The sequence below is a fragment of the Medicago truncatula genome, chromosome 6 (assembly GCF_003473485.1).
Source record: "Medicago truncatula cultivar Jemalong A17 chromosome 6, MtrunA17r5.0-ANR, whole genome shotgun sequence".
Taxonomy (NCBI): domain Eukaryota; kingdom Viridiplantae; phylum Streptophyta; class Magnoliopsida; order Fabales; family Fabaceae; genus Medicago; species Medicago truncatula.
Genome location: NC_053047.1, coordinates 24,614,069 through 24,686,157, shown reverse-complemented (window position 1 = coordinate 24,686,157; position 72,089 = coordinate 24,614,069). Strand labels below are relative to the sequence as shown.

The 72,089-nt window shown below is 33.2% G+C and overlaps 5 protein-coding genes across 6 annotated transcripts in view; 2 read left to right on the top strand and 3 right to left on the bottom strand.

The window, feature by feature from the left end:
• LOC25479666 (protein IQ-DOMAIN 14) overlaps positions 1-4,287 on the top strand; it is a 7,567-nt gene extending 3,280 nt beyond the window's left edge. The window contains exons 2-4 of one of the 2 annotated variants that reach the window (XM_039826615.1): positions 1,790-1,987; positions 2,905-2,982; positions 3,175-4,287. In XM_039826615.1, coding sequence (XP_039682549.1) covers positions 1,790-1,987; positions 2,905-2,982; positions 3,175-3,885 — 987 coding nt within the window. In that variant the 3' untranslated portion in view covers positions 3,886-4,287. The remainder of the gene's footprint in view (positions 1-1,789; positions 1,988-2,904; positions 2,983-3,174) is intronic. The other variant, XM_013587895.3, reaches the window with a different exon arrangement.
• Positions 4,288-35,104: 30,817 nt separating this feature from the next.
• Positions 35,105-42,413, top strand: LOC25479663 (ABC transporter C family member 10). The gene is made up of 11 exons (XM_013587888.3): positions 35,105-37,053; positions 37,237-37,557; positions 37,641-37,727; positions 38,186-38,770; positions 38,859-39,023; positions 39,229-39,523; positions 39,599-39,813; positions 39,908-40,213; positions 40,286-40,349; positions 40,436-40,675; positions 41,011-42,413. Exons 1-11 carry the CDS (start codon positions 35,167-35,169, stop codon positions 41,121-41,123), a joined length of 4,278 nt encoding a protein of 1,425 aa, XP_013443342.1. The 5' UTR covers positions 35,105-35,166; the 3' UTR covers positions 41,124-42,413.
• Positions 42,414-42,674: 261 nt separating this feature from the next.
• On the bottom strand, positions 42,675-46,985 carry LOC25499982 (putative F-box protein At1g47790). The gene is made up of 2 exons (XM_039835134.1): positions 46,663-46,985; positions 42,675-42,968 (listed from the first exon to the last, which is right to left on the bottom strand). Exons 1-2 carry the CDS (start codon positions 46,903-46,905, stop codon positions 42,942-42,944), a joined length of 270 nt encoding a protein of 89 aa, XP_039691068.1. The 5' UTR covers positions 46,906-46,985; the 3' UTR covers positions 42,675-42,941.
• Positions 46,986-54,161: 7,176 nt separating this feature from the next.
• On the bottom strand, positions 54,162-57,077 carry LOC25499981 (uncharacterized). Its single transcript, XM_024770564.2, has 2 exons — positions 54,585-57,077; positions 54,162-54,474 (listed from the first exon to the last, which is right to left on the bottom strand). Exons 1-2 carry the CDS (start codon positions 56,879-56,881, stop codon positions 54,162-54,164), a joined length of 2,610 nt encoding a protein of 869 aa, XP_024626332.2. The 5' UTR covers positions 56,882-57,077.
• Positions 57,078-61,641: 4,564 nt separating this feature from the next.
• On the bottom strand, positions 61,642-66,374 carry LOC25499980 (RHOMBOID-like protein 2). Its single transcript, XM_013594487.2, has 5 exons — positions 65,842-66,374; positions 63,845-64,008; positions 63,329-63,492; positions 62,647-62,897; positions 61,642-61,971 (listed from the first exon to the last, which is right to left on the bottom strand). The coding sequence occupies exons 1-5, from the start codon at positions 66,126-66,128 to the stop codon at positions 61,857-61,859; spliced, it is 981 nt and encodes a 326-aa protein (XP_013449941.1). The 5' UTR covers positions 66,129-66,374; the 3' UTR covers positions 61,642-61,856.
• Positions 66,375-72,089: the final 5,715 nt, after the last annotated feature.

Genomic DNA, 72,089 nt, shown 5'->3' with positions numbered 1-72,089 from the left:
CCTTATGAAATGATATTCTAGACTTCACGTGAGAGAAAGCAACTTACTTTAAGGACACACGAGGCTTTTGGTTAGGCTATAATGGTTTCTTAAAAAACTAAAACATGTACTCCCTCTTGTCATTGTAATAAGCAAAAAAAATAACTTTTTAGATTCATTTAATAAAGGGTTAAATATGTTTTTGTCCCTATAAATATACCAACTTTTCGTTTTAGTCCCTCTAAATTTTTCCTTCAACTTTTAGTCCTTATACAATTTTCAATCACTACTTTTAGTCCCTATTTTTAAGTTAATTTTTGTATTTTTTAATGAAATTGTGTCTAAATGTGTAGAATTTTGTAAAAAAAAAATCTTAAAAAAATTAGAATTTTTTAACATAACACAAATTAAATATGAATTTTTCTGCAATAGTATGAATTCTACATTTAAGTTTACTTTGAAGGAGGGACAAAAAATGAAGATAGAAATTTTTTGAGGGACTAAAAGTTGAAGGAAAAATTTAGAGGGACTACAATGAAAAATTTGTATATTTATAGGGACCAAAAACATATTTAACCCTTTAATAAATAATGTATTTGACCACTAATAGATCAAATATATCATTTATTGAATAAATCTAAAAAGTTGATTTTTGATTATAATAATAACCGGAGGAAGTATTTGTTAAGCTAATGTCTTTTCAACTATTGCAGTCCTACCATTAATAAGTGAATATAATTTCGACCATTGATTTGAGATGATATAATTTATATTATAAATTTGCTATATCACATTTTTAATAATCTTTGATATTGATTTATTCCCTTCGATTTTATATATAAGTTTTTTTTTTTAGATTCATTGAATATTAATGAATATATTTTATAATATAGATCAGATATATTAATTATTCAATTAACCGGAGGGAGTAGATCATATGGTTGAGAGATTGGTAATTTTTTATTATTTTTTGAAAGAAGAGAGATTAGTAAAATTATTACTAGGAATCCAATCCCAATGTAAGTGGTGTAAAAGTGGGGATAATGCATCATAGGAAGCTTCAATTGATCAAAAAGGGGATTGATAATGGACGACTTTCCACTATGTAAATGTGTTTGTTAATGATCACGCCCATAAGCTTCAACCCTATTTTCTCTCTTTATGTCTTTTCCCTTTTAATATACTACTACCTTTTTGACATTCCATGCTTATTTGTTCCCTATTTTCTATTTTAGGCTTGATGACTTAAGTTTTTGGCAATGTTGGTTGCAATATATATAACATTATTTTTGGTACTTGTTGATTTAGGTTTGGTATATGTCATATTAGTTTATCTTGGTATAAGTCATTGGTATAACATCAATGTTTCATATTTTGGGGAACTAATTCTATAATGCACAACTATTTATAAGGACCAAAACCAAATCAATTGTTGTGACTTGTGATAAAAACAAAACATTATCAAGGTTTTATAATTTATTTGGATTTTTTAATTAGTTATGAATGGGTGATATGAATAATAAAATATTAAATTTATTACAAAAGTAAACAAATAAACATATTTCTTTTTCACATAAACTAATAAACATATTTCTCTTTGATCAATCATGATTGTTTGCCTAATTTTACCATGTAACAAACTTGCTATTCTTTGCATTTTTCCTTGGGTTTTGAATTATGCTTCATGTGAATTGTCTTTTCCTATGAAGAACTCTAATGATTGAGTAAGAAAAAACTCTAATTGTACCATTATTAAATTTTATATGAAAGTTTTAATATTTACTGATATTTTATTACATGAATTTGGAAGGCAAGGAGGGCATTAAGAGCACTTAAAGCATTGGTGAAATTGCAAGCATTAGTGAGAGGTCACATTGTAAGAAAGCAGACAGCTGATATGCTAAGACGAATGCAAACATTGGTTCGACTTCAGTCTCGGGCACGCGCAAGTCGTGTGCACATTTCCGATAATATGCACTCTTTCAAGTCTTCGCTTTCTCATTACCCTGTAAGCAAATCAAACTTTTAACTTTTCGAGTAAGTATTTTAGTCATTGAAATTGTAAGTGTTGGTTAATTTAGTCTTTTAAATTTACGAAATATCAATTTAGTCTTTTAAATTGAACAACTTACTTACGTCGATGGTCATTTTTCCAAAATTTGGACCAAACTTTTAAACGTTCCGGATTTATATCGATTCTGCAAAAGATTTTCTGGTTTGCTATTTTGTAAATCTGATGGACTAAATTGCTTGACCCTTAGAAATTTTAGTACCAAATTGCTAATTTACTTTTTTAAATACTCTTTTATTAGTTGTCTTGATTCTTATCTTAGTAAAAGTTGATGGTAACTTGCTGGAAAAGCTATGTAATGGTGTCTCACTTTCTTTTAACTTTTTTTTAAAGGACACTTTCTTTTAACTTGTCATCTTAAAAAATGCTTTTTTCTATAGTTTTTCTTTTCTCCATCACCCTACCAATTCTTGCAATTTGGAATCTCATGGAACATAACTTTATAACTTTACAACTTATAACGTTGTTTCAAACTAGGCTAATGCTAAAGTATTATTCTTTAGTTAAGGCTTTTGATTGGATTGTTTCTTAGCAATTTAGTTTCTAAAATTAGAAAATTTAGTCAATTTGGTATTTGAAATATACAAAATTCTAAAGGGATTGTTTAAATTGAAAATTCTTGATCACATTAAGAATGACTATTGTTACTGATCGATGATTTATAAATTTAGGTATCATTTTGGATTTTTGAAAACATTAGGGACCAAATTATATGATAATGCCTACAGTTTGAGGGACCAAATTATCAAATCCTTGCAAATTCAGGGAATAAATGACGATTCACTCGAAGATTTTTTATGATCATTAGTTCATTACTGTGATAAAATAGTTGTAATCCTCAGATTTTTTTCTTCTTGTTGCAGGTTCCTGATGATTATGAGCACCCACTTCGTGTCTATAGTACGAAATTTGATGGATCTTCCATCCTCAAGGTATTCATGATTCATGCCTAAAATTTAATTTACCGAATTCATAGATGATTTACGTGGCAAATTGTGTTTCAAAGTAAACACTTAAATAGTTTTTGAGTATGCTAATTGTTGCTGCAATGTGAAAAAGTATACATGTAACATGTGTTGGTGATTTTGTTTTCTTGAATTGAAATTTTCATTTTGAACCTGCAGAGATGTAGTTCAAATGCAAATTTTAGAGACATGAACTTAGAAAGAGCGCGGTTTGGTTCAAATTGGTTAGACAGTTGGATGGAAGAAAACACATGGAGCCAAACCGGCGACACTTCATCGAAAAATGTAAATGATGATGAGAAGAGTGACAAAATTCTTGAAGTAGATACTTGGAAACCACATTTGAAATCACAACATAGTACTAGCACCTCTTTTCAACATCATTATTCATCTTCTGATTACAATAATGAAAATTTGATGGTACAAGATTCGCCGTCAAAACGTTCTTCTAAAGCTTATAATCCAAGTCTCTCTTCTATGAAGCATCAGAAAGGAAAAGAAGAAGAAGTAGCTTCTTTGCGAACCGCCGAGAGTAGTCCACAGGCATTTTCGGCTTCTTCAAGACTCGAAAGTGGTTCGAGGAGAGGTCCTTTTACACCTACTAAAAGTGAGAGTTCATGGGGATTTTTCAATGCTCACTCTGGTTATCCTAGTTATATGGCAAATACTCAATCTTCTAGGGCTAAGGTTAGGTCACAAAGTGCTCCAAGACAAAGGCTTGAGTTTGAGAGATACGGTTCATCTAATAGGTCTATTCAAGGTCTTTGGGAATCAGGGTCTAATTCAGAAATAGATTCTGATTTTAGGAGCAAGGTTTATCCAACCACAAGTAGCTTGAACAGAATTGGGAGTAGTACCAATTTAAGGTGACATTGCAAATTTTAGGAAAGAAGGAGAAAAAAAAAAGGTTTAAATGTGTTTTTAGTTCTTATAATCTCGAATTTTGTTATCAGTTCCTACACTCGTGTTTCAGTCCCTACAAATTATAAATTATAGAATTGTATGTTTTTATTTCTTGAAGAGGAACTAAAAACGTACATTTTTTGCAATTTGTAGGAACCAAAAAGTGAGTGTTGGGATTGAAAACAAAAAAATTAAATTTTATAAGTACTAAAAATAAATTTAATCCTAAAAAAGGAACTTGAAGGGACAATGTTTTCTTGTGCTTTGATTTTCTGTGTATTATAGCAGTTTTTCTTAGGGTGTAAGTATTTGACATGTACTCAAATAGTGTTTGTCCCTACACTATCAAAGACCACATGGTTGACTTTATGACTTTAGTTTTGTCATGTTGAAATAGTGTAACTTGTTTTGAGTGTTTTCATTATGAAAATATGAAATTAAGACAAAAGGAGGATATAAAATGTTTCAAGTAACTGGTTAAGGGATATAATGTTGGAAGAATATGAGCTTTATTTGTTACAACACTATAAATCTATAATTTTAACAATAAAAGAAACTATACTACTAAAGTTTCTGCTACAACAAAAATTAATAAAATCATACAATTTTCAATAAATAATTTCAGCATATTAGGGAAGGACTTAGTTTTGAAAAACAATATATTCAACACCATTTCAAAATTTTCTCATAACATAAATTAAGGAACACATGGTTTTAGTAGCTGTAGTTTACTAGATATTCTACTACTATCGAAACAATACGAATTGATGAGAATAATTTTTACCTTAATGTATCAAAACATAAATTAATATTTTTTGCTTTCAGTTACCATGACAGGTGGTAACACCCTATGTCTTGTATGAGTATTTTTATGTAATCTTATTTGTTTTGGTTTTGAAATCACGATGTCTGTATTCATGGCACCAGTGAACTGACAATTGTATCGTTTTTAAGTGATTCTCTTTTGCACACCTTGTACGGGATAAATCATTTCTGATTATAAAATTCATTGTGGCTTGTTAAAAAAAAAACATAAATTAACATTCACCAATGCTCTTAGAAAAGAAAGTTTTGTCACCGCAGAACGAAACACACACTAAATGAGTATTTAGAATTGATTTGTTTTGCTTAGTATTCTTATTTGTATCTGTTTTTTTTTTTTTTTTTTTTTTTTGCAATTAATGTTCCTATTTTTATTTATTTAGTGTGAACCCATGCTAGTTTTATTGACCCAATATGTGAACTAAGAGAAAGTATAACCTAGCTTTCTTTCTAGTTTAGCCTTTCGGTGGTCCAATTTATAGATATGGGTATCAAACAAAATGACAAAAATGATAATGTGACATATGACAACATAAATGAATACCATCCTTCCTTTGTTTTGTGATGTTCCATTTTGCTTTGTTTTTTTCTGTCTTTTTGTTTTTCTTGTGAGTGTGAGGGAATATGGACTTGAATACTCTCTGCAGCATGTAGTTGAAGACAATTCATTATGAGAGTGATGTAGAAATAGTATTTGTTTTCTACCTTTGGTTTTGGTTTTTTCTGATTTAGTTATGGACCACATTTATCCAACTTGGACATTACCTTCTCTTATATCGATATCACTTTTTTTTAGTCTATTGACTGAAGCTCGCACATTTTAAATATGAAAAAATTGAGTGTCTGAGATTCGAACTCCGATCCTTACATATTTTATTAACTGTCTCTACAGAACTAAACTCACAGCAACTTAAAAAATACTTTATTGTTACTGCTTTTGTAAAATGTGGTGGCTTTCATTATGCCAAAATCATTTGCTTTTATCAAACATGTGTATCAAAATAAAATGATTCAGTAAAACTAATTTTGGTTAAAAGTGTGTTGATTGTGTAATATGTGTGATTTATGTTTTATTGCATTCAATAGTGAGTTGAACAACAAATTTTAGGTTATAATTGGTTTATGGAAGTAAAAACACTAAATTTCAGTTTCAATTATAATCAATTGCAAAGGTTGATTAATTCTAGTAGAGAACCATTAAAAATGTCAAAAATCAATTATATGCATTTTGAATTAATTTTGTGCTTGTTTGGTTTCACAATAGGGCATGTGGAGAGTCAAAAGTGATTTCAGACACGTAAAATTAACTGTGACATGTTCGATAAGGTGTTTGATAGCACGGTGCATAGAAACAAACGAACATTGGCATAGAAGCTATTAGGTGTATCTTTTGGTTGGACATGGAAACTTATTGTGGAAATTGATATTTCCAAACTCACTAAGTGCTTGTTTGGTTCAACATCCACTTTGTTAATATCGCGTCTCAATACTTATTTTCCTTTGATATTACGATGCTATATTTTACATCTTCTATCTAATCGCACGTTTAGGCTCACCTACTGCGTTAACAAACACAAACTAAGTGGTAGGACAATGCATTATTATATCCAGGATCCGGGGTTCGAACCCAAGACACCCCCACTTATTCACGTTATAAGGTGAATTCTAACTAATAGACTACATGACCAAAAAAAAAAACTAATGCTTTAACCACCAAAAAAGTGTATCAAACAAGATTCTCTATGAGATAAATAATTCTTTTAAAAAAAATATAGATCAAATATCAACCACCGGAAACTAGTTGAATTAATTTTCACCTGAAATTGACAAATTGTACCATGAGAAACTTAATATTAAAAATTACCCTGTGCCTGAAATGGGAACACATAGTAGTAATATTTACATTAGCCAACATGCAATTTCTTTTCAATAAAACCAAATTTAATTGTAATTGAAAGACAGAGAATTAAAAGACATTCATTTGTAAAACTGTAATTGAGAGACAAAGAATTAAAATAACGTTCATCTATAAATAAATAGAAACATTCAATTTTCAATTGTAATAAGTACATTAAAAACCAATTTCTATTATATCAAAATGACCGCTTGAATGAGAATTTGGTAGTTAAATCAATAATAACGTGGTTACACAACAACCGAAGAAACCACATATAACTTATATGGAATTATTTAAATAAATTAACTTAAATGTCGTTATTCTGAAAATTGAAGTTTTTTTTTAATAGTGAGTGAAAAACATGTTTGTGGAAATGAAAATTGAAGTTAACAAAGCTTGGGGGTTTACTTATAAAAAATCAACTAATTTCATGTTTATTACTTGCAAAGGAAAAGGAAGGAAAATATGGTTGAAATTTCTAAATTTGTTCATGCTTTGATCATTTTTTTTTCTTTAATTGTTCTCGTGACCAGCAAGTCAGGCTTTAGTACGTTCTTTCTCAAACCCATTTTTAAATTTTATCATTTCTTATATACATAATCATTCATCTTTTTTTAGTTATTGTCATTAATTGTTATGATATCGCAGATGGATTTTGCTTCACTCTGAAGGATTGTCCCCAAACATGTAACTTTCAATGGTGTATTTTTTTTATCTGTTCGTGTCCATAATCATTCATCTCCTTTTTTACAAAATGTTACAAAGCTGCTGAGAAGACGCCACATGCCCCAAAACAGGGGGTCAACATTGTAACTTTTTGTAATGATAAAGGGAGCTTATTTTCCTAAAGATAAAGGATTAAAAGAGTATATTTCCATAAAGTTAGAGGATCAAAAGAGCATATTTCTCTAAAGATAGAGGACACAATTTTATTTTTTTTTAATAGGGGCCAAAATCGCAACACTTTGAAACCAAGGGAGCGAAAAGTGTCCTTTAGCTATAAAATTATTGTTCTTCTAATGCAGAAAGTATATTAAAAATAAATTATATATTTTATTACTACATGTTCATACTAATTGTTTTTAGGTAAATTACATTTGACCCCTGCAACCGAAACAACAACTATATGAAGCTTGTTCTTTTACAACTTACATAGTTGATATCCAAACATACTATTTATTTCAGATTGCGATCTGGATATACTGTATATGGATACATAAGTATTCATCTTTGTAATTCCTTTACAATGATATTTTCATTCGTCTTTATGAAACAATCCTTAGTCCTTTAAAACATCCATGGTATTCTTGATAGTGATCCAGTGTAAAACACTAGAAAAAAAAATTGGTGCGTATTTTCATTAAGAAGTAATTATCCCTTGAAGATAAACTATTTTGGTGATCATTATTATATCAATATTTCTCACATGTGTAGATAAATTGATTTGGCGATAAACATCGCATCTTCATACTATAACCAGATTAATATAAATCCTCCCATTTACTGAAGACATGTTATCTTATGTTATTCTTAGCATGTTTTTCAGTCATTTTCAATAGGTTTTATATCCATAATAGAGGAGTATTATAGAAAACTATATGAATCTTGTACTTTTACAACTTACATAGTTGATATCCAAACATACCATTTATTCCAGACTGCGATCTGGATATACTATACACGAATACATAAGTATTCATCTTTGTAACTCCTTTACAATGATCTTTTCATTCATGGTTAAGAAACAATCCTTAGTCCTTTAAAACATCCATGGTATTCTTGATAGTAATCTAGTGTAAATCACTAGAATAAATTTTGGTACTTAGTTTCATTAAGAAGTAATTATCCCTTGTAGATAAACTATTTTGGTGCTCATTATTTTATCAGTATGTCTCACATGTGTAGATAAACTGTTTTGGTGATAAATGTAACGTCCTAATTGTTATTTAATTATTTTTAGTTGATTTAAAGTCTTTTATATGATTTTAAATGATTTATGTTGATTTTTTGGTGCGGTGTATTTTATTAAATGGTTATTTTCATTATTTAATAGAATAAGTGGAGAAATAGAATTATTTCGAAGTGTGGGAGTTAATTAGGATTTAATAAAAATTAAGCGAGTTTAATGAAATAAAGGGGGAGTTATAGTTTTAGGAGTGAGGAAAAGAAAAGGGTCAGAAGCAGTTTTACGTGAAACAAGTTTTGGGAGAGAAAATCAAGAACAAGGGTGGGAAGAACAAGTGGAGTCAGAGAATCCGATTGTTGTGCTTTTGTTCATCTAAATTAAGGTAAGGGTGAGGCTAACCTTCAACGATTATAATATATGGTTTCTGAAAATTGTTTTGATTAGAATTGTTCTTGAAAAATAAGAATTGGGAATTAGGGTTCTATACTAATTTTGGAAGAAAAGAGTAAGGATTCATGTTAATTATGCTTAGAATTCATATTCAGATCGATTTTAGGAATTATAATGTTGCTGTAATCCGAATTTGGAGAGGTTAGGATTGTTGGAGAAAAATTGGGGGAAATTGCAAGATTGTGAGAATGAGATGAATTGTTGTTGCTGATGCATGTTTTATGTTCCTTTAGATGCCTAATTGTATAATGAACCTATAAACAATCTTTGGAAACATGTTTGGGCATGGGGAGATCAAAATTGGGAGTTTTGGGGTGAAAAATGGTTTAAACCCGTGAAAAATTATGCAGAAACGATGACTGTTCGCTTAGGCGAGCTGGAAACGAGCTGTAAGCGAACATCTATTGTAAGTATTTCGCTTAAGCGAAGACTCGTTCGCATAAGCGAAGTGCCTTTTGACAGCATTTCTTATTTCGCGTTCTTGTGTCTTTATCACACGTTTCTGTTTTGAATTGGACTTTGGTGTAAACATGGAAGTTTTAGATAATTTTGTTAGATTTCCAATGGCTTTGGTTTGACTTTAAAATGATTTTTGGTTTAGGAGTTATGATGAAAATACTCAAAGAAGGTCTTAGGGAAATCTTATGAAAATTCAGCACAACCATTTCCAAGTTAATCCAAAACTTATGGGATAATTCCAAGGCTCAAAACTAGAAGTAATATGAGTGCAATTAAGGTGTTTAAGAGTATTTAACCCATGTTGTGAGTTGACCCTTGGGGTAGGAATGGAGGTTGATTATAGTACTGTCGTTGTTGAGTGAGTCAGATATAATATGATTTGATGTTGTTAGTGAGGAGATATATTTGTATATGCATTATGTGGATTATATAAGATGTTTTAAGTTGATGTTGATTATCATTTGATATTGTTATATCTTGAGATGTTTATGTGCTGCCTATGTTGCTGTTGTAAATTGATTAAGCTGCATGTGTCAGATTAAGATGTAAGATGTCGTTCCAAAGTATTGGAGTTTTAAGTTGTTGATGTTGACCAAGTTGTGGAGTAAGTCATAATTATTTATACATAGTTGTCGTTGTCTACGTTGTCGTTGATGTTGCCGTTGTTGAGTTTAGTGAATTTGGAGATGATTGAGTATGAAACCTAGTGAACATATACTATGTTGAATGAACTTGATGCATTAGTTTGATTATGATTAATTGTGTATTTTCTGGAATCGTTGGATCAATTATGATGGATTATTGTTGACCGTGATGTATATTTATATTTAAATAAATTATACATGTTGCTGAATTCTTTTCAAAGGTTGAAGTATTATTAATTGGATTGTCGAGGTGAAGTCATATTTACATATATGCATTGATGATTAGTGGTTGTCGTTGATGTTTTTGAGTTGTATGTAGATATACACAAGTGGGTCAGTTGCATAAGCATAAAAGTGGGAGAGCTTCGGCTCTGGAACGCCTTGTCGTTCAAAGCGGTGGAACACTAGTTGTTCAAAGCGGTGTGGAGCGGTGAGGACTTATGTCCTGATGAGAATGTTTTAACCATTCGACAGCGGTGTGGGCTACGGTCCTGAATATGGTACCACATGCATAGTTGCATTTGTTGAGGAGTCTTAGAATTGTCGTCATGTCATTGCATGATTCGTTGTCGTTGGTTTGAATTGCCAAGTTATTGATGATGTTGTTGATTATGAAATATATACATATATTGGATAATTGTAGTTGTCGTTGTTCTTGAGAGAGTTGTTGTTGTTGGTGATTAAGTTGTGGTTGTCGTTGTTGATTGAGTTGTTGTTGTTGTTGATTAAGTTGTTGTCGTCATTATTGAGTGAGTTGTTGTCGTTGTTGTTGAATCTTGTTGTTGTCGTGGTTGTTGGTTGAATTAGTAAGTGTTACTAAAGTTAAAGAAGTAAGAATATTATTATGATGATTTGTTGCTGTTTACTTTACTATAAGATGAGGATTATGTTGTGTCGAGTATGTTATTATGAGGTGATGAATTATGTTGTCATACAATGATGTTTATGATATGATGAATTATGTTGTTATACAATGATATTGATTATAATGTTATGATGACTGTTTATGGTGTTGAATATGAGGTTGTTAGGATGTTACATGATGATGATTATGAATGTTGTGATGATGATTATGTGATGTTATCTATGAGTTGTTAAATGTACTTGATGATGGTTATGTTAAGTTGATAAGTTGTCTTTTAGTCATGAATTGCTAATGGAATGTTTGATGAATAATTATTATTATGAAATGATGATGTTACGTATAGTTGTTAAGTTGTCCTCTATTCATGAGTTGTTAATGAGGTGCTTGGTGGAGAATGTTAATACGAATTAATGATGTTGTTATGTTGTATATGAACTATGAATGTGATGTTGTTACGTTGTTTATGTCATCGATTATGAAGTTGTCATGTTGTATACGAATTATGAGTATGATGTTATATGATTATGATTAAGATGTTGATTATGATGTTAAATGATGTTGTTTATGATATCGAGTTATGACTGTTGATATGATGAGTACATGATATGGTTTAGGAGTCGTTAAAAGAATTATTATTACTAATTGATGGAGTTTAAGTTGTTAGATGCATTTGATGAATTATATATTATTATTATTGATTGTGAATCTCACCCCTTCTGCTTGAAAATGTTGCCCTTCGTATGGATAACTTGCAGGTAATAAAGGTTAGTAGGAGTGGTGGCTCAAGTGTCTTAGGACTCTGATACGTAACGGGATGAGAAATTGTTGCTATGTTTATCATTCCTTTATGTGTCAATTTTGGAACATGTTGTTGAAGCTTTTATTGTCGTTGAATTATTTCCGCTGCAGAGTTTTAATTATTACGTTGTTGAAATTTGAAGGATAATTATTTAATTATTCCATTTGTGGTTTTTAAGAAAAGAAGTGTAACAATCCGTTTAAGGTGTTTTACTCTGATTAATTTATGAAATTTTTATGTTGGGAAAACGGGGTGTTACAATAAACATTGCATCTCCATACTATACCAAATTAATATAAATCCTTTTATTTACTGATAACATGTCATCTTATGTTATTCTTAGCATGTTTTTCAGTCATTTTGAATAGGTTTTACATCCAGAATAGAGGAGTATTAGAGAAATTACTTATCATTTCGAGACAAAGAAAAATATATGATTTGTGAAGACCTTAGGAAGATGAAAGAGTAAAGATTTAAGAGGTCTCAAAAGACGTTACAGAGGGAGTGTAACACCCTCTTTAATTATTTGATTATTTTAATGAGTTTAGAATATACTTATATGTTTGTGTGATTTATATGATTTATTTTGATGAGTGATATTTTGTTATGTTATATGTTGGTATTTATTAGTATAATATATATGTTATTTGATTTAGAAATATATACGTTATTTGATTTAGAAATATATATGTTATAGAGATATATTTGTTATTTGTTATAAAAATTATAAATATATATTAGAATAGAATATTGACACTTGTAGGACAGATTTGGATATAAGAGAAAAATAAGTAGGTTAAGGATTTTTATAAAAGGGGAGAGCTAGAATATTTTGCAACACAATCTGAAATATTTTGATTGACAATCTAATATATTTTAGTGCATACTTTGAACTATATTTTGATACTCAATAATATATTTCTGTACTGAATAATTTATTTTTGTACTCAATATGATATATTTTGGTAGGCAATCTAATATATTTTAGTGCTTGATCTGAAATATATATTTTGATACTCAATAATATATATTTATGTACTGAATAACATATTTATGTACTGAATAATATATTTTTGTACTCAATATGATATATTTTGGTACTCAATTGAGATATTTTTGTATTAAATGAATTACTTGTTCCCAAAGTTTCTCACCTATTAGTTGTGAAATTTCTCTATAAATAGAGAGCTCACACACTGCATTCGACACCCCGAAATTCACAGTTGATGCTTCCTATGCTTTTCTTCTCTTCTCCCTCTTTTGACTTGTGTTAACGAGTCTTTCTTCTTTTTCTACTCCTTTCTGTCCCTTCGGAATTTAAGAGTGTTCTTAAGACTATAATCCCTTTTATGTTTAATGTCATTTTAAAGAAGAGAAAGCGGTATAGTCCTTCGTCGATCAATCCAAGGTAAGGGTGGGACTAACCTTCAATAAATCTAAGTGTTTTAATTCTGAAAATTGTATTTAACATGTTGTAGGTTTAGTTTTGAGGATTTGGGAATTAGAGTTAAAAGTGATAAATTGTTGATTATATGATTGAAACCTTGGGTAATCTTAACCATAGAACTTGAAGTGAACTTTTGTTATTCTTGAGAACTTTTATGAAAAATGTGATTTTTGTAAAATAATGTTTTGAGTCATCTTTTATGTGGTTTTAAGTGCCTTAACATGTATAGAAATAGTTAGACAAGTTTTTGGATCGAATTGGGCATAGAGAAGTTAAAATTGGGATTTTGGGGTGAAAAATGGTTTTTTTCCCGAGTTGAAAAATGATTTTTGGTTTAGTAGTTATGATGAAAATACTACAAGGAATACTTAGTGAAATTTTATGAAAATTCAGCATAACCGTTTCTAAGTTAATCCAAAACTTAGGGAATAATTCCAAACCTCAAGACTAGAAGTACTATGAGTTTAATTAAGGTGTTTAAGAGTATCTAACCTATGTTGTGATGAATCTAATTTGGTTTGACGTGAATATCTTTGTTGGATAATTTGAAATACATATATTATGTGAATGTTGTTGTTGAATAATTTGAGATACATATATTATGTGAATATTGTATGATATAGAAATAATGTTGTTATATATGATGTTGTTCATGATTGATGAATTATTATATGAATGTATATGTTGATGAATATGATTTACTGTTGATAGTAATGTAATATATTTGTATATGCATTATGTGAAGTATTTAAGATGATGTTGATTATCATTTGATATTGTTATATCTTGATATGTTATTGTGTTGTCTATGTTGTTGTTGATGTGATATAATGTTGTGTGTATTACTTGAAGTTTTATTGAATATATTTAAGGTGTTGTTAAAATTGCAATTGATATTATTATGTCATGCTATTGTTGTAATCTACCTATGCTACTATTGTTATTTAACTAAGATGCATGAGTCTATACATGATGATTAAGTTGATGATGAATTCCAAATTATTGGATGTATAAGTGATATGATGATTAAGATGTTTTGTTGATAGAGTCCATGCATTAGCATACATTGAGCTTTGTCCTCACCACGATAGGAGCTTTGTCCTCTGCACGATTAGGAGCTTTGTTCTCCGCACGATTAAAATATATTAATACTATGATGAAGATTGGTACCACATGCATAAAGAGTGTCTAAGTTGCAATGTCGCATTTGTCGAGTCAAAGTCGTTGTTGATGAATTATCATCCATGAGTTGTTAAGTTGTTGAGTTGTCTTCTATCTATGTGTTGTTAATAAAGTACTTATGAAAAATTATGATTATGACATTGAAAAGTTGTTTATGATATTGATTATGATGATATTTACGATGTTGATTATTATGTTGTTATGATGCTTATGAATATTGATTATGATATCATTTATGATATTGATTATGATGTTGTTATGTTGTTTATAATGTTGTTTATGATATTGTTTATGATGTGATAATTATGTCGTTATATGATGATGTTTATGATCTGATTATTATGTGCTATATGATGTTGTATATAATGTGATGAATATGAAGTTAATGATGACTAGAAGTTGATTGATGATTTAATGAAGTATTATACGAAGAATTATTATTATAAATTGATGACGTTTAAGTTGTTAAATGTAATTGATGAATTATATGCTTAATATTATTGTTTGTGAAATTTCACCCCTTCTGCTTGGAAATGTTGCTCTTCGTATGAGTAACTTGCATGTGATCTAGAATAAGTTGTTGTTAGATTGCTGTCGTGAGTGGACTATCTCTCATGTGTGTCTTAGGTGCTCTGATACGTAACGGATGCTTTTCTATTCCTTACGTATTGCTTAAAGAATTTTCATGAATAAGATGTTGATCGGATTTGTATGAGATATTAATGATGAGGCCTTCGTGCCAAAGATTATTTTTATATGTTGAATAAATTCCGCTGCGAAGTATTAATTATTATGTTGTTGAATTTCAAAGGATAAATAGTTATTTATTCCATCTATGAATTTAAGAAAAGAAATGTGACATTTCGTTTGTGATGAATACTCTGATTGTTTAAATGAAATTTTTACGTTGGGAAAACGGGGTGTTATAGGGAGGAATTCTATTCCCAAGTTTCAAGACATCTTATATGGATGGAAACACCTAAAAAGACGAAGAAATAAGCGCTCCCGAGCCCGGACAACACTCACATGCCCCTAGCATACAATTATGTTTGCCTAGGCACAAGTTGAGGCTCCTGGCGCCTGCCGCCTAAAACTTTAATTACGTGCGCCTGTCGCATGGCGCTTGTTCCTTGCGGGCCAAGGCGCCGTTTTGTAACTTTTTGGTGGAAAAAGCTCGGGATTTTAGCCCAAGTTTAGGTGGAAACTCTCCCTATAAATACCGCTCTCCTCATTCATTATTTCTCATTCTGAACAAAGCGGTTCAAGAGGAAGACAAACACTAACATCTTTAAGGGAGGAGTTTCTCTCCTGACTCCAAGTTTTCTTAGGGTATGTTTTATTTCTTTAGTAATTTGTCTTTAATTACCATATGTAACTAAATATTTTTAGGCTAGGGTTCTAAGATGAACCTCTATTCTGGTTGTTGGAGAATTTATTTAAAGTCTTTATTTAGTTATTTAGTTTTACTGTCGCGTGTAAGATTTGTCTCCTCAGAAGCATAACCCTGACATAGGCACTTAGGGAGGTGACATTACCTAATATTGATGTATATATATGTCTAATTAGGAAGTAATTAATTAGTAACTAGGAAAACAAGTTGAAAAGGGCGAACCCTGATAGAAAGGTACTTAGGGAGGTGACATACCTAATATTGACGCATATATGCCAAAATCAGGAAATAACTAGTTAGTAATTAAGGAAACGGGTGACTTTGCGATTTAAATCTGTCCAATAACTCCACTCTTCTTTCACCTTGGTAAGGTAGATGTTGATACTGATAGGGCTACCCTTTTGTAAAGCTACCGAGAGGGAGAGTGTGTTATGGGCTTCTAAGATTCCTAGATGAGCGGACCTTTAAGAACATTGGGATTACACTAATCGGAATTTATGAAAGCTAACTTAAGTTTATGTTTTAATTACCTCTAAGAGAGTAAGGCCCCACACGTACGTCCATGTGATCAGCATGTGCAATGTAACACCCCGTTTTCCCAACTTAAATTTTTTTGCATAAACATCAGAGTAAACAACTAAAACAGGATGTCACACTTCTTTTCATAAAATCATAAACAGAATAAAATAACTATTTATCCTTCAAATTCAACAACATATCAATTATTTCATCGCAGCGGAATTTATTCAACATTTAAACATCTTTGGCACTAAGGCCTCAACATAAAATCTCTTAAAGTTATTCCAACAACATGTTCATAAAAGTATACGTAAGGAATAGAAAGCAAAAACAAAATTCTCATCTTGTTACGTATCAGAGCACCTAAGACACACGTGAGAGAATCCACTCACGGCCGCAACTATTCTTGATTACCTGCAAGTTACCCAATTGTGAGGGCAGCATTTCCAAGCAGAAGGGGTTAGATTTCACAATCAATAATAATAAGCATATAAATCATCAAAAGCATTTAACAACTTAAACTTCATCAATTAATAACATTAACTCTTCTTATAATACTTCATTAATAACTCAATCAACTTCTAATCATTATTAACTTCATATTCATCGCAATATATACATCATCATATAGCACAAAATAATCAAATCATAACCATCATCATATAACATCATAAATCATCACATCATAACCAACATAGATCATCACATCATAAACATCATCTTATAACAACATAAACAACACGACATAAACATCATCTCATAATAACATAAATAACACAACATAATCATCATCTCATAATAACATAAACAACACAACATAATCATCATCTCATAATAATATAAACAACACAACATAATCATCATCTCATAATAACATAAACAACAACGATTAATAAATATTAATACTTCACTTAGTTCTTTATTAACAACTCATTGACAATTAACAACTTAACGACAACGACAATGCGACTTCTACAACTTAAACTCAACATATGCAACTTCAACTTCTTAATCATGCATGTGGTACCAATCAGGGCATCAAGCCCCCAACATATTGAGCATAAATACACTCCCAGGGCATCAAGACCTCAACTTAAAGAGCAAAAACTCACAGGGCATCAAGTTCTCAACGTATTGAGCATAAATACAATCCCAGAGCATCAAGCCCTCAACGTAAATGAGTATGCATGGACTCAACAACTAATGCAACGACAACCAACAACTTCAACGACATCTGTAACGCCCACTTTTGTTAATTGCTTATTTAATCGAGTTTAGGCGATTATATTATATTTATATAATATATGCATGATTTTGATATGATTTGAATGATTTACGACTATATTGATGGTGTGGTTGATATTGTGATAAGTTATGAGTTTTGGGAGATTTGATAAGATTAAGGGATTTATTTTATTGTTAAATAAAATAAAGATTTGAAAATAATATAAAATATTTAGTTGAGGGCTGTTTTGATATTTTAGATAGTTTTGGGGGAGAAAGTGAGATAAGATAAGTAATTAAGAGGAGATATAAAAGAGTTAGACCTAGTTTTAGAAAAACATTGTTGTACATACGTTTTTGGAGAAAAAGGGAGAAAAAGCCAAGAGAAGAGAAACCAAGAGGGAGAGCTGCGATTTTCTGCAATTAAAGGTAAGGGTGAGACTAATAACTCTGTATTGTTAATTGAATGTAATTCTGATGATTAGTTAGCAAGAATTAGGATTGAATTGGAGAAAACGAAAACTAGGTCAAATCCCTAAAATTGATGATTAAACGGTAGGAATTGATTAAATTGGTGTAGAAAGTGTTCCTGGACCTTAGATAATGTTTCGGACAAACTTTGGAATCAATACTAAGCTTAGAACCCTGAGAATCGTCGGATTTTTGTGAAAATAGGAAGCCTGGCCATAGCGACATTCATCGCTCGCCACGGCGAGCTATGAACCTCGCCTCGCGAGGGATGATCTTCATCGCTCGCCCCGCGAGCTTTTTCCTTCGCCTCGCGAGTTCCTTTGGTATCGCTCGCCATAGCGAGCAACCTTACTCGCCATAGCGAGCTAAGGCAGAGAGCATGTTGGATTTTGTAATTTCGACTTTTTAGTTGGACCTTGAGTGCCTATGAGTGCCTGAACATACCTAGTAATGATTAGGGATGAATGTACGACAAGACTGGACCCAGAACAACTTTAGTTTGGAAATTGTTTGGTACTCGCAATGGCGAGTAAGAATCCTCGCCTCGCGAGCACTTTCAGGTTGGAGTTTAAGGAGTGTTTGTGCGATCTGCGTCGCACGTTCGGATCAAGAGTGAACCCCCTTATGGTAATGAGACCTAATGATGACGTTTAATGCAGTCTGTAAAGCTGTTTAGGATATGTTGATATTAATTGAGCATGATTAAAGTATTGTACAATTATGTAAGATATGAAAGTTTAATTATGATGCAATTGATTTGCTATTGATATAATGATATCATTTTGTTATGTGACTTGACTATGTTGCTGCTGTTATTTAACTAAGTGCATAATGTCTATATATGATGAAATGATGACGCTTAGCTCCAAATTATTGGATGCATGTTGATATGTTGATTACAGTGATTTGTTCATAAGAGTCCATGCATTAGCATTCATTGAGCTTAGTCCTCACCACGATTTATTAGGAGCTTTGTCCTCCGCACGATTTATTAGGAGCTTTGTCCTCCGCACGGTTAAAGTATATTAATACTTATGATGACGATTGGTACCACATGCATATAAGGAGTCTAAGAGCATTGTCACATTGTCATGTCCATAATGCTATGTTGTTGATGACGATTGAATATGTGAATACGTGATACTTGTTTATTGAATATGGAAAGTTGTTTATGAATGATGATGTGATTACGTGATAATTGTTTATCAAAATATGCAAAGTTACTTAAGGATTGATTATTGATGTTAATGTTAATTATGATTCGAATTACTTTGATTAATATTATTTTGTTATGAAATCTCACCCCTTCTGCTTGAAAATGTTGTCCTTCGTATGTGTAACTTGCAGGTGATCGTGCTTAGTGTACAGTTTCCGTCGTGAGTGGCCTTGCCTTCACTGTGTCGTCTAGGTTGCTCTGATATGTAACGGGATGGGGCTATATGTCTTGCATGCTTCATTCTCTTACGTGAAACATTTATGTTATTTTTATAATGTTGACTAACTTCTGAAATATTTTGATGGGGCCTGCGTGCCAAAACGATTTATGGATTATGAAATAATTTCCGCTGCATTGTTTAAGTTAAATTGTTATTTAACTGATTTTGGATTATGTTTTGTATGTGATATCCCGTTTATGCTGAATACTCTGATAAATGTTTAGAAATTTTTATATTGGGAAAACGGGGTGTTACAACATCGACAACAACTTACAATTTTAACGACATTGACAACAACTTACAACTTTAACAACTTGACCAACATATGCAACTTAATGATTTAATAATCAATACAGCAGAGACAGCAACATACAACAACTTCACAACATAACATCATTAATAATAACAACTTGAATGGTATAACAACATTATTTTCTATATCATACATTTTCCACATAAATATATGTAACTCAAATTATTCAACAACAACATTCACATAATATATGTATTTCAAATTATCCAACAAAGATATTCACGTCAAACCAAATTAGATCCATCACAACATAAGTTAAATACTCTTAAACACCCTAGTTGAACTCATAGTACTTCTAGTTTTGAGGTTTGGAATTATTCCTTAAGTTTTGGATTAACTTAGAAACGGTTATGCTGAATTTTCATAAGATTTCACTAAGACCTCCTTGGAGTATTTTCATCATATCTCAAGAACAAAAAATCATTTTCACGTCAACCCAAAGCCACTGGAAAGCTAACTCAATTATCTACAACTTTCATGTTTACACCAAAGGCCAATTCAAAACAGAAACGTGTGAAATAGACGCAAGAACATGAAACAAGACGTGCTGTAAGAGAGCAACTCGGAAAAAACCCAATTTTCACCCCAAAATCCCAATTTTAACTTCCCTATGCCCAAATTTGATCCAAAAACCTGTCTAACCATTTCTATACATGTTAAGGCACTCAAAACCATATAAAACATTTCACTAAAAATAATCATGATCTGAACATCAATTCTACACAAATTCAACGGATTTTCTACTCTATTAACAACCAATTACAACTTCAAAACCTAATTCCCAAATTCCCATAACTACAACCTACAACATGCTAAACTCAATTTCAGAATTATACAACTTAGAATTAGAGAAAGTTAGTCCCACCCTTACCTTAAATTAGATGATCGGACTCTACAAGATTGCTCCTCTTCTCACAAGATTCTTCTCTTCTCTGACTTCTCTCTTCTCTTGGTTTCCTCCCTTTTTCACCAAAAATAGGTTTCACGTAATCCTTATTTTCTAATTCTAACTCTCCCCTTTTATATAAATCCTTAACCTACTTATTTTCTTTTATTTCCAAATTTGCCCTCAGAGGTAAAAGTTACTCAAGTCAGCTTATTTTCTCTTATCAGTGGCAAAAGTTTCTCTTATTTTCTCTTATTTTCTTTGTCCAAGGTCCATTCTTTCCTCTGCTCAAACACGTCACCATCAGTGGCAAAAGTTACTCAAGTCAGCTTATTCTTTCGAAATCAAGCTAAAACGCGTTCGAGCCTTTAACAGTCACTTAATCACCCATCAAGCCACTTCATGGTCCTTTAATCTATTTCCTTTTAAGAATTTGTATCAGCCTTTAAAAGAAAAAGAGGAAATCAGAACCGAGGACGGGATTTTTCCAGAAGCAAAAAACATCATTAAACCCTAGCCGCAAACCTGCATACAACAATTTTCAAACACAAATTCCTCACAACCGATCCAACAATTTTCCAAACCCCTCCATACAAACTGACTCACACAACACCTCAAAACCGCAACATCACAATCAACACCAATTCCAAAAAAACCTGCAACAACTCACAAAAACGATCCCTAACATCACAACACAGGAAGCCGATCCATATATCCCCTCATCAGTTGATGACCAATTCATAAACAAAACATTACAACGCAGCTGTTCCAAATCCGTACCAGCCAAGACCATTCAAACAGATTCAGATCCGTCATAAACATAAGAAAAGGGTAGGAGAAGAAGGAACCGAGATTGTACGAACAACGAACCAGTCCTCATCAGGTCACTACGAGCCGTTCCAGATCCAAACAAAGAAGGAAAAAGGTAGTCTCCTAAACTCTTAGATCTAGGCTCTATTATTTCTCGTATAGGATTTTCGAGGTTAGAAACAAGTAGAAGAGAAGAAAGAGTAGACAATAGCAAAAAAAAAAAAAAAAGGAGAGAGAGAGAGAGCTTTTTAGCTCCGGTGTGGCAGCACCGCCGCGATGGCTCGCCGGCCACCGCACCGGAGGTCGCTCCGACCACCCTTTTCTCCCACCGGAGAAGAAGAACAAATAAGAGACAGGAGAGAGCTTTTTATGAGAGAAAGAGAAGTAAGAGAGAGAAAGGGAGATGAAAAATGAGAAAATATGTGCTTACAACCTTTATATACTGAACCGATCCACTAACCCGGTTCACTTGTGAACCGACTTGGTTCTCCTGTGAACCGGTCTGACCCTGTGGCCCATCTGCGCGCCCCATCTAAGCCCAATAATCTTTTTTTTACTCACTGCACACCCCTGAATACTGCTGCACCCCCACCTTGTGATTGAGCCTCGTTTTTTTATTTCATGCATTTTATTAATCTTTTAGCATTGTAATTATTATTTTATACTTTCTCATGCATGTTTATTTATTTATGTCATTTATTTTATTTCTAGAACATGGATGTTAGAATGTAAATTAGGTTTTGATGTAATTAATTAATTTATTTTCTTGTCGTTTATTTTCTGCAGACCTTAGAATGTATAATTGGTTTTATGTAATAGTCGTAGCTGCATGTGTGCATGTTTGTGTGTGTATGTCTCTCTTATTTGCTTCATAGTTTAGGTCAATGGTCCTTGTGGTGGTCCAACGCCACCATAAGGTACCTACGTTTTATTTTTATGCTCCGTTAGTTTAATTTTGGTCCAATATTCAAAAACATGCAAATAACCAAAAAATCACAAAAACATTTTTCATAATAAACCTTGATCCAAATCAAGTGACCGTCTTTTTATTTTATTTTCTTAAATCAAACAATAATCAATTTGATTCTACTTCGAGTCCATTTTCATTTAAATTAAAAAACACAAACAATTCTTATTTGCCACTTGGCTTTTCATTTTAAAACCATTTTTTTAAAACTAATAAAAAACACCAAACCAATCAAACGTCGTTTTCTACCCCGAACTACGAGGTTTTGATCCCTCACGGGTACGTAGGCAAGGGTGGGACGAGAAGAGAACCTTGCAATCAATTTCTTAAGGTAAGGGTGAGACTAACATTCAATAATCTTGAGTCTATGATTGTGAAAATTGTATTTAACATGTTGTAGGTTTAGTTTTTGAGAATTTGAGAATTAGGGTTAACAGTGATGATCAAGTTGTTGTTGCATATTGATCAAGTTGCAGGTGTTGGTCTAAGTTGTAAAGTTGTAAGTTGTCTTTCCAAAGTATTGGAGTCTTAAGTTGTTAATGTTATCTAAGTTGTTGAAGTCGTAGTTGAAGCTGTTATTGGTGACTGTTTATGTTCAGATGTTTTGTAAGAGGTGGTGTACTCTTACGTTGTTATTCTTTAAGAGGTGGTGTACTCTTACGTTGTTGTTTATAAGAGGTGGTGTACTCTTATGTTGTTATTCTTTAAGAGGTGGTGTACTCTTACTTGTCGTTTATAAGAGGTGGTGTGCTCTTACGTTGTTATTCTTTAAGAGGTGGTGTCCTCTTACTTGTCGTTTATAAGAGGTGGTGTACTCTTACATCATTATTCTTTAAGAGGTGGTGTACTCTTAGTCTCTTACTTGTCGTTTATAAGAGGCGGTGTACCCTTACGTTGTTATTCTTAAGAGGTGGTGTATTCTTACGTTGTCGTATTATAAGAGGTGGTGTTCTCTCACGTAGTTGTGTTGTCAGGTTGACGTTGTCGTTGATAAATCGTTGAAGTTGTTGATAAAGACAAACCATGGAATATTGATGAATATGTTGTTGCTTATGTGATTATAAGATGGTGAATATGTTGTTGCTTATGTTATTATAAGATGATGAATATGTTGTTTCTTATGTTATTATAAGATGATGAATATTTTTGTTCTTTATATGATTATGAGATGATGATTATGTTGTGTTGTTTATGTTATTATGAGATGATGATTATGTTGTGTCGTTTATGTTATAAGATGATGTTTATGATGTGATGATTTATGATGTTATATGATGATGGTTATGATTTGATTATTATGTGTTAAGTGATGATGAATACAATGCGATGAATATGAAGTTAATAATAATTAGAAGTTGGTTGAGTTATTACGAATCATTACATAAAGGATTATTATTACTAATAGATGAAGTTATTTATGTTGTTAAATATAATTAATGAATTATATGCTTGATATTATTGTTTTGTGAAATCTCACCCCTTCTGCTTGGAAATGTTGCTCTTCGTATGAGTAACTTGCAGGTGATCGAGTTTAAGTTGCTGTTAGATTGTTGTCGTGAGTGGATTATCTCTCATGTGTGTCTTTAGGTGCTCTAATACGTAGCGGGATGAGAACTTTGTTGCATGTTTTTCTATTCCTTACGTATTGCTTATGAATTTACATGATTAAGTTGTTAATTGGATTTTTATGAGATACTTTGATGAGGCCTTCGTGCCAAAATTATTTTAGATGTTTGAATAAATTCCGCTGCGAAGTATTAAATATTATGTTATTGAATTTTGAAGGATAATTAATTAATTATTCCGTTTATGATTTTAAGAAAAGAAGTGTGACATTCCGTTTATGTGAATTACTCTGATTAAATAAATGAAATTTTTACGTTGGGAAAACGGGGTGTTACACCTTGTCCCTCCAAATCATAAAAAATGTAGATAATTAGGTCTTTATTTTTATTTTTTTTCAGTTTAATTCCATTTCAAAAAAATAAGCAAGTTATAACAGAAAAAGTTAAATAAAATCAAGAGGTTCTCGTAGAGTACTACGAACATAAAGGGTGCTAATACCTTCCCTTTATGTAACCAACCCCCGAACCCAAAATCTTTTCAATGGTGTAGTTTGAACTTTTTTCCCTTTTTTCTTAAAAAAATTAAATGTTCTGTCGTGAAATAAATTAGTGAGTCAAAAGCTAATCAAATAGCCTTGATATCCAAAAAATAACGCAACAGAGATGACGACATCACTGGGGATCCCCCTAAGAGGGTTGAGCCTAACTTGACTTTATTTAATTTGTGCTCTAACTTGCTTAAAACAAAAACAAAAATAGAAGATGGAAATACGTGTATATATGTGCTCCCTTCTTCTTCCTCTTTTTCTTAACGTGAGTGGTGAGATAAGTCCTATAACCGGGCTTGAGAGAAACATAAGATAGGATGGTGGTATAACCAAAGTGCCTTTCCGAGAGTCAAGTCTCGTGTTTTGGTTCATGTGGTATAACCCCACTCAATGGAGGGATCTTGGAAGTAATTTATGTTGGCATGAGTAGTCGTGTTGGCATTGTATTTTCAAGTGACCGTCGAAGTTGAGGACCTTTAGATACCATTAACCCATCTTGCCATTTTAGGACGTAGTGTGGTGGCTAATCAAGAGTAGTCTTGAATTGGTTGATACGCGATACTACACCTAAACGAGACTTTCCTACGAATATTGTTGGAATGGGAGTAGTCCCTTCACCCAATAAATATTTGAAAGTGGTTAAAGACTTTGGGAACTTGGTAGAACCCGTGATACAGGTACATTTGAAACCATAGTCCTTACCAAATGGCGTCTTTACCCTTGACTCCAACTTTGTGGACTTAACTTCACCATACATTCCATGTTCTTTAGCATAAATCATGCATACATGCATTCATTCATAAAAACTTTTTTCTCACTAATATCGAAGGACTTAGATAAGTTCTTGTAAACATCAAAGATATGGACCTTGTAAGAAGGAACACCAAGAAATACAACTCCAAAAATCTTAACTAAGCTTTAGCTTTTGTTAAGAAATTTTTCCTTGGTTTTGTTCTTACCTTTGAAAAGGGAACCAATTGCAACATCTTCACAATTTTCTGTTGGTGTAAGCCCTAGAGGCCAATAGTTTATGTTAAATCTATCTTATGTATCATGACTTTTATTATTGAATAATATATGGCACTCTTTATTATATTTAGATAATGTTAATAAAGTCCTTAGAATAGATAGTTCGTGTAATAATATATTAAGTGTGACTTAATCATGAGATTACATTATCTTATAGAACGCTATTCTTAAATGTATCCGTAGTCAAAGCTTTAATATGAATAAAGGATAATAATAAAGCGTCGAGACTATTATGTATGTAGACTGATGACCGCATCTCATGGGTCATAGATATGAGATATCAAGTCTATACATAGATATAAATATTAGAAGTAATATTTATATTGGATTGACCCACTGTGAGAATACTACATAGTAAGTTATGAAATTGTCATAAGATATTCTCACAATGATAATAATGTATATTGCTCTTAGACCTGAAACCACTATGATCTCTAGATGTGGACTCAAGTGCTTTGTTGCCATTCTAACGTTGTCTGTAAAAGGATAACAATAACGTTGGTTGATGGGTACTTGATGAATCATGCTAGGGGCATGAGTGTTCTAGATGGGATTTGTCCCTCCTCATAAACAGGAGATATATCTTTAGGCCTCTTGATGAAATATGACTATAAATATGCATGGCCATGCCGAACTAAGTCAAATAAGATATTGGACTTATTCGTTAAATAGTATATTTCGGAATCAAGATAAATAAACATTGATCTATACAAGGGTGACACCATCTATGCCTTGAGATCAATGAAGATATTGAGACAAAGGAGTAATTATACACATATGTGTTATCATGAAAGGTTTCGTCAGATCACTTGACATTCTTGTCACTTGGGTAGCAATGATGTGTTGCTAGATACCGCTCATTGTTTATGGTATTAGATATTAGATTTAATATCATTGCCAACGTGACTAGAACCTAAAGGGTCACACACAAAGAACAGTCAAAAGAGATATGTATAAGTACGACTTATATAAAGGGTGCGCTTAGTAAATAATGCTAATGATTTAGCAAAATTTGCTAAACTCGTATTGGGCTTAGTGAAGTCAAAAACGAGTTTGACTTGCAAAGCACATAAGGAGTTCTATAAATAGAAACCTAGTGCAATAGTTTGTGGTTACGTTTTTCCTTGCAGAAACCCTAGTTCTCTGACTTCCGTCTTCTTGGCTAGCACCGAGGTTTTGGAGGAGCACTGTTCGTGTGGACTCAATAGAGGCTCTGCTGTTTGCTTGGCTGTGATCGAGATTCCAGTTCGCAGATTCCACCGATCGTTTTCAGACTATTCATTCTAAGGTAACAATCGAATCACTAGTTCAAGTTCTAAATTCGTAATGATCCAAGGAAAGTAAATCGAAATTTTATTCCGCTGCTTATTCTGTTAATGTCGATTTACCTTCATTTTCAAATAAAACAATGTTCCTTATCAAGTTTACAATTACTTTGACAAGTCCTTCAAGAAAATGTGTCTATTTTTGCATAAGCATAACATGCATCATTTTGTATTCATAATTTCAAGTCTGAGTCTCACACTGTGTCTTTTCTACTAAAGGTCAACCCATCTCAAAAGAGTCATGACGTCCTCGTCGGAAACCCACTCGCATTTACAACACTCGAACAATCGTAGAGAAAAGATGGAGTTTCTCGAACAAGAAAATCAAGTGCTCCGTGAAGAAGTGGAAGCCATGCGAACTAAGATGGATGAAATGAGTGAATTAATGAAAATATTGACGGCTGCACAAAATAACCACCACCTCCTCCTCCTTCTATAACTCAAGCCGAAGCATCTTCCTCTGCTATCCCTGAATGGACAATATGTGCCGACACACTCTGCTCCACAACGTTCCGTGCCTTGGTTTCAACCTTTTACTGCTGGTGAAATATTTCGTCCCATTGCCTGTGAAGCTCAGATGCATACTCATCAGTATGTGGCTCATGTTCCCCCGCCTCTTGTAAGGGTCCCTCCAGCCGTTATGACCTACTCAGCACCTGTGATGCATACTATTCCACAAAATGAAGAACCTATCTTCCATTCAGGGAACATGGAGGCCTATGATGGAGTGAATGACTTACGAGAAAAGTATGATGAACTGCAACGAGACGTGAAAGCTCTCCGTGGGAAAGGAAAATTTGGAAAGACTGCTTACGATCTCTGTTTGGTGCCGAATGTCCAGATACCTCACAAGTTCAAGATTCCAGATTTCGAGAAGTATAAAGGGAACTCCTGCCCTGAGGAACATCTGAAAATGTATGTAAGAAGGATGTTCGCATATGCCCGGGACGATCAGGTCCTTATTTATTACTTCCAAGAAAGTTTGGCTGGTCCCGCCTCAAAATGGTATGCGAATCTAGAGAAAACAAGAACCCAAACTTTTTGTGATCTATGTGAAGCTTTTGTGGAACAATACAGTTATAATGTGGATATTGCTCCATACTGAAGTGATCTTCAGGCTATGATTCAAGAGAGCAAGGAAACATTCAAAGAGTATGCCCAGCGATGGAGAGATACTGCTGCCCAAATCAGCCCGCGTATAGAAGAGAAGGAGATGACCAAACTCTTCTTAAAAACTCTTGATCAGTTCTACTACGAGAAGATGGTCGGAAATACGCCCAAGAACTTTGCAGAAATGGTCGGTATGGGTGTACAGTTGGAAGAAGGAGTCCGAGAAGGACGTTTAGTCAGAGATGGAACTTCTGCCAGTGTATTGGCGCATGGGAGGCCTCAACAAAAATATTCGGCTTATCAACACGTTGCTGCAGTCACACCCGCTACCAATGCCATTCAACAACCAGGTTACCAGTCACAACTCCAACAACAGCCTCAACAGCAGGCCTCAAGGACACAATTTGCCCCAATTCCCATGAAATATGCGGATTTGCTTCCACAATTGCTCAAAAGGAATTTGGTCCAAACCAAGGCGCCTCCTCTGGTACCAGCAAGATTGTCAGCATCGTATAGACCTGACCTTTTTTGTACCTTCCATCAAGGGGCACCTGGCCATGATATTGAACACTGCAATGCAATGAAGAATGCAGTCCAGGATTTGATTCGGACCAACCGCCTGACTTTCTAAAACTTGACTGCAAATGTGCAAGCCAATCTACTCTGGGTCATGGTATCTAAATGTTGCAACATAAAGAGGGATTAGCCGCAATTGGGTCGACGTTTAGGGCTTTTTGCTTTAAGAATTTTCATCATTAATAAAAAGGTCGTTTTGATCCCGACTTTGTTTTTATTTTTTGCTTCTTCTTGGAAAATGGTAATACAAAAAACCAAAAAAAATTCTTTAATCATTCTCAAATATCTGCATGATCATAACTTGTACTTACTTGTCAAAATCAATAAATAAATCATGCATTAATAAACCCGTTGAACACATTTACCTTGTACTCTCTTCCAACTTTGAGTTCCTTGTATCCGAAGCTAAAGAAGACAAGAATGAAGAGACTCCCGATGAGATCTCTCGCATACTGGGGCATCATAGCCGTCAAAGCTACAAATAAAAATCATGAAGATAGTCCAGAAGATGACAATCGCTTGCAAAGACTGGCTCGAGAGGCTACCATTCACTTTGCTCGGATATCGTTCTTCAGTACACATTTCAACAGGGGCAAACCCCCTCCTTCCCTCAAGTATATAACATAGTTTGTGCTTCCTGTGGAGGTCGAGGTCCCGACAATAGGAGTTCTGCCAAAGTCCAAGCTTGATTGAACTTAAAATGCATGACGACCTTGTACAACCATGTCAAAAGATGTTGAAACAAACTTCCAACAAGAAGGTTCGTCCCCGTGAAATTCAAGAAAAAGACTTTGTGCCCAAAAAGGTACTACCTTTCCAATCAGACTCCAGGAGCGAGTGGACGCCTAACTATGAAGGCTCATGTGCAATGACTTTTACAACTATGGATGGTGACAAACTTGCACTTCCTATGAATGTCGGTGCAGTCAAGAAATACTCTGTCAAACATAAAAGCTCGATAAGTCGCAAACCTGAAAAGGCGGCTTAGGCAAAAATGAGCGTCTCGATGGACTGAAAACCCAAAAGGGCGGTCCAGGCAAAAATTAGAGACATGAACAAAAATGATTATCCTGATAGATTGAAAACCCGAAAGGGCGATCTATGCAAAAGTTAAGGATCAAAAGACAAAGTAACTGCATCCGGTCGGGCACAATCCACTTGGGGCATCCAGCTATCAAAAAACCTCTGATTCGAAGCATCTGCAGATCAAAGACTCGGAACAGGGGCATTCAAAGTTGTTAGGGAGAATAGCGGTTATTTGTGTTCAATGTACCCTTCCCATTACATTTACCATTTTTCCAAAATTTTCAAAAATCCGTGGAGCCATGCCTTGGCAGGTCACCACTCAATTCATCAAATTTGAGCTTGTACCCATTTATTTGGAACTCTCATTTATTCTATTTCCATAATTTCTTCTATTTTTTTTATGGCAATACTTAAAGCAAAAATTTTCAAAATACAAAAACTTGTTTTACATCTTTTGAAAAGTGTGAACAATAAACACACTCTCTTTGAACTCGTGAGTAGGTGAAGCGTGCATCAGCATCCGCCTCAAGAGCAGTTACATTCCGAAAGAGAAACATGGCTAAGAACTATGGAAAGAATCTCCACTTTGAGCAAGCGGCTGTCACAGTCCAGAATACAAAAAAAAAATATACAAAAAAAGAGATACAAAAAAATCAAAGCTCGCTAAGTTGAAAACCTGAAAAGGCGGCTTAGGCAATAGAGAGCGTCCCGGTGGACTGAAAACCCGAAAGGGCGGTCCAGGCAAAAATTAGGGGCAGAAAAAAAAAATACATTCCCAGTGGGCTGAAAACCTGAAAGGGCAGTCCAGGCAAAAGTTAGAGATTTTCAAAAAAATAAAACAAAAAGCATGACTGTTGAGGCATACCAATGGAAGGACACTCTGTGCCGGTTTACAAAAGGCAACTTCTTCCAAACTTTTCAACAATGGGCTTACCCCCAGGAGGCATCAGTTGCTACCTTGTGCCAGGTTCTCACACCGTCAACGGCTCGATTTGTTCACAATGGTATCATCTCCAAGGAAGTTTGCCAAGTGTTTGTACTGCGATGTCAGTCCGCCTCCCATCTTACCTGTCTTGTCTCGGTTCATTAGGTCACCTGTCATATACAGTCTATACAGTCATGTAGTTTCACATTTCGCATATCCATACATTCATACAATCATGCATTCATCAATATTTACATTCATACAATCATGCATTCATCAATATTTTTCACATATTCATACGTTTATGCTACACATCATATGCATAACATCCATTCACACATAATTGCATCAGTCATCCAGAATCTCGTTTCGGTCGTGTCTCTTCAGTTTGGTCTTAACTTATCGATTTGTCAACCCGCAAGTTTCCACAAATGAACATCTTGCATTTACCTTTTTATCATCAAAGTGTCCCCCCAACGTGTCTAGTCCAGAGATGTCACCCGTCAGTTTCAAGTGGCTAGTCCACCAACGGACGCTTGAGTTTACTTTTTGTCTTGTTTCAAGTCACCAAGTCCACAAACAGACGCTTGAGTTTACTTTTTATCTCGTTTCAAGTCACCAAGTCCACCAACGGACGCTTGAGTTTACTTTCTTATCTCGTTTCAAGTCACCAGTTCCAATTAATGAACAGTTTGAAATCACACTTTATTTTCTCGAAAGTATCATCCCCAATGTGTCTGGTCCAGAGATGTCACACATCGCAAAAGCCCGGTGGATTCCGGCAAACCTTTTATCAAAAGCCGAGTGGATTCTCGCAAATGTTTATCAAGCCGGGTGGATTCTCGCAAAACCTTTTAAAAGCCGAGTGGATTCTCGCAAAAGCCCGGTGGATTCTCGCAAATGTTTATCCAAAGCCGAGTGGATCCTCGCAAAAGCCCGGTGGATTCCGGCAAACCTTTTATCAAAAGCCGAGTGGATTCTCGCAAAACCTTCACCAAAAGCCGAGTGGATTCTCGCAAATGCTTATTAAGCCGAGTGGATTCTCGCAAATGTTTGCCAAGCCGAGTGGTGTAACGCCCTAGTCGTTATTTTATTTATTTATGATTTATTTAGAGTCTTTTATATGATTTTAAATAATTATTGTAGTATTAATTAATTAGAATAAGTGGGAATTATTATTATTTTGGAGTTTGGGGATTAAATTAGAATTAATAGAATTAAGAGGGAGTTAAATGAAATAAAGGGAGTTAAGTATTGGGAGTTAGGAAAAGAGAAAGTCAGAAGCAGTTTCACGTAAAACAAGTTTTGGGAGAAAAACCAAGAACAAGGGAGAAGAGCCAAGAGAATCACATTCTGTAGAGATTTTTCATCTGAATAAGGTAAGGGTGAGGTTTACTTTCAATAATGTAGAATGAAATTCCTAATTTGATTTAACATAGTCCTTGATGAAAATTGGAAATTTGGGTTAGGTTTTGGTTCTTTGATTTTTGGGTGGATTGAGGGTAGAAACCTTGTTTTAGTGTTAGAAATAGGTTCTGGTTGCATACAGCATTTCATTACACATCTGTAAACTTATTTGGGGAGTGAAATTGAGGAAATTGGGATTTTTGGGAAAAACCTACATTCTGCCCATACAAATATTCATCGCTCGCCCCGGCGAGTAGCCTGGCTCGCCTCGCGAGTGAACAACTTCATGGCTCGCCTCGTGAGCAGAACCACTCGCCATGGCGAGTAAGTGAGTGAGAGATCATGAGTGAGAGAACTTTTTATGAGAGAAAGAGAAGTAAGAGAGAGAAAGGGAGATGAAAAATGAGAAAATATGTGCTTACAGCCTTTATATACTGAACCGATCCACTAACCCGATTCACTTGTGAACCGACTTGGTTCTCCTGTGAACTGGTCTAACCCTATGGCCCATCTGCGCGCCCCATGCCCTAAGCCCAATAATCTTTTTTTTACTAACTGCACACCCCTGAATACTGCTGCACCCCCACCTTGTGATTGAGCCTCTTTTTTTTTATTTCATGCATTTTATTTATCTTTTAGCATTGTAATTATTATTTTATATTTTCTCATGCATGTTTATTTATTTATGTCATTTATTTTATTTCTAGAACATGGATCTTAGAATGTAAATTAGGTTTTGATGTAATTTATTTATTTATTTTCTTGTCGTTTATTTTCTGCAGACCTTAGAATGTATAATAGGTTTTATGTAATAGTCGTAGGTGCATGTGTGCGTGTGTGTGTGTGTATGCCTCTCTTATTTGCTTCATAGTTTAGGTCAATGGTCCATGTGGTGGTCCAACGCCACCATAAGTTACCTACGTTTTATTTTTATGCTCCGTTAGTTCAGTTTTGATCTAATATTCAAAAACCACAAAAACATGCAAATAACCAAAAACTCACAAAAACATTTTTCATAATAAACCTTGATCCAAATCAAGTGACCGTCTTTTTATTTTATTTTATTTTCTTAAATCAAATATTAATCAATTTAATTCTACTTCGAGTCCATGTTCATTTAAATTAAAAAACACAAACAAATTCTTATTTGCTACTTGGCTTTTCAGTTTAAAACCATTTTTTTAAAACTAATAAAAAACACCAAACCAATCAAACGTCGTTTTCTACCTCGAACTACGAGGTTTTGATCCCTCACGGGTACGTAGGTAAGGGACCTTGTCCCACCAAATCATAAAAAATGTAGAATATTAGGTCTTTATTTATTTTTTTTCAGTTTAATTCCATTTCAAAAAAAATAAGCAAGTTATAGCACAAAAAGTTAAATAAAATCAAGAGGTTCTCGTAGAGTACTACGAACATAAAGGGTGCTAATACCTTCCCTTTATCTAACCAACCCCCCGAACCCAAAATCTTTTCAATGGGGTAGTTTGAACTTTTTTCCCCTTTTTCTTAAAAATATTAAATGTTCAGTCGTGAAATAAATTAGTGAGTCAAAAGCTAATCAAATAGCCTTGATATCCAAAAAATGACGCGACACCTACTTATTTTCTCTTATTCTATTCTAATATATATATATATATATATATAATATTTCTATAACAAATAACAAATATATCTCTATAACAAATATATTTCTATAACATATATATTTCTACACCAAATAAGAAATATATTTCTACACCAGATAACATATATATTTCTACACCAAATAACATAATATTTCCACACCAAATAACATAATATTTTATACTAATATATACCAACATATAACATAACAAAATATCACTCATCAAAATAAATCGACTAAATTATAAAAAGACATCTAAACTCAATAAAATAAATAAATAATAAAATAGGGCGTTACATGCAACACGACAGCCGGAGGGAATGAGCCCATATCTTTGAGAGAGTAAGGCCCCACATGTATTATTCCCATGTGATCAGCATGTGCAACTTGACAGTTGATAGGTAGTGAAACCCCATAAACTCATCACTTAGATAGATAACAATTAATAACATGAATAAGACTTGACTGTTATGTAATACCAACAATTAAATAGAGGGAATTCTAAGAATTATAATTGCCGCTAACATTCTGCAATCAAAACAGGTAAACTTTGCTTTGTTGCAAAACTCTAAACCCTTATCTCTTTTATTTTTATTTGTTCCCAAATAAGTAATGCAAATTGTTTGGTTGAAACAACAATCCATGTAGATATGATACTCTACTTATCACTTTATTATTTGATAAACAATTTAGTACACTTGTCTAAATCCAACCATCACTTACCTCCTTGTATGTACGAGATTTCTTTATTAATCTAAGTTTTCATAGGACTTCTTTAATAAAACTAATTGAACTTCATGAATCTTCTCATAATCCATAAGTGAATTTTTCAATTTATATACATTTGTAGCATCCTTTAGATTGACGAACTCTGCATATATGTCAAATACATATGTATTATCATTGCAATTAAGGAATGCAACCTTGCCATCCATATGTTGAAACACGTATTATATAACAATGGCAAGTGAGTAGTTAGAGTTGAGCATTATCATGATGTAATGGTTCTATCATGATTTGCATCGCGAGTTTGCATGAAATTTTCTACAATCATTCACATCTTAAAGGTATTCATAATACCATCCATGTTAGTTTTCTATAAGAAAACATGCTTTTATTTTATGGATCTTACTCGTTTAGATGATATGATCAATATCTATATATAGTTTGTGCACATAGATTTCATATAAGATTCATGGCATCTAGCCACTTCGTAGAATTTAAGCCATTCTTGTCCTTCTAGTAAGTCATGACAAAATCATGTTTCTCATCTTAGTGATATGACATATCAGACTTATCTAGATCTTTCAAGGGTTAATAGGGCTTTATATAAGTTATTTCTAGTTTTACACCCTGTAATTTTCTTTTTTATTTATCCCCTGTAATTTTTTTTTATTTATCCCCAGTAAAAACAACGGGGTAAAATACCTCTTGCTCGTTTTCTTGAAGAAGTATATATTTTTTTTTACCCCTTTATAGGTCATAAAATAATAGAAAAATAATTATTTTTCTATTATCCCATAAAGTCACTTCAATGTTCAAGAGGTATTTTATTAAAAAAGACATTATTTTGTTTCCCTGTTTGTTATAGAGTTTGAGCAGCAAAAAGAAGCTAACCCCAAAATGGATGATCTTTGGAGTATAATTTGCTTTAGTGTGTTCCTGCTAATAATCATGTTTGCATTCATCATCATGATCCTAAAGACTTCTTCAAGAAGACCCTTTTGGAGTCTGGTAAGATATTCAAACTTGCAACTGGTATCTGCCATAACAATTATCTTTATTGGTCTGCTGCGTTTATCGTTAGGAATTAACGGATGGTGGATCGATCTCTTTCATGGATTCACATGGTTGTTAGTAAGTTTAATTGTAAGTCTTCAGATAAAACAACTCACAAGAGCATGGTTGTGGATGTTTTCTTTTTTCATGTTCTTTGTTTCTGGTGTATTATGTTCTTTATCCATGTCTTCTTATGCAATCGGTAGTAGCGAACTCTCCTTCAATGCAGCTTTAGATGTTTTATCTTTTTCAGGAGCAACTTTACTTCTGTTATGCACATACCAAGTGTGTACGGGTAAATCCATTGATGAAAGCTTTTATGCTCCATTAAATGGTCAGATCAACGAAGTTGATCCTGTTAGCAATATAACCCCATTTTCGAAGGCTGGATTCTTCAGTAAGATTTCGTTTTGGTGGTTAAATCCATTGATGAAAAGGGGTCAAGAGAAAACACTTGTAGACGAGGATATCCCGAAGTTAAGAGAGTTTGACCGTGCAAAAAGTTGTTATTTGTCATTTGTAGAACAGTTAAACAAACAAAAACAACATGAATCATCATTATATTCGTCGGTCTTTTGGACAATAATTTTGTGCTACCAGAGAGAGATTTTGATAACAGGACTCTTTGCTTTGCTCAAGGTACTTGCTCTAACTTCTGGTCCTCTATTTCTGAATGAATTTATATCGGTTGCTGAAGGCAATACAAGTTTCAATTATCAGGGTTATATATTAGCGATATCACTCTTCTTTATAAAGATCATTGGATCCGTATCACAAAGACAATGGTATTTCCGGAGTAGACTTGTTGGGATGAAAGTTAGATCACTACTTAATGCATCCATTTATAAAAAAATATTAAGGTTGTCCAATTCTGCTAGATTGATTCACTCTAGTGGTGAGATAATCAATTATATAATCGTAGATGCTTATAGAATTGGAGAATTTCCGGTTTGGTTTCACCAGACTTGGACAACAAGCCTCCAACTGTGTATTGCATTAGTAATTCTTTTCCGCACAATTGGACTAGCAATTCTAGCATCATTGGCAATGATAATTCTCACTATGCTTTGCAATGCTCGCCTAGCCAAGTTAGAGCACAAGTTTCAAAGGCAACTTATGGTGGCACAAGATGAGAGATTAAAGGCTAGTTTTGAGTCTTTTGTTACTATGAAAGTGTTGAAGTTATATGCATGGGAAACACATTTTAAAAATGTTGTATATTACTTACGAAATGTGGAACTCAAATTGCTATCAGCAGTGCAGTTAAGAAAGGCGTTCTCTGTCTTTATCGTTTGGACATCACCATTGTTGGTATCTGCTGCTTCTTTTCTAGCATGTTATTTTCTGAAAGTTCCTTTGCATGCAAGTAATGTTTTCACTATTGTGGCAACTTTGCGTCTCATTCAAGAACCAATTTCAAGCATCCCAGATGTTATTGCAGTGATCATTGAGGCAAAAGTTGCGTTCTCTCGGATTGTTAATTTCCTTGAGGCACCGGAACTGCAGAGAGAAAATTTCAAGAAAAAATGCTTCAATGATAACCTTAAAGGCTCAATTTCAATAAAATGTTCTGACTTTTCATGGGAAGGTAATGCATCAAAACCAACACTAAGGAACATAAGTATGGAGGTTAGACATGGGCAAAAGGTGGCTATTTGTGGAGAAGTTGGCTCAGGAAAATCAACTCTCATTGCAACAATTCTTGGAGAAGTTTCAAAAACAAAGGGAACGGTAAAGTTTTATTCCCTTTTCACTCCCACAATACACTTCTAAATCATGCGATACTCTAATTGGTTATAACTCGGATACAGTGATGTCCTATCACATATTAATTCAACTTAGAGCAATGAATTTTATGTCCTACATTCCAGTTGTAATATTAGTCGGTATCTGATTATATATTCTGAATTACAGATTGACGTTCAAGGGAAGTTTGCGTATGTTTCTCAAACAGCATGGATACAAACAGGAACAGTACGTGAAAATATTTTGTTTGGATCTGAGTTGGATGATCAAAGATATCAAGAGACACTTCAAAAGTCTTCACTGGTAAAGGACCTTGAGTTGCTTCCCTATGGTGACCTCACTGAAATAGGTGAGAGAGGAGTTAATTTAAGTGGAGGTCAAAAGCAGCGAATTCAACTTGCTCGTGCTCTTTATCAGAATGCTGATATATATCTATTAGATGATCCATTTAGTGCTGTTGATGCGCATACTGCGAAAAATTTGTTTAATGTAATGACATCTTTTCTTCACATACTACTTGTACATGTCTAGTGTCATTTTTTACTAATGATGGCGGCTTTGAAACTTGCCAGGAATACATCATGGAAGGACTCAAAGGGAAAACACTCATACTTGTTACTCATCAAGTTGACTTCCTCCCAGCCTTTGATTCTATTTTGGTAAGTTCATTCAACTTAGGGAATATGTTATGTCATTGTTCATGTTGATGTTGTTCTTGCCTATACTCATATAAACTTTGTAATATATCCCTCCATATCGTTCATGTTTATCCTGAGACGCTGAATTTAGTTTTACATTGGCTGTTTATCATCTAACATTCAGTTCTACTGTGCTTTCTGGTTCTTATTGTTGTGTGGTAACATATTTATTTAATCTCGAGCGAAACGTTTCTACTGTAATCATCACTCGTTCTGAAATTTAGTATGAAAGGTTTCGTAAAAAACAATTTCAAGTGCAGACTACACCAGAAATGTACAATAATAACATTTAAATGTCACTCTTACAAAAGCATCATTTATAGCATTAAAATTGATATTTTACCTCCTCTGCAACATTCATTAATGTAGCTGGTTTAGAACAAAATTACGGTTGAACAATAATTTGACATTATTTACAGTTGATGTCTAATGGGGAAATCCTACAATCTGGTCCATATCACCAACTAATGACCTCAAGCCAAGAATTCAATAACCTTGTCAATGCTCGCAAAGAGACTGCTGGTTCTGACCTACTTGCAAGTGCTACTTTTTCCGAAAGACATTCAACTTCCATAAAGAGTATGCAAGCTTCGGTGTTGAAGCAGTATAAAGCACCAAATGGAAATCAATTGATTCATCAAGAAGAGAGAGAGAAAGGCGACACAGGATTGAAGCCTTACTTACAATATCTGAATCAGATGAAAGGCTATATATTATTCTCTACGGCTTTTCTTTGTCACCTTATTTTTGTGTTTTGTCAGATATTGCAAAACTCGTGGATGGCTTCTAATGTTGACAATCCCCTTGTCAGCACATTGCGATTGATTTTAGTTCATCTCCTTATCGGTGGTTTTTCAACAGTTTTTTTGTTCATCAGATGTCTACTTATAGTTACTTTGGGTCTTAAATCATCAAAAGATTTATTTTCACAACTGATGAATTCCCTCTTTCATGCACCTATGTCATTTTATGATTCAACACCATTGGGAAGGATACTTAGTAGGGTGAGAATAATGCACAATTATTTTCCTTTCTATGAAATACAATACAAAAAAGAAAACAAAAAAATCTAACTGTCATTTCATTGTGTAGGTCTCGTCTGATCTAAGCATTATGGATCTTGACCTGCCCTTTAGCCTCAGTTATTCAATGGGAGCCACTATAAATTTTTATTCTAGTCTTACAGTTTTAGCAGTTGTCACATGGCAAGTCTTAATTGTCGCTATACCAATGGTTTATGTAGTTATTCGCATGCAGGTAAGGAAAAGATTCATATTTAAGTATGAACATAAAACAACTACCAAGCTTTACTATATGGATCAAATGATTCCATAATGTTTTAAACTTTTAACGATCTCTTCGTCTATTTTTTGGTAAATTTTTAATATTCTTTTTTTATATGATTTAAGCAATTCTTTGTTGAAAAGAAACTATAGTAAGGTATATTTTGTGTTTTAAGCAGAGATACTACATTGCCTCTGAAAAAGAAGTAATGAGGATGAATGGCACCACAAAGTCGTCATTAGCTAATCATGTAAATGAAACTGTTGCTGGAGCTGCAACTATAAGGGCTTTTGAGGAGGAAGATTGTTTTTTTGAGAAAAACCTTGACCTAATTGATATAAATGCTAGTGCTTTTTTCCATAGTTTTTCCTCAAAAGAGTGGTTGATCCAACGGTTAGAAATAATCAGTGCAGTTGTTCTTACCACTGGAGCACTTTGCATGGTTATGCTCCCTCCTGGAACATTCACCTCAGGTGAGAATTTGGTCATTATTTTATCGGAAATGTCGTGGTTTGTTCGAGCATTGTAGGCTAAATCCTTTATTTCAGGAATTATTGGCATGGCTTTATCCTACGGCCTTTCACTAAACAATTCCTTAGTATTTTCAATTCAAAATCAATGCACTCTTGCGAATCACATAATATCAGTAGAGAGATTAAATCAATATATGCATATACAAAGCGAGGCCAAGGAAACTGTAGAAGGTAATCGTCCTCCTCTGAATTGGCCAGTTGCAGGCAAAGTAAAAATAAACGACTTAAAGGTAATTGGTACTTATTTTAAAAATGTGAAGCATAATGTTCAGAAAAGATGCATCTTAAACGAATCACACCATTTGTTTGTTTATACCATGCCAGATACGATACAGGCCTGACGGACCACTTGTACTTGACGGGATCACATGCACGTTTACAGCAGGGCACAAGATTGGTATTGTTGGAAGAACAGGAAGTGGGAAATCCACTCTTATTAGTGCTTTATTTCGTCTAGTGGAACCAGCAGGAGGGAAAATTATAGTTGATGGACTAGACATATCATCTATTGGCCTTCAAGATTTGAGGTCGCGTTTTGCGATTATACCTCAGGATCCTACCCTATTCAATGGGACTGTAAAATATAACTTGGATCCTTTATCTCAACACACTGATCAAGAGATATGGGAGGTAAAACATGCTTAATTTTACTTATCTTTGTTTTGCATTGCAAATGTAGACTAATCCTTGATCGATATAAAGGTTCTTGGGAAGTGTCAGTTGCGAGAAGTTGTCCAAGGGAAAGAAGAGGGTTTAAACTCCTCAGGTACACTTTCATGCTTCATTGTTATAGTTCTTCTGGAAGTACATTTTTTCCCATGTTAGTAATAAATAGTGAAAAATTGTTAACAGTTGTTGAAGGTGGATCAAATTGGAGCATGGGACAAAGACAGTTATTTTGTTTAGCGCGCGCTCTTTTGAGGAGAAGTAGGATATTGGTGTTGGATGAAGCAACTGCATCAGTTGATAATTCTACAGATCTGATTCTGCAAAAAATCATTAGGGCTGAGTTTGCAGATTGTACAGTGATCACAGTAGCACACAGGATACCAACTGTGATGGATTGCAATATGGTTCTTTCTATAAGTGATGGTACGTTTATTTTTTGAGTTTCAATGTCCCTCACTCCATCATTCTCATTTAACAAACACTTAAGAGACTAATCATAAGCTCGATATCCATTTTTTTTTTATTGTTTATAATCATTGCTCGATATCGAAACAGTAGAATTAATCTGACACACACCAAATGTAGGTTTGTTGTTGAGCAAAGGATATGGTTGCATTCACCTAGTTAGAGAGAGTATAAGGTTTCTTTTTTAAGATTTCGACCGTGTATAGCACATAAAAGATAACATGTAAGATATGAGGCACTTGATCAGTTATCTGCTTTCTTCTAATAAAAGAAGCCTTTGACTGTGTTTTCAGGAAAATTGGCTGAGTATGATGAGCCCACAAACTTGATGAAGAGAGAAGAATCGTTGTTCAGGAAACTTGTCAAGGAATATCGCTCTTACGTTCAGTCTACCAAATCGGATTGATGTCAAATTTACCAATCTTGTGTTTCTATGTTGACTAAAATTATATCCATAGTTGCATGAGTTTCAGCATCAGCTGCTGCAAATTCACAAAAAGATGAGAAAAATGTCACTTGAAAAGCCCTATGTACTTTGTAGGCCGACACCATAACCTATGCTTATTGTCACTTGCTTTGTATAGGTCATCGGCACTTGAAAATACTTTCAACAGGTGTGATGCGTGCACAAAATGACAGCTAACATTGCTCATGCTAAAGTATTGAAGTTGTGAAATTACGAAGTTGAAGAATTCAGTTTCAAAAGCTCCAGACGAAGACACCAAAGTCTCATTAGATTGTATAGATGAAGTGATAATGAAGCAGAAGAAGAAAGTGTGCAGTATTAGCATGAGCATCTTGTTCGTCTGCATTGTGTTTATGATGATGGTTTGTTGTGTATGACTATCGACTTCCATGTGCATCTCATCAACATTGAGTTGAAGAAGAGCGTCAATCCAAGTCAATGCCATTGTCAAACTGAATAATAGAGACAAAAGTTGAGACTGCAATTAAGGATTGATACCTCAAAGATAAGGGTTCAGTATATGATTGATACATTCAATTACGGACCAATATAGTGAAGAATCATATATCCTTATCTGTATGCTGAAGGTGAATATGGAGCATTGGCAGGTGCAAGGCAGAATTGAAGCAGAATGAAGCGCAACATTGGTTATGCAAGGAATTGATGCACATATTATAATTAAAGAAGTTGAAATACATGCTTTATGTAAAAGAATTTACTTCCATTGGGCATAAAAAAAAATATTGAGAAAGTATGAGTTTCTTGGTGCTACTGTCAAAACACAAGCAGTTAGCAAAATGAGTGAGTCAAGTGGATATATGATGTTAAGAATGAAACCAATATTGCCAAATGGTTGCAGCAGAAATTGCAATAGCAGTAGTTGTAAAGAAAAGAAATGAAAGGTATCGAGATTCGGAGCTATTGACTCACTTAACAAGAATTTACACGGCTCTAGAGATCCCTCTAATGCTCACTTGCATTTCTCTCTATGATCTAAAAAATAGTCACAAGTTGTTATGATATCAAACTAGCATCAAACCTAGACTTATATAGCTAACCGTTCGAACTATATCAGTTAGGTATACACAGTTGTAACCAACCTCTTGTACTAATGAGGTGTATTCATACAATTTATTGTCCCATCACAATAATGTATCTTACTCATAAGGCTCAACCCAAGACAAAGTAGAAAAGCAAAATGAATGCAGAAATATCACTAATATACTAAAATACCTCCTACTAAAATATGCAATGTCCAGATAAATTTTTCCTGCATCATGACTACAGTTTGATTTTCAAGCCTATCCTAATCATGCCGGAAATAAAATTTGAAGTTTTACTATCTAAATTCAAGATAAAGTTGTAAAAAATTTGAACCATGAATGTGGCAGTCATGTCTTTCAAGTAAAAACTTTTTTACTCTAGAATTTTTCATTGTTTATGAGAATGGTAACTATCCTAGCTTTTTCTGGTAGAACAAGAATAACAGGATGAAACATGAAAATCAAACATATTAGACTTTGAAGATTGTATTTTTTCCTACAAACAACATTTAATAATAAAGCCAGAGACAAATTTAGCCTATCTATTCAGAACAAGTTTTTTCACCTCATCAAGTTTTACACCATAATAAATAATCAAAATGAACTTAGGAATTCCACAACCCTAAAACTATTACCCTTTTTCACCGCCATATTCAGCAACGCTCCAGACCCACAAATGAACCTAAGCAATTCAGCCAGCTAGAGAATAACCCTTCTATTGAAACGAACAAACACAACCAACCTGAAAAAGAGACATTTCAACTATGACGTTATAAGTCTATTTTGAGGATTGAGGTGCAATAAATATTAAAATATTGAGACATTGTAAGGCAACATATATGGAAATGAACTTCACTATAATCTAAGACAATAAATCAATTATATTCAGGTCATTTTACCAATGTTATGAATTGTACACTGTGTTGCATGTGTGTAAGAATTCAATAATATCATTTACACAACCATATGATGATGATATATCTTCAAAACAACTTTAAAACCCTTGCAAATAAAAGACCAAAATATACAAAACTTTCATTTTGACATTAATCATTCAACAAGAATAATCAGTTATCTTGTAATCCATTAAACACTATCAAGAAGCAAGAGCTAAAACATAAAAAACCATAAGATGATCATTGTTAACTTGAATCTGTGCATACTATCAGGGTTATCAAAGTCACGATTTAAATTGTAAGATCATGCGATCTTAATGGTCCCCCACAATAGATCCAATACAAAATCATTTGCTGTGAAAACCGTAGCCAAGATCGTAAAATCGCAGCCAGGATCATAAAAATGAATCATTTTTTGTGCCGCAAGTGCGGCCTCTCACTCCATCTCTCTATGTCGCACGCAACATTGCAGCCATTTTTCTCTAAATCACTTTGCTCTGTCTCTCCCCTGTTGTGGTTCGTTCAGTTTCTTCCCTCTCCCACATCTCTCTATCAACACACCACATAGTGAATGCATAGCAGCTATGGAATAAATGCAAGGTATAAATCATGTTAACATTTCAACCCAGCCAATCACAAAAGTTGACACCACTAAGCAGTAACAACAAAAACATAGCGACCATATGCACAATTAAAAGGTCCGTATTATGTCTGAACAGAAACCAAAATGTTTCAAATAATAATTAGCACCAAAACCAACTGAGTGGTAATGGTAACCATTAATTGAAAACTGAAATTTGAATGTATTATATGATTAATTCCGCAATAAAACATATGAAGTTACCAAGAAATTAATAATATGTTAAATTCTTTAGAAAATTGATTACTAACAGGTATAGAGGGAAGCTCTAGAAAGTGGGCAAACTAGGATGAGCACTAAGCCACATATGCAAGTACCCGTAATGATAAATATGTTGACATTCTGTTAACAACCACACCTTTTCATCATCTTGAAAAATACTCAAACATTTTCTGCATTCCTTCTAATTCCCAAAATTACAGAAATGTAATGAGACATAGAATTGCATTACAATCTTACTGTAAGTTTCTGAAAGCTATATATGAGTTCTTCACACAAATGTTAAGTGTACGATAATCAGATGAGTGAGTGGTGCAAAAACCTGATCCCCACAAAAAAAATAAAAAATAGTGTGCTGACTGATTCTATAACTGCAAGGTTTGGAGAATTGAATTGCTACATGATTTAGAGCAATGATATTACAACCTATGAGTTTCAAGATAATAGAGATATGATTTAATGGTAATTGAAGAAGCGAGAACTATAATATTAGGGAGCACAATAGTGAACCAACCTAGGAGTAATCCAAAAACTAGCATCATATGAAACAAGTTCAAGTTCACCAACAAAGGAAAGATGGTCAAATCATCTAGTAACACTAGAAACTAGCATTGTCATAAGGTTAATTAATATTGAAAGAAAACACATATTATCCTAAATGAAATTCACTTGTACTATGAGCTACATATACGTTAATTATTGAATACTTATTTGCATTAACCAACAAGCCTGTCATACTAGACTAGTGTATAAAGCAATTTTGTCAATTAAGATTAATAACAAACAGAGAATGAATGATTATGTTAATCCCAAACTGTCATCGGAAAACTGAAGTTTTCAAGATATCTGTCATCAGAAAACTGAAGTTTTCAAGATATGACTATTCTCTCACAATCTCTAGATAACTAATTGATTTTATATCTTTCAAAAAGAGGAAACAAAGAACCTAGACATTATGAACTCTATAATTTCACAACTATTCTCAGTACCAAGAAAAAGAAAAGACTAATTGGTAGAGAAGCCCCATTTACTTATATATCTTTCAAACGCCTGTGCCAACATTCTGATTATTTCTTACCACAAAATCGAATTAACAACTTAGTAATATTTTGACCACCTTAGTTTGAAACATTGTATTTTGAGTAGGGGTGGGCTAAAAAACCAAAAATTGAACCGAACTGTTGAACTGAAGTGAACCGAACTGCTATTGAACTGAACCGTTATGTAAAAGTTATGAACCGAACTGTTATGTACAAGTTATGAACCGAACTGCTATTGAACCGAACCATTTTGAAAAAACCAAAACTGAACTTTTACTGAATCCAGCCAACTTGGAATCCCCAAGTTTTCATAAATAATATTGGAACAGAAAGTGTCTATTTCCATCCATAAAGAACAAGAATTTGTGAACAGAAAGTGTCTATATCATAAACCTTAATATTGGCTGAATATCAAGGTTCATCACTGTTTGTTTGCTCTGCTGCATTTTTTACTCAGTTTTTTTACTGACTTAGTTTGTTTTCTACCATTAGGGTGATTTCTTGATCTGTTACCAATTATTGAGTTAGTTTTTAACGAAACAGAAGTGAACAAAACCATTTAAGTTAACATTAATTCAGTTCGGTTTTTTTCTTAACAAAACAGTTCACCATTTTGAAGAACCAGTCCGGTTTGGTTCGAACATAAGTTAATAAGTTTGAGCAGTGAGCAAACATTATAATATCTTCATAATCAAATGTTAGAAAAAGCAAATGAGAAACCATCGAATGCAATTCATGACATTGAACTATTTAAAATATAATGTACGATGTGCACGAATTAACAATTCAAACTAACCAAACAATTGGAAATAATAATTTTCAGCCAGTTGATTCCATCAACCAGTCGGTAATTAACAAGCGTAAAATAAATAACACAAACAAAAACTAACCATGTAGATCTTGTAGTTGAATCTCATGCTTAAGGTAATATCAAGCTCTCAATGTAGACTACTGGCTCCATTAAACAATTCATGTTTAGAATCTCAGGAATATTAAAAGTACCATTTTTGGAATGTAAACAACTAACTTCACTTCGTTACTTCCCAAGTCACGAAAATCCACTAAGATTCGATCATCCTCAGAAATATATAAAGCCTTGGTGTAGGAAAATGAACCCTGATCTTCCATGTAAGGAACACTGTAAAATTTAGTCCAGGACTCTTTATTTCCACATTCCTTCAAAACCCAAACATCAAAAAACATAATATTACGCGTATAGATGCACAGACAATCCTTCAACACTCCCAAGTTGTGAAAATTCCCTTCAAAACTCCCAAGGTTTTGATACGATTTGTTCTCTAAATCAAGAGAAACAATGGCAACACTATTTGGACTATTAAATGCCAACCAATTAACAGTGCCACTCACAAATATCCCGGATCCATGGATGTAACCAGAATATGGAAAACACTAACTTCATTTCGGTTAGTACAAAAGGAAATACCAATAAGCTTATAATTATCAATGAAAGGATCGTAGCCATGGCAAGAGAACATACTCAATGGTCTTCTGTATGCATGGTTTTCGCAAGCAACGGGGTAATTGCGTTGTGTCAGTCTGGGTAACCCTAAAAGTTGATAAAATAGATGCAATTGGGGAATCAAACAGAAGAAACTCCTGTAACTCATTTGTAGAGCTTACCATGAGGTGGTGGCGCCATGATTGAAGGTGCTTCTTCGCGAATTTGGGATCTGAGATTAGAGATTTCCAGAACTTTCCGAGACATTGAAGTTGAAGGAGGAGCTTCACTGGTAACCTAGATAGAATTTCAGCGATGAGATCGAAGGTAAGAGAGGGAAGTGGGGATTCGGTAGAAGTAATCAATTGCTGCCTCTTTGAAGAAACGGTGTCGTTTTGCTCTTCCCTCTCGTTAGGTTGTGCCATTGATGAATGGTCGGCGTCGTTTTGCTCTTCTAAAGTAGAGCGGAGGTTCCAAAATGGGGTTTGTTTGTTTGTTTGTTTTCCTTCAGATGCTTTTTTATTTTTGGTGGTGGCCTAGAATTGAACTACGGACCTTGGATAGTTTTTTTTTTTTTTTTTTTTTTTTACAGTGGCCTTGCATAAATTATGCAATGTCCCTACCAACTGAGCTAAGTTGACGTGGACAGACCATGAATAGTTTATATTGTTCTGCAATTGAGCTAAGCTCACGAGGACAATATATGCCCACGTGGGAGAAATTTTTTTACCTCTAAACTTAATTAGATAAGGATAATAAAGTAATGAAACAATAATGTTGTAATCGATAACAACAAGATGTAGGCGTTGGAATAATGGATTACTTATAGTTCATATTATAGGAGGTCTGAAACAGTGGCTGGTGGCGTTAAAGAAGCAATAGGGTTGGAAGTGTGGTTTTTACTGGTAACAAATAAGAGTGATAGATAACCTAATAAGAAAAGTTGATTTTTACAACAAGCCAAAATGAGTTATATTAACAAAAAGTTTTGATCCCTAGCTGAAGGAGTGTCTAAGGAAATAAAACAAGGTTACAACAAAAGTTTAGTGATTTTCTCACCTTCACGACAGGCAATTCCTTAAACACGTTACTGTGCATTTTCCCAATCATCATCTGATTGTTAGCAAAATATATCATATAATACTTTTAAATAAACAAATACATAATATTAAAAATTACCACGTGCCCGAAATAGAAACACATAGTAGTAATATTTACATTAGCCAACATGCAATTTCTTTTCAATAAAACCAAACTTAATTGTAATTGAAAGACAAAGAATTAAAGACGTTCATTTGTAAAACTGTAATTGAAAGACAGAGAATTAAAATAACGTTCATCTATAAATAAATAGAAACATTCAATTTTCAATTGTAATAAGTACATAAAAAATCAATTGCTATTATATCAAAATGATCACTTAAATGAGAATTTGGTAGTTAAATCAATAATAACGTGGTTACACAACAACCGAAGAAACTGCATATAACTTATATGAAATTATTTAAATAAATTAACTTAAATGTCGTTATTCTGAAAATTGTTTTTTTTTTAATAGTGAGTGAAAAACATGTTTGTGGGAATGAAAATTGAAGTTAACAAAGTTTGGGGATTTACTTATAAAATATCAACTAATTTCATGTTTGTTCCTTGCAAAGGAAAAGGAAGGAAAATATGGTTGAAATTCCTAAATTTGTTCATGCTTTCATCATCTTTTTTTCTTTAATTGTTCTCGTGACCCCGCCACTCAGGCTTTAGTACGTTCTTTCTCACACCCATTTTTAAATTTTATCATTTCTTATATACATAATCATTCATCTCTTTTTAGTTATTGTCATTAATTGTTATGATATCGCGGATGGATTTTGCTTCACTCTAAAGGATTGTCCACAAACATGTAACTTTCAATGGTGTATTTTTTTTATTTGTTCGTGTCCATAATCATTCATCTATTTTTTTACAAAATGTTACAAAGCTGCTGAGAAGACGCCACGTGCCCCAAAATAGGGGGTCAAAATTGCAACTTTTTGTAATGATAAAGGGAGCTTATTTATCTAAAGATAAAGGATTAAAAGAGTATATTTCCATAAAGTTAGAGGGTCAAAAGAGCATATTTCCCTAAAGATAGAGGACAAAATTTTAATTTTTTTTAATAGGGGCCAAAATCGCAACACTTTGAAAACCGAGGGAGCAAAAAGTGTACTTTAGTCATAAAATTATTGTTGTTCTAATGCATAAAGTATATTAAAAATAAATTATATATTTTATTACTACATGTTCATACTAATTGTGTCATTGGTGGTGAGATTAGAGGTGCTTCTTCGCGAATTTGGAATCTGAGATTAGTTCACGAGGGTAAGAGATTAGAGAGCTTTAGCCCACGAGGACAATATTTGCCCACACCATGTTAGGGTGGGAGAAATTTTTTTACCTTTAAACTTAATTAGATAAGGATAATAAAGTAATGAAGCAATAATGTTGTAATCAATAACAACAAGATGTAGGCGTTGGAATAATGGATTACTCATAGTTCATATTATAGGAGGTCTAAAACAGTGGCTCGTGGCATTAGAGTAGCAATAGGGTTGGAAGTGTGGTTTTTATTGATAACAAATAAGAGTGATAGATAACGTAATAAGAAAAGTTGATTTTTTTCAACAAGCCAAAATGAGTTAAATTAACAAAAAGTTTTGATCCCTAGCACAAGGAGTGCCTAAGGAAATAAAACAAGGTTACAACAAAGTTTCGGTCAAACCAACAAAAGACAAAAAAGAAAAAACATCAGTCAATCCCCAAACAAATAAGGGGATGCTGCCACCACATATAATAACCAAATGAAAAGCACACATTTTTTGTTTTCAACCATCTGAGAGATATAATCTTAACCTTCTCAAGTAATTGCGTTGTTGTTTTAGTTGTGTTGGCAAATAGTCTTTGGTTTCTTTCATTCCAAAGAATCCAAATACCACAAAGCCAAATCAAATGTAGAAAAGACCATTGTGAAGTGTAACCACCTGAAGAGTAAACAAACTGATAATAATGATCCAAAACCTGTTGAGGGTCCACAGAAAAGCCTTAATCTCTATTTATATGCTTTGAAAATCTTGGCCACTAATGAATCCAGTTTTTCAATAAAATTCCATCCTTGTTGTACCACCATAGCCAAATTAAAAGCCTTAAGTTTACGAAATCCCATTCCACCCTTCGCTTTTGGACATGCCACCCTCTCCCACGACATCCATCTTATGCCTCAATTATTCCCTCTACCTCCCCACCAAAAAGCATTCAACATCTTATCAATATCATTAATAATTGAATTTGGGAGAACGTAAATACTCATAATATATGACGGGATTGCTTGGAGCATATATTTTATCATCACTTCCTTACTAGCTTTCGACAAAGCTCTTCCTATCCAAGAGTTAATCTACTTCCATATACGATCTTTAATGTAGATGTTTTACTCCTTCTGATCATATATGGTAACCCCAAATACCTTTTTGTATCTAACACATGACGAACTACTAGTATTCGAGACAAGTTGTGTTAGGCCGCATGGCTCAAGTTGCTCGTAAAGAAGACCTCTGACTTTGATAAATTGATTTCTTGGCCAGAGGTCTCTGCATAGACCCTCAGAATATTCAAAATATGGTGCCCTTCAACAACATTAGCCTTGCAAAATAAAAAATAGTCATCTGCAAACTTGCACTCCATGAAGAATTTTGCTCTCCACCCAGCACAAAACACTCGCACCCTGCAGCCATGCCCAAAATGCCCCTGCGCTAGTTAACTAGCGCACGTGTAAACTAGTGCGCAAGTTAAGTAACGTTGCGCACGTTAAGTGGCGCAAAGTGGCTATTTTTTTATTTATTCTAAAATATTTTATTTACTTTATTCTAAATTATTTGGTCACTTTATTCTAATTTATTTATGCACTTAAAATAAATTCAATTTTATTCTAATTCAATTTTTATTCTAATTTATTTATTCATTAAATACAAAATTAGAAAATAAATTCGATTTTACTTATTCAATATTTATTAATTCAAATACATAATCATAAACATAAAATAAATGCAAAAATAAATACAAAATAAAAAACAAAATTAATAAATATAACTCTCATTTTATTACTATGACATCAAGATCCCTTGAGTTAAATTTAAATTTGGTTCCTTTTATACACATGATGATTCTTTTTACCCACGGTAAAAAGATTTTTGGAGTAAAAGGAAGCAAACCTAATTTTATCTAAAGGGATTCCCCAACCTAATGTGTAACGCCCTATTTCTAATAAAGCGATAAAACACACGAATAATATAAATATTCAAGAAATAGACGCTACGTCTACAATAAAAATCAAATCAACATGCATATATAAAAATTCTCAACAGTCGCAGCGGATATAAATCATACATATCCAAAGTATACATGCCATGAGATCAAAATACATCATCATATAAATTCTTCAAGTACCGACATATGGGTAAAATCTCAATAATAAATAAATCCAGCAAAACCAATCTAGAATAATCATAAAGATAGGCATCCTAGATCAGAGCCTACCATAAGACTCAAAAGAAAACGATAACGGAGATAGCTCCCGCTATCCAAGCAATCATCAAGCAACTCACCAAAATCAAACTAATCATGCACTTCGTCTGCCCATTCATACAAACAGGTAGGCGATCAAAACCACTGGGGCTAAGCTTCACATCAATCATAATCAACATAAACAAACATAAGCATTTCAAGGATTTCATGTATAACACATATACATAACCATCCCTCCTAGAATACTAGCATCGCATGATTATTATCCCCCATCTCATACATCTTAAGCTATCACATTACTAACATAGCATAGCAAGCATATTCAATCCCTAATCAAGTCATCAACATAAGCTCATCATTTATCAACAATTAATCAATGAAAGGATTACTCACCTTATTCTTCTTTTAGCATACTTAACTCAACAAGTACAATTCATCGTCATTTCAAAATTATAAGCAAGTAAATATCATTATCAAAGGAATCATCACATCATATATATACACATATACAATTCTCATCTCATCACTATCACCAAAATAATTATCATCAAATAGATTCACCAAGTATAAAGGCACGAGCAAGTAAGACATGCAATTAGAGCATAATTCAATTATTCACAACCGTCAACAAAATTCACCAAGGTACATAAATACCAATCCACATAATCACAACATTCACCGAATTCTACCAATGCACAAATTCATCAAGTCACATATTCAATTATGACACGACTCATCAATTACTCAAATGCATGCAATGTTCTAGACTCTTCTAGATGCATGCGGTACCATTCACCAACGTCTAGGCCGTCACCCCATGATGTCAACTGAACATCATAATCACCTCAATTGGATATAAAATCTGTCACCATCAGTCATGAATGCATGAACATATGACTCGACAACAATGCATATGTTCACACAAACAATTCACTACATTTGATATAAAATCCGTCATCATCAGTCGTGTATGCATAAACATATGTCTCAACAACAATGCATATGTTCACACAAACAATTCACCACATCAATATCATATATGCATTCACTAACATATACTCATTCACAAGCAACATATATGTATTCACCAATAATATCACAATCAATCAACATATATTTATTCATCAAAAATATCACAATCAATCAACATATATGTATTTACCAACAATATCACCATCAATTAGCATACATGCATTAATCAACATAACTAGATCATATGGTTCAACAACTCCATACAATTTCTCACAATACACGTAAAGGAGAGAATACAACACATTATGATAAACATCATATTCAACACCTAGAAATCATTCACATATCTTCATATAATCATATCAAACTATCCACAAACAATTTGCCAAGTATTTGGTCTTAAAGATTATTTTCGACAAAGTTCGTCTCTCATTTTACAACTTTAAAATAATTGAGACAAATGAACCAAAACCAAGTAAATAAATTATGGGGCCTCGACTATGTATACACTTAGACCACATATGAGTGTAGTTGAATATACATGTGCGTTTCACCGGCCGACCACGACAAAATCATCAAAATCACAAGTTACGACAAGTTCGTATCATTTTACCAATTTTCAAGTTATCCGACAAAACAAAGTAAACACATTTGGAAACCTCAACTAAGTATATACACCAATCACATGAGTGCAGTAGAGTATACATCAACGTCTCATAGGCCAACTCACTTAAATTTCAAAGTTTTGCAAAGTTCGTATCATTTTACTCATAATGCAAAACCAATTCATTTTCTAAACAAAACCAAGTTAGATCCATCACAACATAGGTTAAATACTCTTAAACACCTTAATTGAACTCATAGTACACAAGTTTTGAAGTTTGGAAACAATCCATAAGTTTTGAGTTGATTTAAAAATAGTTATGCGGAATTTTCATAAAATTTCACCAAGACCTCCTTGGAGTATTTTCATCATAACTCAAAAACCAAAAATCATTTTCAATTCAAACCAAAGTCAATGGAAAGCTAACAAAATTATCTAAAATTTTCATGTTTACACCAAAAGTAAATTCAAAACAGAAAAGGGTGAAAATTGTGAATATTTTCCATATTTTCCTGACAAAAAATCGGTGGCCGATTTTGACAATTCGGTGGCTGATTTTTGTCGAACCAAAACTGGAAAATCAGCTCAGAAATCGGTGGCCGATTTTGGGCTTCACAGCAGTTTAAAAATCAGCTTAACAATGCGTTTTTAACTTAAGAATCACGCTTAAATCACTAGACTCAAACACAAGACTCCCAGATTAAATCAAAGCATTACCCATAATCATAACACTTGTAATAAACACTTATACCACTTCAAATCATCAAGTTGACATCCAAAATCATAATCAACCCATTTTTATTCAACTCATTAAAGAACAACAACTTAATCATAATTCAAACCCAAACCATGGTATGGGATTATCAACAACAATCAACAACAACTGCAACTTATAATCATGTATTCAACCACAAATCAACAACAATATGTCACAATTCACCAATTGAGCATAATTCACAAACTACCCATTTATATACATCATCAACATGCAATTTCATCATCAACAATTCAATTATCATCAAATTAACATACTCAAACATATCACTACAACATGAGCACGAATTTCAAAAGTTAGGTTCACAATAATCACTTATTCAAATAAGTACTTATGCATAGAAAAAGAGAGAAGAAATTATAATTTCCAATGGAATGTGCTTTCGTGTGAAATTTGAAGCCATTCACAAAGTAAATAGGCCATGTTTTTACAATTCTTAAAGGACCTCATGCTAAAGCATGTATATTTGGATCTAGCACATTATTTGAAGGATTGTCAACCTATTTAAAAATCACCCAACAATAAGAGTGTTACTAAAAGAACGCGTAAAAAAATAATATGTATGTAATCAATATGCTGAAAAGTATTCAAAATATACTTACATATTCTTTTAACCATGCTGCAAAGTTTTCTTCAATGCATTTATCAGCATGTTCATCGCTCATATTAGGATGAGTTTTTCGTAGTGTCTCAACAAAGATCCTATTGTTACATAATTTAATTCAATTATAATTATCACAGTTAGGAAATGAAGAATTATAAAATTTAGAAAGTACTTACTCAATATAGGGTTCAATCTCATCACAATTGATTAATACATGATTCATGGCAGCAGTAAATTCCTTATCCTCCAAAAAACGACTTTTGCATTGACCAGCAAATCTACCAGGCAAATTAAAAATGGGAAATAAAGATTGTGCCAAATCATGATCACCCCCTGTTCTTCCAATGCTAGTATTGTTGGATTGCACACTTGTCTCGAAATAATATGTGCAAAATTGAGAAATCTCCTCAATAAGGTATGACTCAATTATTGATCCTTCAACACGTGCCTTATTTTTAACCTTCTTTTTAAGGTGATGGAGAAATCTGCGATAAATAAAGAATTTTTTGGTAACACAAAATTTACAAAAAAAAAAATGAACTATTGATGTAGACAATAGGCTAAAAATTATGTCTATGGTGCATGAAAATAATACCTCTCAGAGGGATACATCCATCTATATTGCACTGGACCTCCAACTCTTGCTTCATATGGTAAGTGAATGGGTAAGTGTTCCATTGAGTCAAAAAAACCCGGAGGAAAAATGCGTTCCAATTTACATATCACGATTGGAATATTTTTCTCAAGGCTAATAAGATCATCTACTCGTACTGACGTTGAGCATAGATCTCTAAAGAACTGACTAAGCTCGGTTATAGCTTTCCATGTTTGATCTGGTAATGAGCTAAAAGCAATTGGAAGTAAGCGTTCCATGAACACATGACAATCATGACTTTTCATTCCATGTAACTTTCCTTCCTTCATGTCAACACATCTAGCCAAGTTTGAAGCATATCCATCTGGCATCTTTAAACATTTTACCCATTCACAAATTGCTCTTTTTTGCTCCAGAGTAAATGTGTAGTTTGCCTTGGGCTTTATGGTCCTCCCATTACTGTGTTCAAGTAATTCTAAGTCCTTGCGCTTGCAATACAACTTCAAATCCATTCTTGCCTTTATATTATCTTTAGTTTTTCCTTTGATGTCCATAACAGTATTAAACACATTATCAAATACATTTTTCTCAATATGCATGACATCAAGATTGTGTCGAATCAAGTTAGTGCTCCAATAAGGCAATTCCCAAAAAATGCTTCGTTTTTTCCAATTATGTGTATCTCCATAACCTGGAATTCGAACTTCATCAATATTGTCCATTATCATTGGCATTGTCTGAACTTCATTCCATACTTGTTCGCCGGTCAACCTAGGAGGCGATTCTGATCTCACAACCCTATTCTTATAAAATCCATCCTTATTTCTTCTAAATGGGTGATCACTTGGCAAGAATTTTCTTTGACACTCAAACCATGATGACTTACCACCATTCTCCAATCGGAATGCTTTTGTGTGATGCATACAACAAGGACATGCCATTTTTCCGGCTGTCATCCATCCTGACAACATTCCATATGCTGGAAAATCATTAATTGTCCACATTAAAGCAGCTGTCATTACGAAATTTTGTTTTTTGGAAACATCATAGGTTAAAGCACCCTCGTCCCACAATGACTTTAACTCATCAATCAACGGCTGTAAATACACATCTATCTTACTTTTGGGATTTCTACGGCCGGGAATGATCATTGTCAAAAACAAATAAGGAGTAGACATACACATCCATGGAGGGAGGTTGTATGGAGTCACTATTACAGGCCAACATGAATATGGAGAAGCAGATTGACCAAAAAGAGTAAATCCATCAGAACATAATCCAAGTCTTACGTTGCGTGATTCAGAAGCAAATCCTGGATACTTTTGATCAAAATGCTTCCATGCTTCTGCATCAGAAGGATGTTCAAGGACACCCTCAACTTGTTGGTGCTCATAATGCCATCTCATATGGCGTGCAGAATTTTCTGACGCGTATAGTCTCTTTAACCTTGGTGTGATCGGTAGATAATGCATACTCTTTAAAGCTAACGTTTTACCCCCTTTACCTACCCTATACCTTGGAGCATGGAAGAACCGACATTCTTTTGCCATTTCGTAGTCTTTGTAGTACAACATACAACCGTTGATGCAACAATCTATTACTTTACTTTCCATTCCAAGCTTTGATACCAACTTCTTTGCATAGTAGAAATTAGGGACGAGACAGTTATCCTTAGGCATACCCTTCTTCATAGTTTTTAGTAGCTTATCAAATCCTTTTTGAGACATATTCCCCTCAGATTTAATAGTCAACAGTTCAACCGTCATAGATAATTCAGAGTGGGTATCACAACCCTCCCACAATGGTCGTTGCGCAGATTGTAACAAATCATAAAAGAGTTTGGCTTCCCTGTTTGGAGGTTCCTCCTGCTGTGGCTCAAATTGGTCCAAATTTTCTGGCCTAATAGCATCAACAATCATAGCCTCATAGTTATTTCTTTGTGACTCAAAACTTGACGGCTGGTTACAAGTGCTTTCTCTGTTCACGTTATTTGCATTTCTACTACCTGAGCTTAAATAACTCTCCCCATGAGAATCCCAACACCAATAGCTTGGTTGGAAACCATGCTTATACGAATCTAGGGTAACCTCACCTGGAGTTAAGAAATCTATGTTTCTATGTTTACTGCAAGGACACCTAAGCTTACCCCCATTATCTGTAAACTCAGGTTGCCTAATTGCTTGTTCTATAAAATTCTTAACACCACTAACAAATTCAGTTCTCATTCTTGCCCGATTGGGAAGAAGTCTTTTATACATCCATTTTCGATGTTCAGGAATTCCCATACTCTGTTTCATGTTAATAAATTTAGCAATGCATGTATATATCTAGAAATTTCATAACTTTTATAGTAAAGTGTCCATGATGTCCTAGATCTTACAAGACTGTTCACAATATGCTAACTTGTTATGTCACTATGGATTTACAACTAATAATTTTCAAAGTGACTAACAAATCAACATGATACTAATAGTTTTCATATAAATCAAATAAACATAAAACGACTAAATCATAACAACAACTAATAGTTTTCATACAATCAAATATTATTAAGCAATCATAACAACATGATACTCACTGTGTTATTATCTACTTTAAGTGTTATTATCTAGCTAATCAAATAAAATGTTTGCTCTGCACCAACTATGAACCTAAATGGAAATTGTGTCATGCTTTTGATGTGATAAGAGTTAACCATTAAGTGAACCTGACTTTAATATGAGTGTGTGGTTTTGCATCTCAATGATATTCTTAAAAGTCTTGTTAGAATTGTAGCCTTAAACGATGATACTAGAATTCTTTACAATTCTTGAGGTAATTCTGTGTCATATTGCACCCAAAAACTTTGAAGATTTTCAAGGCTACCAAGTATTGGCAGAGATGATGATTACATGCTCCAAAATTAGTGAATACATGACACTGGACAGGATTCATTGTAGAGAATAAAATCAGGATCCTGCAATCAATCAAATTAATGCCCAGGCATTGTTCATCCTGCCTATCCCTCCCTGAAAAATATGGAATTCCATATCATGACATTAGGTGTGCCCAATCAAAAATTTATGAGTCTTAATTTTTGTTCAAGCATAAACATTTTCCAACTCTCTTTGCAAGTCTTGTAAAGATTCTATTCGTTGTTGGTAATCTAAGTCATTCCTTCATACTCCCTCAATTCCTATTTAAATGTCGTTAAGATGAACTCACTATCTTCAATTGATCCTTCTTTGTTAAGATCTTATTTATCACACATTGAGTTGTATTAAATTTACTATGCGGATGTGGTGTTTATCTTGGTATTCCATGAATGTTTGTGTGAAGTAGAAGTTAAATTTTAACTAAAAGAACTACAGCACCAGCATATTATGCCTACAACAGAACCACGGATAGTGCCACAACAGAACTACTACAGCTGCAAAAAACACAACAGCACACCACACAGTACCTCAACCAACCGAGACTGATGCCAAAAAACAAGACCAGCAGTAACATAAAGCTACCATCAAGAGCAGATACTCTCCTAACATGAGTATCGACAGCAAGAGCACCGAGACAACACCAAAAAACCTCCAACACCCCCACACAAACCACCGAAAGATTAAAACTTCAAAAATCAAGAAACACATAGGAATCAAGCTTAACGTGAGTATGGATCTTAGGAAACAATATAAACCAAAGCAACACCCACCTAAGCAAAACATCACCTAAAAACAATACTAAGGGAATAAAAATCAACCCACTGAAGCAACACAACACCTAAAAACACAAGACCCACAATTGGAACAGCAAAAACCCACAATATATTTCAACAACAAAGGTGAATCCAGGTCCATGTAGTTAAGAACACTAAAAACCCTAATAAGTAAAACAAAATAAATACAAGAAATTGAACCAAAAATCAAGTACAAGTTTATGGGAACATGGTTGATTTGTTGAAGAGAACACACATTATAATAGAGAGAGTGGATAGTAATACCTTGAAAAGCTTGAAACTGAGAATCCTCAAATCTGAAGAGAAGAGAATCCAAACTTGAACAGCTTGAGAAATTGATTGAAGAGCTTGAGAAATCTTAAAATTGGTTTTTGGAAGAAATTGATTGAAGAGCTTCCTAAATTGATTGTGAAATTGATTTTAGGGTTAGAAAGAGTGAGATTGGTTATGAGAGAGAGCAGTACACGAGAGGGAGATTTTAGGAGTATAGGCGGGACATGAAATTTTCACACTTAATAAAAATGAAATAAAAACCCTCAATTCCGTCCGAAATCCGTCTCAATGTTTCACACGGTTTTGGGACGGATTTGTTTTTTTAAGGAAATTCGTGCGAAATTCGTGGGAAAAAACAATGTTTGAACATGTTATAAAATTTTCACACGATTTTGGGACGGATTTGGGACGAAAATTTTGCTCCGTTAAAACCGTCCCAAATTCGTCCGAAAAATTCAGACAAAATCGTATCCGTCCGAAAATTCCGTCCGAAATCACTGTTTTTTTTAGTAGTGTTAACTAAGTGATTATGCTTGAAATCTTACCCCCTTACCTCAAAAAGCAATAATTCTAGCCAAAGCTTCAATTAAGCTCCTAGAATCTGTAGCTCCTCTTGGTTCTTCAAGTTTTCTCCCTTCTAACCCTTTTACTCATTCTCTTGAACTTTCTCTCTCTACCTCTCTCAAATTCTTATGAAATGAAATGAAAACCTATTTTTCTCTAAAGTTTAGAACTTATATAGGCTCCTCTCAAATGGGCTTAACCCCTAATGCCTTAGTGGGCTTAACTCACTCATTCACTAATTCAAAAATGTTTCTACTAACTTAACAGTAAAATAATAACAGCGATCACTTACCGGCTCATAACAAATTACCACACTAGTAACTTAGTAAAATAATGGTTCTCACTTGAAACACTAAAATTAATCCTCACCATGAATTTACTAAATTACCCTTCTAACACGAAAACTCATAAAAATGCACCCAATGATAAATAATCACACACAAGCACATATAACACATATTAAAACAATTAAAAATATTTCCAGCGAAAATCGGACTGTTACGTAACGGACCACTACTTCCCCCAAAAGCCACTGGTATTTACCTAAAGGGGTATAAATGAAGGTGAGAAAAACACAAGAAGGGGGGATTGAATTGTGTTACTTTTTTCTTCATTTTCTCCTACTGAAGTCAGTAATCAGAAGTAGATAGAGTTCAGCTTCTGAAGTGATGTTCTGATACTAAATGCACCGGATAAAAACAGAGAGAGAGAGAGAGAGAGAGAGAGAGAGAGAGAGAGAGAGAGAGAGAGAAGAAAGACACAAAGCAATTATACAGGTTCCTTCCACAAACCGGAAGTAGTCCTGTCTCCCTTCCACTTCCAAAGAGAGTTCACTAAAATGTAATATCTGATTACAACTGCTCACTACTAAAACTAGCAAGAAACTTCAAACTACTTAAACACAACTGCAAGAGACTTCTATTCAAACAGAATTACAAAGAAAATTGTTTGAGGTTGAACATTTGATATACAATCAGTGGTGTCCACAATACAAATTAGATACAAACTCTTAAGACTCTAGAATTTTTAAGATATGAACTTTGATAAGAAATTCTAAGAGAACTTTTTGATGTAGAACAATTTCAGCAGATTTTTGGCGCTTGTAAATTGTTGTAGAGTCTTGACATTCTCTAAGTCTTCACTCCTATATATAGAGGTTTGAAAGAGACGTTGTGAATTGCCAGCACATCAAAATACAGTCGTTTGAAACTTTTATCAATCACCAATGATCTTTTGCCTGATATGGTTATTGTTCTATGAAGGATCAATTTCAAATCCGTTCCAAGTATGAAGGAACAATGTTGCAGGCATAGCTGTTATCTTTGTCCTGTAGTAGAGACACAAACTGAGTAGTGGAGGTAGTGGTTGTACACTTCGTACAATTGTACTTTGTCAACGCTCTTCAAAGAACAAACATCCAATGCCTTCAAATTCATTTGAATTAGTCGTTGTTTCACTCTTCTGGTCTTCAGCAATGCTAGGCGTGATTAAATCCTTTGAACAGCCTTTGAAGCTTTGATTCTCTCATCTTCTGATGATCTTCAGCTTCTGGTGATCTTCAGCTTCTGATGAACTTGCTTCTGATGACGTCATCACTTCAGGAGTACTTTTCTTCAGACACTTCAAGCTTCCTTTTTGTTGATTCCATATCTCTTAATTTGTTCTTCCAGAACCTACAAACTATACTTAACCCACATTTGAACAAATATTAGCATATCCAATTGACAACTTTTAATACCTTGTTATCATCAAAACTCTCAAAGGGTAATGTTAAACACATTTTGTTCCAACAATAAAGACCCTAGAGACTATAGAAACAAAGAAGAAGAAGAGAAAGAGGGGGAAAAAATGTGAGGAAAAGAGGAAGTATGTGAGGGTTTTAATAGGTGGTATAAGGTAGATAACACTTAATGAGGTCCAAAAACGTGTGAAAAACTTTAGAAAAACGTGTAAAAGCCAATCAAAAGCATTGACCACCGTCCCAAAAACGTTTGTGCTTCAGTTTTTACCACCGACCAACTTGCGCAAATTAACTCGCGTAGAGGCTCAGTGGTGCGTGACTTAAGTCACGCAGAGCTTATGAGGTGCGTGAGTTAAGCCACGCTGCGTGACTTAACTCACGCATGGTTATATTTTGAAAACATGCAGGGCGCAAGCGAAATGTGCTGGGTGAAGAGCAAAATTCCTCTATGAATATCTCCTCTCCCAACTGCACGACCAATGAGCCCAGTCAAGCCCTCTTCCACTAGAATTTTACTTGTTTAAATTATTTATGAAGTATCTTGATAACTATATGCATATCCCAAATAGTGATGATAATTTAGAATTCGCCAAGAGATAAGTAAAAATTGTTTCAACTAAAAATGAAATTCGAGTACTTTCAATCGATATAAGGCTTATTAATAGAGTCAGCCGATCATATTTTTGTGGGTTAAAACTTATAAATTCACAGCAAGTATATTGTTATCCTCGAACAATAACACAATCAAAACATAATTTGCAAGATTTCACTCTTTTGCAACCGGTAAAATATATTATTGAAATAGAAACTTCATGTACAAATAAATTCCTTTATCTATATGATATATATTTGTGCCACACAAAATACACATAAATGCAAAGACAAACTAATAACTGATTCTTATAAGGAGTTAACAAAAAAAAGAAACAATTTGTAAAAGTCATAGCTATACATAAAAGAACAGGATTAGCGCAGGCCTATTCGTTTAGCTGTCATCGCATTTCCATTTAGAAGTTGGAACACATGTCAGGTAGTGACACCAATGGCAGTGGTCATATCCACTTTCGCCCCGCAATAGCATCACTAAACCAATGCATAACCTACCATTCAACACATGAATACAGTGATTAGATATAACAAATGAAACATAATCTATCTACCTATCTATCCATTACTAAGAAATTGTGTTTTGTTCATTCACATGTCATTACTTCCTTTATTTAACTAGCACGTGGTATTCTATCAAGACACGTGTTGTAACACAAGTTGGACTGTTATAACCACAAACTAAACCGTTAAACCAAAATACACGGAAAAGACTGAACTGTGACGGCAGTTCACGGGTTCAGTTTTGTTCAGCTTGTGAACTATCTTTCACAGTTTGATTCTTTTCGGTGCAGTTCGGTTTTAATTTTTTATAGTCCCAATATTCAGTTAAGTTTTTGATTTTCATAATAGTCCTAATATAATCATTTAATAACAGCAATTTGGGATAGTTCAGTTTGCTGTAAAAGTAGTTCAGGTTAGGTTCAGAAACACAAAACCAGTGCATCAAAGCTTTATAAAATTCAGTTGGTTCGAGATGAATCATTAACAGTTCAGTTTTACCAAACTGGTTTAATGGTTCAGATCAGTTTGGCTTTCCTTCCTGAACAGAACCATGATCAGTTCTAAACAAGATATTAGTTTAAGATTAATTCCCTCCCTCTACTTTGTTGAACAAGGCTTGACCCTGACAGTTATGTTGCTAATGAGGATTCGAGAGAGGAACTTACCCAGCAATCAATAGTACAAGAGATACAACCCAAAGAACATATTGGTAAACCTTGTACTTAGACTTGAGGCGAACACCAGCAGGAACGTGTCGCTGTGCTAACCAACCAAATTGAGGACGGGGAAGGAAAATGAAACCAAGGAGAAATCCTGTCAAGAATCCCCCAATATGAGCGAAATTGTCGACATGTGGCAACATTCCAATCACCAGATTGATGACAATAATAAAGAGAAGTGTCATCAGAGCAGCTACCTACAAGATACAGAAATATGGTATTAGAAATGAAATTTAATCCCAGTATAGTGTACAGAAACAAAAACATCCTAGATATAAGTTGTTTAATCAAATCGTGAATCCAAAGATTTTTTTTTCGGATCACAAATAGAATTTTGGCCCCCTAACAAAAAAAATTGTTGGCTAGACTAAGTTTAAATAGTGACTCATTAAAATGAATCGAGATTCATCATAGTGAATTGGGATTAAATAATACGAGATTAATGTCCAGATAGATACACATTGGATACTCGTATCCATTGAGTTAAGTTTTGTATTGAGTTCAAGACTCGCACATATCATAAGATATTGATAAACATTAAAAAGTGCTTTTCAATTTATAGAAACAAAAAAAATACAGAGAGCGATAATTAGACATGGATAAATCATCAATGATTATCTACACTCACTTTATTAGTGTAAATGCTCCAGTTTGTGATAAGTTCTGAAAGCATGGCTCCAAGAAGTCCAAAAAGAGCACCGGAAGCCCCAACGGAGATGCTTTTTCTAATGAATAGAGCAGATAGTATGCTCCCGCCGAATCCAGATACTAGGTAAACGATTCCTATCCTCACTGCAAATTTCCAAAATTTTTTTGGTCACAACACTATAATGCAGAACTTGAACACATAAATTCATCAGGTAAATAAGCTTGCAGATAGGTATAAAATTCTCCAATCCTATGTTTGTGTAAAATTCACTAAATGGAACCAATGTTGTCAAATAGCGGGGCTATAGTGAAGCGGAATTTGAACATGTCTCTATTGTTCCGCAATACGTTATTTAATACAAAATGATGTCAAACAGCATCTATAGTGTCACTATAGTGTAGCGGAATTTGAACAAGCCGCTATTTTCCACGATCCGCAATGGATAACACTGAAAGGAACTGCTTCAATGAACAAATGATAAAGATAGAGACATACCGAACCCAAATTGTTGTTCGAGGCGAATTCCAATGAAGACCAGACTGATCATGTTTGCTGCCAAATGAATGATTCCAGCATGTAACCAAATGCATGAGACAAGTCTCCATCCTTGGTGATGATTCACAACAGCATCCCACTTAAGGGCTCCCATCTTCGTTAGTCTTCAAAATTTAACAAAAAAATTGATGAGTATATCAAAATTTCTCCTAAATTCACTAAACCCAAAGAAATTTCCATTGAACCACCTCTAATATAAACAAAATCAAAGGCACTTCTACTAAGTGCATGATTAATAAAGTGGCTTATAATATGTCCATAAGTTGTTTTCAGCTTATTTCCATATGTTCTCCAAGATAGCTTATATGAAAATAATATGATTTCATCTTTTGTAATAGAAATAGTTTACTCATAATCATGTATGATAAGCACTTAAGTTGTTTATATAGACAGGAACTAAGTGTCCCCGTGAACTTAGCTCAGTTGGTAAGAACAATGCATAATATATGCAAGGTCCGGGGTTCAAACTCTGGCCATCACCAAAGAAAAAAAAAGACAGGAACTAAGTCATTGACATAAAAATAAGATCAAGGTAGGATCAGAAAAAAGACCCCATATACAATTCACTGAACCAATTAAATTTTCATGTTACTACTCCTAATCTAAGACAAATTCAAAGGCACTTCTACTAGGTGCATGATTATCTACTAAACAGGGTTTAAATAAAGGTTAGCAACCGCGATCTTGGCCACTACATATTATTTTTTGATATTGCTGTCAACCACATTTAAGACAGCCATGACAGTTTTCGACTAAAAGAACTATAAAAATCAATTAAATCATAAGAACACATTAAAACAAAAAAACATGAAAAACAAAACAAAACATGGGTATTGAAGAAAAATCAATAATTTGACTCTTACATTAAAGAACCAAAAATGAAAATTTCACTAAGTTAACACGGTATTTACAAAGATACAATAATCAATGAAATTCATCTCTTATAATCAACCAAGTCCAAGTACTATAGGACTAACATAAAAACCAGATCAAGATTGAACCAGGAAAAAACAGGCCCACAAATCCAATTCACTAAACCAAACAAATTTTCATGGAACCACCCTTAAGCTGAAACAAAATCCAAACCAAAGGTTTGCAACCGCCATCTGGGCCACGGCATAATGGTATTTTTTTGTCTTAATTACCAGAGAGTGATTGCAACTACCGGAGCGCCATTGCAATTAAAGCTACGTATCCGCATTTAATGGCATAAATTTTATGAGCCTTTTCGAGAGAGCTTATAAAAACAGCTTATAGCATTTTACATAAGCTTTTTTCAGCTTATTTTCAAAAGTTCTCCAAGATAATTTATGAAATCAGCCTATAACATATACACAAACAATTTAACTTAATTTTATCTTTTGCAATAGAAATAGCTATGTAAGCTTATACATAAGCACTAATTGCGCTCCTGCTATAAGCTACATATAAGTACTCTAAGCTTATAAACTTATGATATTTTTCACAAGTTTTTTACAGCTAATTTTTATAAGTTTTCCAAGATAACTTATGAAACCAGCTTATAGAATATACAAAAGCAATTTAACTTTGTTTTATCTTTTGCTATAGAAACAGCTTATGTAATAAGCACTTATTATAATAAGCCCTTGTGCCTTAAGATACAAATAAGCTGTTTATCCAAACAGGGCCTGAAAGCAATACCAAAATCATCTAAGGGACCTTTTGGATTGGCTTGATTTTGAGCTTATGAAAAATAGCTTATACAAATAAATAAGCTTTTATGTTAATTCATAGGTTCTCAATTAACGAAAATTGTATCTTCCTAAGCTGATTTTTCATAAACCACCTTAACAAGCTTATGAATAATACTTAATAAAAGCTTAAACATCAATAAGAACAAATTAAAACAAAAAAAAAAAAATCAAAAGAACAAAAAAAAACACACACACACACACACACAAAAATTAAACCCTTACGTTTCCGAAGAAGGACCAAGCAAAGGATTCTCTTTCAAAGGCTGAAAAGAGAATCTCCCAAGAAACTTCAAAACACAAGCACCATCAAAACCAAGATTTTTACTAGGACAATTATTAATATACATAGCTACAACAAAAACAACAAGATTAGCCACAACAAACATAGGTACAAGCCATGATGTCCAACTAGTTTCTGGATCATAACCACTTGAAGTTGGTGGAACAGCATATGCATGATTGTTGTTGTTCTTGTTCCCTCCATCTCTCTCTAGATCTCTCCCAGACATGTTTCTCTCTCTCTCTCTCTCTCTCTCTTGAACCAATACAAAAGAAGGAAAGTTTGGAAATTTATGTAAGAAGAGTGTTAAATAGAGAAGATGGGAAGTGGGTTTGGTGAGAGAGGGATTGTTGAATCTGAAACGGTGAAGAAAAGAAAGAGAAGATTATAGAAGAAGTGAAAAAACGACAAGATCAGAAGGTAGTGGAACAAGACATGTTTTTTGTTTGGAGAATGTAAGTAACTGTCGATTTCATTTTCATTACTAGCTTGGAGTAGATGGTAAGTTCCATAAGTGAATAATAAAACAAATACTCATTAATTGGATAATGATAATGACTCTAGTAAAAAAAAAAAAACTAAAGAGATCGAATACCTGAGTATAGGTCAATTGGCAGGACAATGCATTGTTATATGTAACGATTAGAGTTTGAATCACGGACGCATGTTCACTTTAAAAAATGAATTTGAGAAAAATAAGCTATAAGTTATTATTCTTTCTGTTTCAAAATATTTGTTGTATTTTTTTTTTTCAATGTGCATGTTTATATTTTTTAACTAATATATAAATATAAATGTTAGTATGTAAAATGTTCAATTTATTTCAATAAATATTTTGAAAATATTAAATTTTAATGATTGTTTATTCTAAATAATTAAACTTATTAACGGTTAAAATTGTATAATGACATATCTAAAATAATTGATTGCGATATATATTTTAAAACGAAATAATAGTTCATAGCTAAACAAAAAAAAAAAAGAGCAGAATTATTTTTTTACTAAAATTAAACTAGTTACAAACCCGTGCTTCGCACGGGTTGAATAACGTATTTTTTAAAAATTTAGCTCCGAAGGAGAAATCTTATAAATTACGAAAAATTGTTGTTCTTTATAAATGTGAAAATCAAAGCTGCGTAAACCAAAATTTTGCAACACAGATCCTAAAACACTACATAAAAACTATTGTAATCTCTTATTCCTTAAAGTTAACCCGAACGCAAAATTTTGCCCTGGATTTAACCTAACTTCTTTTCTTAATTTTACTGTATTAACCCTATTTAATTTAATCAAAATGTTAACGTTAATTGTTAGAGAAATCAAAATAAACAAATAGCTCCTGATTTTTCTCCTTAATTTTACCAAACAAATTTCATTAACCCTAGATTTAATTTATGTAAAATGTCATCTCTTATCTCTTATCTCTTATCTTCTTATATATTAAAATTAACCCGTAAGCCCTAATTTTAACCTAAACCCTATTGCATAATTTTATTGTTTTAACCTTAATGTTCACACCTAATCTCCTATTTTCATGAACAACCCTAATGCTCACACCTAATCTTCTTATCTTCTTATATATTAAAGTTAACCCGTAAGCCCTAATTTTAACCTAAACCCTATTGCATAATATTACTGTTTTAACCCTAATGGTCACACCTAATCTCCTATTTTCATGAACAACCCTAACAAACAGTTAAAGGGTATCATTTACGGTAAAGGCCAAATATTCGATAAAAGAAAAATTATTGAAATAAAACATTTTACATGTTGAGGTTAAGAATGAGCTATTTTTAGGTACATAATATAACATTAACATATAATTTTTACAAAAGAATGAAGTAACATTTTGTCAAAAAAAAAAAAAAAAAGATGAAGTAACATACCAATAATATAACATTGACATATAATTTTAACAAAAGAATGAAGTAACACACGATTGATAAAAATTAATATTTTTAAGGTGAATAAGTGTGGTGTCTGAGGTTCGAATTCCAACATCTGCATATATTTGGGACCACATATTTTATTCTCTTTGATATGCATTGATATTTGTTTTTGTCTACTACATCTACAATGTATATGACCTGTGCGGCAGCACGGGTGGAAAGTCTAGTATTTATAAACGTTAACCCGTGACGCAATATTAACCCTAGATTTAACCTAATTTTTTCGTGTGACTTTACTATATTAACCCTAGATTTAATTTATGCAAAATGTCATCTCTTATTTCTAAATGTTAATCCGTGACGCAATATTAACCCTAGATTTAACCTATTTTTTCGTGTGACTTTACTATATTAACCCTAGATTTAATTTATGCAAAAATGTTATCTCTAATTTTAACCTAATTTTTCCCTCCACACTTTTGCAGCGTGAGTTGAAAAGAGGTGTTTGTGAAATAAATTGTCGATAAGTAATTTTTTAAAGTAACATTCAACAGCTTCTGGTCAAAAGCTCATTCCATTCAATTTTATGCGTTCTTTTTTTAGTAAGTACTTAATTGATATTGTGTTTGGCCTAACTTCTCCTTAAAAATGTTGAAGCAACTGAATTTGGGAGAAAAAATTTAAAAATATAAAAATTGAAAAATTATTAAAAATTATTAAAAATATAAAAATTAGAAAATAATTAAAAAAATTGGTTAGGGGCAAAAATGGAAATTCATAGGCCAACCTTAAAAAAAACTCAACAAATTTGTAATTTACCAAATTACCCTTTATAGGGGCAAAATGGTAAATTCAAGGGACATTTCTTTTAATATAAGTATATAGATGAAAAATTTATAGTCAAAAAATAAAGAAAATGAATTACTAAAGAGGTTGGGTCTTTGACAAAAAAATACAATGTTGGGTCTAGCATAATAAACTAAACACTTACAATATAACAAATTAAGATTTAAATTTCAAACGAATGAGTTACTTCTACGATGGATTGTGATCCTCTCCATTTATAATTCTCTTAATTTCTTTTATTTGAAAAGAGATATACACAATAAAATTTAAAAAAGATTATGAAATAATGATTCACTATATATTTTTTGTATCTATATCTATAAATGAATAGGATCTCAACTCCTCCATCTCTATCGAATTTAAAAAAAAAAAAAAAAACTTACAACAATTGGATAAAAAAAATATTTTTTAAAAAAAAAAATGACAACGACTGGATAAAAAAATGATCAGATTGTGATTTGTGACCGAATGCTTCCCTTTTAGGAAAAGCCATGTTGTTGAAATTAGTGGCATTGGAATCGCTGTATAGGGCTTCACGTCTTGCTAAATTGAAGTAAGTACCAATATTGTTGTTCACACATCAACAATGAGGAAAGCAGAAATATATAAAAAATTAATCCCTGGTAAGGGCTTATTTTGATTGGCCTTTGCTTTTTAGAACTATTCAATAAATTAATTTTAAAAGTAAATAAAAGAAATATGTTTGGTAATTCTATTTTTAACCCCTTTAATTTTCTATGATGTTAATTTCGGTGGGTTAATTTGGTTTATTAAAAAAAAAAAAAAACTTGTTTTAGAGATGAGAAAAAAAAAAGTATTTTTTTTGTCAAATATTCTAATGGATATATAGAATTCACATTTTTCGACGTGAATAAGTAGCCTAATATATTTTTTAATTTGTTCTTGAGATTTTCAATTGATGCACTTCCAGTTGTAAATCATTTTGATTAAGTTTGAATTTTTGTGTGATTTGTTATGTTGGTACTAATTATTTTTGGTTTTGGAATTTGAAATCATGCCTCACAAAACCTCCAATCTCATGTTGTTTCTCTTTATTATATATACATCTATATGATTTTATAACATCATGGGATTCATTCACTTTATTTGGAATTCAATATGAATAGTTTACGCCATAAAGTAGTTACCTACTTTTGAACCAGTTTCTGATTATTTGATATCGCATGCAAAATGTAGAAATAGCTATTAGTTAAAATTTAACTTTTAAGATACATAAAACAACTTATGGTATGTATAACATGATAATCTCATAAGAAGCAAATCATTCTTATATATCTAAATTTACAAAACATATTGTGTTTAAACTTTTAGTTTGCATTTAAAATCTTTTTCTATCTTCTGAAAATATTACTGTTGTCTACATATTTGTGGTATGTCTGGAGTTTGCATCTTTTCTACTTTTCTGATAAGAATCAAATGGGGTATCTTCTATTTTGTGATTAGGATGAATCAGGTCTTTAGAGCTATATTAGGTAAATTGGGGTAATCAGATTAGGGGGATTCATTCCATACAGATTTAGTGGAAACCTTTGGGTATGTTTTGTTAAGTTTTCAAAATACAATTATATTCTTTTGGCTTAATGATGTTTTTGTCCATTCTCATGCCATTTGCTAATTTGATGACGTGGCAGTGATTAAGTTGGTCAAAAGGACGAAATTTTAAATGATTAAACAATGCAAAGGTAAATTACTAGGATTAGCGATTACAGAGACTAATTTTTAAATAACGCCAAATTGCAAGGACAAAACACATCATTAAACCTATTCTTTTTATACTCTGCTATCATTCTTTTATTTCAGTTTTTGTGTTTCTAATAACTTATATGACGCGTATGTACCACTTCCTGACATAGCATTAGTGATCTATGGATTTTTGTGGGAAGTATCTAAAAGCACATGTACATACCAATGAAAATGCATTTTTCTGTCACAATTTGACTTTAGGATAAGTTTGATAGCTTTCATGGGAATTGGCTATGTCAGCTTGATAGCAGCAAGAGGGAATTTGATACAAACATTAACTTTTGTAATTACTAAAACATTATATTTTTAGATGATTTGACATTCCCTTAAAAATAACAGGCTGCATATTATTCCTTAGCATAAGTTGTTTGATTTTGAAGCATTGGAACTGTTTTGGTTGGTTGTATGTTGAAGGCTAGGATTTCTTCTTTATTGATTGTAAGGGATGTTGATGGTCATTTAGTTAGTTCTACAACATAAGTGGAAAGGAATTTCAAGAACCTAGGAGATTTGAGTTGTGTTGTACAACATAAGTGGAATAGATTTGGTATATTGGTTCAATGATAACGCTGGAAGCTAATATGGAATACAGAGTATTATGAATTGTTTTTTCTTGCATTGAACAAGGTGTATTCCATATTTTTAGAGTATTATGAATTGATTATGAATTGGTTCACAAGGTGTATGTGCCTAGACTATCATTGCAACCTTCAAACATTTCCTTCAAGTTCCAACGTAGAGAGCTTTCTATTACCGTTTGGTTTGCAATGACCATTAATAAAAGCCAAGGGCAATCATTAAAACAAGTTGGCATCTACCTACCACAATTATATGTCAGAGTTTCCAAGATAACATCAAGGAATAACTGATGAAAATGGTGATTGCATTGATAACACAATCAATGTCGTATACAAGGAAGTATTTCATAATGTATAAACTTCTACATATAATATAAGAATCATTTAGCTTATTTTGTAATTCACTTTATCTAAAATTTTCATTAATTGTATTTTCATATTATGCTTAGTTTTATTTACTACTATATAAGATCGACTTGGAACTATTTATCAACATGTACATATATTATGTGTTATATTCTATTGTATTTTAATCCACACTAAGAAATTAAATAAACCAAACCTAAAAGGAGTGAGAGAAGAATTCGTGGAAAAAGGGGGAAGAAGAAATGAGAGGAGAATGAGGAAAAAGGAGGAACTTTTAGAGGTTCAACACCACCACTTTCATCTACTCCTCTTAAAATCAAAGATAATATCTAATTAGGTGGGTTTTCCTTTCCTATCCATTCATGCATGAGAGAATAAAGTAGTTTACATGACTCTTACTTCTCCAATATCGAAGGCGGATTTTACTTCCTTTAATCCTACCATTATATTGGGTATCTATACTTCTAGGACCCCAAAAGTTTCACCAATGAAGTTTCATATGGTTCCATGAACTCAATACTCATATCAAGATAATGTTTGCTGACATGGTTGAAAGATAAACAATGTATACCAAGAATGACATATAACTTACAGAGTGGTAGACAAACGAAGTTGACTCTAAAGTTAAGAAATGGAGGTATCAGCATAGTCATTGATGGTCGAGAATATATTAGGTGTCCTAAATTGTTTACTAAGTAATAAAGTGATAAGTAGAGTATCGTATTCATATGGATTGTCGTTTCGTCC

Excerpts from the sequence above, each read along its gene's own strand:
- LOC25499980 (XM_013594487.2), bottom strand. The coding sequence starts at position 66,128 with ATGTCTGGGAGAGATCTAGAGAGAGATGGAGGGAACAAGAACAACAAC. Across the intron at positions 63,493-63,844 it reads CGAACAACAATTTGGGTTCG|TGAGGATAGGAATCGTTTAC; the intron begins GTATGTCTCTAT and ends GGAAATTTGCAG. Across the intron at positions 61,972-62,646 it reads CTTGTACTATTGATTGCTGG|GTTATGCATTGGTTTAGTGA; the intron begins GTAAGTTCCTCT and ends GTTGAATGGTAG.
- LOC25499982 (XM_039835134.1), bottom strand. The coding sequence starts at position 46,905 with ATGGCACAACCTAACGAGAGGGAAGAGCAAAACGACACCGTTTCTTCA. Across the intron at positions 42,969-46,662 it reads CATGGCGCCACCACCTCATG|GTTGGTTGTGTTTGTTCGTT; the intron begins GTAAGCTCTACA and ends TCTCTTTTTCAG.
- LOC25479663 (XM_013587888.3), top strand. The coding sequence starts at position 35,167 with ATGGATGATCTTTGGAGTATAATTTGCTTTAGTGTGTTCCTGCTAATA. Across the intron at positions 38,771-38,858 it reads TGGGAAGGATACTTAGTAGG|GTCTCGTCTGATCTAAGCAT; the intron begins GTGAGAATAATG and ends TTCATTGTGTAG. Across the intron at positions 40,350-40,435 it reads AGAGGGTTTAAACTCCTCAG|TTGTTGAAGGTGGATCAAAT; the intron begins GTACACTTTCAT and ends AATTGTTAACAG.
- LOC25499981 (XM_024770564.2), bottom strand. The coding sequence starts at position 56,881 with ATGAAACAGAGTATGGGAATTCCTGAACATCGAAAATGGATGTATAAA. Across the intron at positions 54,475-54,584 it reads TGGATGTATCCCTCTGAGAG|ATTTCTCCATCACCTTAAAA; the intron begins GTATTATTTTCA and ends TATTTATCGCAG.